Genomic DNA, 72089 nt, shown 5'->3' with positions numbered 1-72089 from the left:
TGCCCCTTTCATTACTGTAGTCACAGAGGCACTGACTCGATCGGAGGATGTTCACAAACCAGAACAGGCTCTGCTTTTTTGAATGGTCACCAGGACTTTGACCGTGTGCCTCTAACTTCACTCTTTATCATAGTTCAGGATAAGCACTTCAGATTTCATTTGCTTCTCAAATCCTCTCCTCATCACTCTCAGCTGATAACCTCCCTTCATATTTCAAACTGAAAACTGAAGGCATCAGATATGAATTGCTTTATCATTTCTGACATGGAAGCCCTCTTAATATATACTGTGTGACAGCGGGTGTTCATCTCTCAGGTGTGTGTGTGTGTCTAGGATCATAAATTCTAAGAGTGTGCCATAGCTCCGTTTCCATCTTCCAAGTTGTTCCTGTGTCCATCCTACACTTCCCCTGGGATAAGTTTCTGGGGAGGAACTAAAGCTGGTTTTTTGTCATAGCACACCTGCTCTTTCAACTTCCTGACTCAGATTTTGTTCTCAAGCAGAAAGACTCACATGGTATATATTCATTTATAATTGGGAGCTAGTCCAAAAGGCATGCCCTATGAGTCTTCACTTACCAGGAGATTGGGATAGATATGAGGACATCCTACTGAGACTCTAGCTAAGAGAACTATAGGTGACGGGGAAATAGAAGGACCCAGAGGGTCCTAGAAACCTACAAGAAGCACATTGTGATGTGTGGATTGGGGCCCAGGGTGTCTTCTTAAATTATTACACCAACCAAGGACAATACAATAGTAAACATTGAACCCCTACTCTGATCTAGCCAATGGTCAGGACATTCTCCACAGTTATGTGGAGAGCGGGGACTCACTCTGATATGATCTCTGGTGCCCGATATTTGACCACCTCCTCGGGGTGGGGAGGCCTGAGGGCACTCAAGAAAGAATAAGCAGGCTACCAAGATGAGACTTGATAGCCCATGACCATATAGTGGGGGAGGAGGTCCCCCTCTGTCATAAACCTAGGGGAGGGGAATTGGGTGAAGGTGGGAGGGAGGGAGGAATGGGAGGATACAAGTGATGGGATAACAATCGAGTTGTATTCTGAAGAAATTAATAAAATTAATAAAAGAAGATTTTGTTCTCAAGAAGTACCCATTTTCAAGAGGGTGCTAGTATAGTTCAAGAAGTTGGCAATTACCTACATAGAGGTGTGAGTGTGGATTTCAGCAGGAATGGCAGTGTAATGTCATCACTGATTCCTTCAGAGCTTCCCTTCTCTAGCAAGGAGACCAGAATATTGTATATCAACTCAGCAATGTCTGGAGTCCACCTCTTCCACCAGACTCAACTTTGGAGGCAACAATAGAAGATTCTAGCAAGATTCAGTGGCAACAAAAGCTCTATGCAAAGCTATTTCTCAAAATCTACCAGCAGACTCACAATGTAATTTTCCAAACCATATAACTTTAATCCCTATTTACTTTCTATTTTTTAATAAAATATTTACATATCAGTGATTCCACGGCTATATTAAGCTCGTTTCTCTCTTGCTTTTCAGTAGTACTTGTCACTGGCTAGTCATTCTCTCACTTGAATCATAAATTTACCCAGTGAGATGTTCTCAGTTTCTCAGAAATATTGGTTAGCATTAACCATCTGAAAAACAATTCCCCTGCCTCTCTATCACCCAAAACTTTATTTTACAAACCATCCCATTTCTTCTGTCCCCATTAATAAATTTCTTAAGAAACATCTTACGCATCTTGTTTCTGTTCATAAAAAGATAATACCAGAAGTCCATTTACCTTACATCCAGAATTGATAAAAACATCTCATTATTGCATTGATTATTATACTGCTAGAATACCAATCATGTGATACTTCCTCTGGTCCATAGCTTCACTTCTACACCTTTCTCCGTAATGTGGCTATCTTGGATGTGTTGTTCCCTATATCCCATTGCACTTTAGAGCCTCACATGTGTTCATCTGTATGCCACCCCACAGGTATATGATTTGATATTGTGGATATAAACAAAAATCCAGTTAGCATCTTTTGGGCTCATGGTGTTTCATTGTGCAAATGTACTGCATTATTTGTGCTGCTTTCAGCTTTTTATTACATTTGTGAATTTTTATATGTACAAACCAAAGGCCTGAATTTCAGTGGAGTGAGATATGTATGTTTCAATTCGATTAAGTTTTTAACTATTCTCTGAATTAGTTTTATAAATGTCTTTATCAGGCTTCCTGAATTTTCCAGCCATTTGATATGTGTGCAATCACCTCTCTTTGATTCTCTTCACATTTTTTTCTGACTTCCTGGTAAGCATTGTGATTTTAATATTTATTAGTGGTTTTGTCCTCTGGTAATGATCTTGTCAATCCAAATAAATATTTTCTCATTAAATTATATATTCTTTAAAAATTTGACTTGTCAACAGTCTTGTTTTATGGAGACTAAATGTCTTTTATATGCACTCATATATATGAAATACCTTATGCTAACTTTTTTTCTGAAGATTGGCTTGTTGCCATATTTTATTTTCTGAACAGTGAGAATTTGTTTACACATGGTAAATAGTTAACATATGACATCACCCCATTTGTAGAAACAAGACTTAGGAAACAAATGTCATATGGAGAATGACTCTATACTGTTTGTAAAGGTTACAAGAAAAAGCCTTTCAACAAGAAACTCAATTTGTTTGTGTGTTGAGATTGCCATGTTTCCTTTTTTCTAATTTATTTATTTATTCATGTTACATCCTGATCATAGCCCCCTCCCTCCTCTCTTCCTGGTCCCATCCTCCCTTCCTCTTCTCCCATTTCCCTCTATTCCTCAGAAAAGGGGAACCTCCCAGCTCATCACGTCACATCAGGACTAAACATACCCCCCTTTCCTTGCAGCCAGCAATGTAGCCCACGGGGAGTGATCAAAAAGCAGGCAACAGAGTCCATGACAGAGAAAGACCACCCTTCTGACTAGGGGACCTACATGAAGCCTGAGCTGCTCATTTCCTTCCTATTTCTGTGTAGGGAAGCCAAGGCTCAGTCTATTAGTCCTTGGTTGGTGCTTCAGTCTCCTCAAGACCTCTTGGCCCTGGCTAGTTGGCTATGTTGGAGGCTATGCTGGACTTCCTGTGCCTCTTCTGTCATTCCAGGTCCTTCTATCCATTCTCCCCACGTTTCCACAAAACGCCCTCCATGTTGCCCAGTGTTTGACTATGAGTGCCCACATCTGTTTGGATCCATCCTGCGTGGAGCCTCTATAGGACAGCTATGCTAGGCTCCTCAGAGAACTGTGAATAGTGTCAGGGATTGGCTCTCTCCTATGGGGTGGGCCTCAGGTTGGGCCAGGCTTTGGTTTGACATGCCCTCAATCTCTGCTCTATCTTTCACTCTGCACATCCTGTAGGTAGTGTAAATTTGGATTAAAAAACTTTTTGGGTGGGTTGGTGTTCCCTTCCTTCCCCTAGGAGTCCTGTCTCATTAAAGGGTGTCTTCTTTAGTCTCCGAACCTCTGCTGCTTCAGTTTGACTCAGTTTAATGAATATATGTGGATTCAAATATTAATTGGCATTTTCAAGATCTGAAAAATGAAATATTATTGATTATAGTGCTTGCTTTTGTAACACATACACTAAAATTGGAAAGATACAGAGAGATTAGCTTGACACTGTAAAAATGTATAGTTACATTTCAGTTGTGTGATGATTAACTTTTATTGTCATATTGATTGAATTAAGGGACCACTAGTGTATTAGTGAGAAACATATTGAGGTGTGTCTGTGAGTTCATTTTTAGGGACTTAGTGAGAGAAAATAATCCATCTTGAGTGTGAGAAATATCCTCTCATGCGCTGACCTATGTGAGAAGAGGGGAAGAACATAGCCATCTGAACGCTAATATGTCTTTCTTTTTTTTGGTTTCATAATCCATCTGCATGAGCGAAGGCAGCTGCCATGCATTCCCCACCATGACAGGCTGTGCTCTCAAACTGCAAAACCAAATAAATCCTCATTTTCTAAAGTAGCTTCTAGTCACTCATTTTGTCATAGCCACAGGAAAAGCAACTACAAAGAGATACGATTTCTTTATGTAACATCTTATTTTCCATTATAAGAGCTTTCAAGAAAGGAGATGTGTAAAGATGGGTTCCTATCAGTATTATAAATTTTGTTATTGCTTTTGGCTAGATTTTGAAAATCTTTACATTTTTTTTTTTACAGAATTCTTTACAAAAAAAATCCTACTGTGCCTTCAAAACCCCAGAAGTAATCTCCAAATATCTTCACTAAGGATACTTCCCGAGCAGGTGCCCTGCAGTGCCTCTGCAACTCACTCTGTGTGGTGAATCTGTCTAAATTTCTAATTGTGCTCTTATTGTTTTGAGTAAAATCTTGCTTGCTTAAAAAATAAACATCCATGTATGATTAGCAATCACACAAAGTTCTTTTTAAACAGAAGTCCCTTTTGATTATAGGATTTAGGCTATAAGAGTCTAAAATAAGTCAAGAATTAACTCTTTTGAAATAAAACCTTAATAAATAAAAAAGTGACTCTGGGCATGCTATTAAGTTAATAATCTGCAGTTGAGCCTGAAGCTGAACAGAGCAGTGTAAATCCAAGCTTTCTTGAGGAAGGGAAAATAGATTTACTACTGTTTTTGTTTATATATGATTTAAATTCTCAGTATGTTAGTCTTCTCACCTATAGAGGACTTACATATTAGTTGGTTGTATGTTGCAGTTTCGCCAAGGTCAAAAAGAGTTCTATATGAATAAATAGTTGATTGTAAAATATGGCATGATAGGATATCTCTCATGTATTTTCTGGCCTGGCAAAAATAGGGCTAAGTATAGACTGATAAATTATATCATGATAGAATAAAGAAAAACTACTGGATTTTATATTTTTAAATACAAATTTTGAGTAAAGTAATTACCTGAAGGCAATGTATGAAACCACTGAATGATACATAGCAATTTAAAAAGTTGTTTACCAATCCTCATATATTCAAAGCACAGCACACTTTTATTCAGGGACATAAATTGGAGATACACGGATACATATGCCTGAGTGACTGAAAGAGTGGCAGCATGGGTTAAGATGTGAGTATACAGTGTCCAAGAGCCCATATTTCCATCATAGCCTCCCAGACCTCTCTAGACATGCAATGTCTCTATCCATTCACATTTTAGTTAAATCACTTCTAAAATGTTGCATTTTTCCTATTTTAAAAAGAGGCAGTTAAATAATTTTAGAAGTTCAATAGAGAATAAAAAGAATTCTTATTACTCTTGGCCAGCATACTATCATATACACATTTTGTCTTATGTTAACTTTGTTTACATTTTGGGTTTTTGTATAAGCAATGTCATAGTATATGGATAACATATAATTAAAATTGGGAAAAAATAACCCATCCTATTCATCATTATATAATTAGTAATGGCAAAGTTCTACTTTATTTTCTTAAGGAATCTTTACCATATTTCTGTTACTCCAGTCATGCTATTGGCTTCATGTTGCTAGCAAATATTTCATGGAGGGAAAAAAAGAGCTGATGAATTTCTTTTGACACGACATTTTTCTCATTTTCAGATTGCTACACAGCGGTGAAATTACATGGTCAAAGCGAGCCACCTCTTATCTGATGCACTGGGTGACTCCTAGAAACTTAATCATCTCCAGCTTTGGCTTTTTAATAATAAAACACATAATGCCAATCCATCTTCATGTCTTGAAAAATGGTGCCCTCTTCTTGCAAAGGACTTTGGTGTTATTCATGGCACGGGTTAGCTGCACTGATAACCCTCTTAACCCTCATGCAGGCAACTCGAACATAAACTTTTCATCTCTTTCCCCAAGGAGCCGTGCTTGACAGCAACAACATGAGTAGATTTCTGCCCCGGCGTTTTATGGCAATCTCTTTACTAGTAGAGATTTCCAAAGAAGTAATGCATAAGAGAAAAGGAAAATGACTCCAAGTCTGAAATAATTTCTTAAATCGTTGTATACCAATTGCACACAATAGTGGGGCTCATACACGTATATAATGTATTTCAAGTATATTCTCACAGGCACTGTGCTCTGTGCTCTCTCTCTCTCTCTCTCTCTCTCTCTCTCTCTCTCTCTCTCTCTCTCTCTTTTTGCTAGTGTGTGTTTTCTATTTCCAAATAATTCTTTGGTATTTCAAAATGTTATATTTTTTACACATGTGCAGTGTATGGATTTATGTATGGGAGTATAGGTATTCATGGAGGTCAGAAGAGAGCATTGGATCCTGTGATGGTTGCTGGTGGATATAGGTTTTTGGAACTGAATTTGTATCCTCTACAAGAGCAGAACTTACTTTCATCTGCTGAGCTGCCTCTGTAACTACTCTCTCCCTAGTTATGCATTTTAATCTACATTTCACATAAGAGGATATATGACATTTGTCTTTCTTATTCTTGTGTATTTTGCTCATTCTGTTTTCCCATAAATAGCATATATTTTTGTTTGTAATAGAAGAAAAAATTTATTTTGAGTCCATCCTAACTTTCCTCTCTCCTGAATAGAATTTAGAATTAAAAAAATTAAACAGTACTTAAATTTTCTACTCTATGCTATGCATTTAGTAAACTACCTATATATCTATCTAATAGGTAAACTAATTCAGAACAAATGGTAGGTTGTGTGTGTGTGTGTGTATGTATGTATGTATGTATGTATGTATGTAACCTATTAACCTTCCCAGAATCTAACCCAGTTTTCCCCAAGCCAACCCTTAGCAGATTACATACAGTGCTCTAGAACAACCAAGCAGGATCGTGTAGACTTTTAATTTTTATATTTATCAGTGATATATACAACTATAACACTGAATTCATGTCTGTAATAATACACAGAATGACAGTAATAACAACTGAGATTTTGTTATGAACCCTGCACCCCAAGAACTATAAGAAATAATTTGTTATAAAAATTGGAACATTTCATATTTGTGAAATTCAAATTTCTAATCTTAGGTAATACCAACCATCTATTAGTACTTTATTGATATTCTATGTTTTTTGGAATGAAAAAAAGTTAGTTTTCCTCCAGCTAGTCATCTGGTCAGGTTTTTTTCACATCTCCTCTGCCATTGTCTGACTTGACTTTAGGGATGTTAAGCATATCAATTTAGTATAAAGACAAACCTTTGAAGCTAAGGCCCTTTCTGGCCTGTACTCCGTTCTAGTCTCCAATTCAGAGCTGACTCAGCTTACAAATTTTACTTTGAATGTCTGGAGTCAGTTTTTGCATCTGCTCATACTTTACTATGCTTTATTCCTCCACACTCGTGTGTATATTGAACTATTTGAGATAGATGTAAGACTCACAAACATTGACAAATACTTTTTTTAGATGGATAGTTTACTTAGGGTTGATGCCATTGGGCAGCACAATGTCACAGCCACTAACAGGCTATTTAATCATATGAGGCTCTTTTTTGCATGTTCCTTTGAAGTCTTCTCGCTGGAGGTCCATTCAGGAAATCACTCCAGAATGCCAGTGACTGACTAATGATTGCCTTTGCCTCCCTCAGCTCATCTATAACACAACCCCAGCTTCTGGAGCCAATTGACTTCTGCCAAGAGACATGCATATGTGGATACAACTCTGAGGATGTATCAATATCTCAAAGTCGATGCTGTCTCTGATAAACATTCAAATCCTCATGACTTTGAAAGCAGAATAAAATGGTAGCCATTCTAAAATAAGCTTGAGGAATCTCCAACTCAACATACAATTTCTTTTAAGTATTTGATGTAACTATTGCAGATGATAAAGACAAATAACCATACATTATTTTTCAAACATTTTTTTAAACCTGCTTAGAAGTGATATCATGGAAACAACAAAGTATGAGTTTCCTTTCAATATTGTACCCATTGTATACTATTGAAACTAGACCTTGGGTACGGTCAAGGTTATTAGCAGTGACGAAATGAGCTGGTCCACATTCTTTAGAATCAGACTGGTTTGTTTGCATATCCTCTAGTGATGAAGGACAATTTTTCTAATCTGCTTTTATTATGACAAGAATTGCTTGTAATCTTTCAAGATATTTTCCTTTAGTGCCCTGATCTTCCCATGCCAATTGGGTATAATGAAAGACACTTAATGAAGCAAAATTATTCATCTATTCAAATGTAGCCTGTGTATCCCCATGTGAAGTCTTTTGTTCACAGCATTCTTTTCCTAGAACTTTTGGTCCATTATTCGGTTATTTCTACAATGCAAAGTTATTAAGAATGGACTCTGTAAATGGCATTACTATGTCAAAATTCAACATGTTCTTTAAGAAGCAGAAAACTCAGGACTGGAATTTCAGAATGTGGATGGCAGAGCATGAGATTTATAAAGTTGAATCTACCTTGGACTCTATAGGGAGTTTAGTGCTGCTGAGTGACATAGTGTGATCCTCTCTTAACAAAGAACACAGCACCTCCTGTCTTGTAGCACATAGAGCTATCAGGACAGACACCAATTCTCATTCATTTACCAATGTCTTACTATATCTTTCCCACTTACTAGTATATAGGTGACATGAAACACACCATTTTCTAATGAACATGTGGATGAGTCTTACATGAATTTGAGTTTCAGATTGTCAATATGATACAGAAATAACACAATGAGCCATGAAGAGAACCCTGAGTATTTTCATATTACAATAAGGAGAATCCAGAATGGACAGAAGAGACTTGATTATTGTTGATATTATTTCTGGTTATTTAAGAACACAAATATGGTTGTCAATAAACAATTAGGCCCACCTTATTTGTAGGAGAATAAATGGGCATCACATGAATCCTACGTGATCACTATAGTATCAATTCCCCTATTCAATTTGACTGACCAAGCAGGAAGTCACTATACAAAATGTTATACAGAGGAACCATGTATCAACTGTGAGATCTTTGTTAAGCACCTCAAATCTTAGCACATATTAGGTATTCAATAAAGTCAATGTCTTTTATTTTTCATGAAAGACTTTTAGAGTAGGATAACTGAATATCATACATGTTTCCTGAATAGATGCTACCAATTATAACAGCAGCTCTATAGAGTTGCCAAAATGCCAAGCCAGGGACCTTAAGAATTTAGCACCAATAATAGAGACAAGAATTGAAAGTAATATTAAAAGCTGAACTGGTTATATATCCTGAAATCACAATTCTAAAATGGTGCAAGGCCTGGAGACTAATTTTTTAAGGCTCTTAAAAAATCCATCTGCCCTCTAAAACCAAGATCTATGCTAGATTTAGCTTCAAAAAACCACTTAAAATTTGTAGAAGACTTCAAAAACATTTCCAAGAATAAACATACCATGCAATAAACCAAGACATAAATATATCAGCTAAGAACAATTTAACATGGACCACAATCTCTTTAAACAATTTAAAAATAATCAAGGATTGGAGGGCTATTCATGTTTTTTCCTGATAAACTAAATAATTATTTTTGTATAACTCAGCCACTCAACAATATGGTGACCTCAGGATTTGTGTTCTTTGAAATAAAAACTGTTTGTGCTCCTTGGAGCACACACATGTTTTCAAGCACACCTCCCCTCACACTGTGCCTTATCATTAAGATACTGTCTTTCTAAATTGATTTTTACTTACTGAAGTTTATTTATAATATTCACTAGTTTTTAATGAAATATGGTTCATTGATGATGTCATTGGAATGGTTTAATGAGATTGGCACATTAGTGTGAGAGGTGTTCTTTGAGAGAGAGAGAGAGAGAGAGAGAGAGAGAGAGAGAGAGAGAGAGAGAGAGAGAGAGAGAGAGAGAGAAATGCAGTCACTCACACAAGAGAAGTATAAAACACCCAAGTCCAACCAGATCCTCTTCCTCTTAAATGAATACAGATGAATGCTTGTAAAATCGTTATAGATTCACTTCTAAGCTCTTGTCCACAGAGGAGATTTTACACTATTCAGATTAGTTCCTGGAGTTTTGTGATGTGGAATAAGATGACAGAGTGTTCTATAAAGTGGGTGAGGACACTCTCTTTATAGAAGAGTCCAAAGTTAGACAAGGCAAGAAGATGAGACCCAGAGTTCAGAGGAGAGACAAAATTTTCATTGTTGCCAGGAGAATCAACAGAGTAAAAGGAATAAGAAAGTATGCATATATTTAGGATTATTATTTATACACATTATATATATATATATGTACTCTAATATGCAGTATTGTAACCATACAACTCAATTATAATACAAGGTTTACTTTCAATACTTTGAAAGTACTATTGCAGGCTGTTTAGGAAAAGCAAGTAATACAAGTTAATTGTTAGTTTATCAAATCATAATCATATCAATTACTAGTCTGTTTTTATCACAAGAATATACAGCCTAGGTGTAACAGAAAGATATGATTGTATAGAAAGATAAGGTAAAATAGTTAGATAAGGTCTTCAAAATCCTCAGAGACACACAGAATATTACATTTAAAGATATTTTTATTATTATTTCAAAGATACATTTACAATCAGACAGGTTAACTCCTGCTAAAACTCAGCCTACCTCAAAGAAAATAATGAGCATCAAAGAAGCTTCTTATGGAGATGGCTTCAAATGTGGCAAACAAGCCCCTGGGGAAAAATCCTCATTTTTACCACAGACAGAATTATGCCTAAAAATGGTCAACTTTGGATGCAGGCAGACGATGGCCAAATTCTGCCAAGACAGGGTAAGCAAGTCCTCAATAGTTCCTGCCTCATAAATATGTCATGTAGCAAACTGTCTCTGTGATGTTTTCATTTGGGAAGCTGTTAACTTGCACTCCCTGTATACTCGGGTAATTAATTTTATTCCTTCTCAAGTATCTGATGGTGTTGAAGACCAGAGAGTTTAGTTTATAACTAAGCTTAGCTGTTTAGGAGTTAAGATGGTTTCAGGTAGAGATAAAATTTTTAAGTTGATAATGATGAGATATGATTGATATTGGTTTACATTCAGAATTTTAGACTCACCAAGATAGGAAAGATGTTTTCTTCAAAGCTGCCAAATACAAATAATCAAAACATTATGAATGTAAAACACACACACACACACACACACACACACACACACACACACACATACACACACACACACTATAATTCCTGATTGTCTCATGGTTCTTCTTGCTGTAGGTAGTTTATTGTATATGTGTGTAATAATATAAATGTATGTGTAAAATATTTAATACAAATTAAAAATTAAAACAAAAAAGAAAGTATGCAAACAGGGCTTGTGGATATTAATTGAAACCTGACACATTGTATATAGAGATGTAAATGTTGCAATGGCAGAATAAATTTACTGTAAGGCTATGCTTCAGTTTGACATAATTAATAGCCACTTGGCGAATACCACATGACTCTGGTCTCAGGATGAAGGCACTCACTTCTCAACAGTGCTGGCCAGTGAGTGCACAGGTCGACTTTGCTCCTGGCTATGATCAGCTCTGTGGTCCAGCATTACCCACCTCCTATGAGTGCAGCCCACAATGCCTAGTAAATGTGTAGTGAGGTGCTATTCCTGGCTTTCTACCCACAGTGCTGGGTCCTTGTGCAATTGGCTGCAACCTGTGGTGAGACAACCTCATTGCAGTTCTACTTCTCTGTCCAGGGCTGATTTGCTCATATCATCACAGGTGACAGTGTCAAGGGCGCCACTCACTTTCTGCATGCAAATCTCAGTGGAGTCAAGACACCAGTCATAACACAGTTTAAGATAGTTTAGAATAGAACATAGTACTCACATTTCTCAATAATCAGTGATCGCATTGGAACAATGATTATATATAATAAAATCCATACTTTTATTCAATACATAATGATCGAACCAGGATATTTAGCATTTCCATTTAAAACACTATGCATTTCCATATTGGGAAGCTTTTGATTCTCCTAGCTATCCCGGAATACATCATTCTAGTGACCTGTGGGACACTAGAGTGAATTCTACTTGCTTTGTTGAGCTTCGTCTCATTGCTTTCTGCTCTTCCTCCTACTTTGTTTCTTACCCCTTTCCAGTTCCTAGCCTCCATTATCTTTCTCTGTTCTGGGATCCAATAGTCCCTGCATATGAATGAGAACATGTGGTGGACATTTGTCCTTTGCTCCTCGTCTCTGTGGCTAGACAGAATGTGCTTCAGTTTCTTAATGTCTAAACTTCCTATGGTAAAGGGCAACCCATTGCCACATTTTAACCATCCGTCCATGGAGAGACACCTTGATTGATTCTTTTTTTTTTTTTTAACTTTTTAAAAATTAATTTATTCTGGTTACATCTCAGTGGTTATCCCATCCCTTGTATCCTCCCATTCTTCCCTCTCTCCCATTTTCCCCTTATTCCCCTCCCCTATGACTGTTCCTGAGGGGCATTACTTCCCCCTGGATATGCTCATAGGGTATCAAGTCTCTTCTTGGTAACCTGTTATCCTTCCTCTGAGTGCCACCAGGTTTGGAAGTCTATCTGGTGCTATCTCAGAAAGCTGGGAATAGGGGTTCCTCAAGACCCAGCTATTCCACTCCTTGGAATATACCCAGAAGATGCTCCAGCACACAACAAGAAAATTTGCTCAACCATGTTCATAGCAGCCTTATTCATAATAGCCAGAACATGGAAACAGCCTAAGTGTCCATCAATAGAAGAATGGATTGATTCTTCATATTGTGTATTGTCGATCCTGCTTCAATGCACACACCGGTGCAGGCATCTCTTCAACTTGCTGATGAAATTAATTTGGGTAGATCTGTGTCCAAGGAGTCGTTGGATTATGAGAGACTCCCTACTTTGAACTTATTTCTGGTGTTGGAGATTAAGCCCTGAGCTTTGCATATGCTATACATGTACTGTAACATTGAACCCCAAATTCAAAGTCCAGTTTTAGATATTTAAAAATGAGTTCCCACATTGTTTTCCATAATGGATGGATTAATTTATATACATTCACACAAGCCATTTATAGTTCTCCTGTTTTCACACCTACACCAGCATTGCTACATTTTGCATTGTTTTGATTATAAGTGTTCTACTTGGCATGAGACAATCTATCACAATTTCTCTGATGATCAGGATGGTTATAAGTTTTTCACCTGCTTGTTTCTATTTGCATGTGTTAATCTGAGAAGTACGTATTGAAGAATTTTGCCCATTTAAAAATATGATTACTGGAGCTTTTGCTATTATGCTAAGTAAAACCCATATATGTTATAGATAGTAATCCTTCTTAGATGATTAAAAATTACTTCCAATGTTTTCACTTTTCTGTCTTGAAAGTTCCTCTTTATTTATGTGTAAATTCAGCCATATGTCATCTTATCAACTTATTGGAATTATTATAATTTTATTTTATGCTCATGACATTCTGCAAAGTAATTTCTGACATAAGTAAAATTCTTTGTATCTGGATTTTATTCTTATATTGTTTATAAGGCTGGCTATCAGTACTTTCTTGTAGTTATTTGGACTCTCAAGCAGTCTTCCTATTTTACTTATAACTTGATGCCATGCAACACAGGTGTGTGGTTTCTTCAATATAGAGGCATACACTGTTCCTGGACACTCTATGATCTCCCCAATAATCAATTATATAGAAGGTATTCTGATTCTAGGTGTTTTAGTTTAATCAAACAGTGCTTCTAGGATCAGGTTTACCAAGGATCTTTTATGTAGATAATCTCCAATCTTGTCTTTAATGTACATGTTTTAATTCCTAACATCTTTACCCTTTCTCCTATTATTATTCAACTTTTCTTATTTCCTTCTGATTTAAATTTGCTTGTTTTAAAGTTAAAGCATCCATATTTTTTTCTGTTGAGATATTAAAACACTTCTCTCTTAATTCTTAGAAATCTAGACCATCACCACAGACATGTATATATAAGATTTTATTTCAGTGTAAGGACAGTTCTCTGTTTTGTTTTATCAGTTCTTCCATTATTCTTTTAAGATTTTAGTAAATCCTTTCAGTACTTTCATAGTTAGCTTCAGCTGCCAATGTGACACAAACCTAGAGTCACTGAGGTAGGTCATTTAAATAAAGAATTGCTTAAAATATCCTGGTCTATGGTCATGAGGCATTTTCTTAATTGCTAAATGATAGAGTAGGGTCCAGCCCACTTTGAGTGGTACTATCCCAAGGAAGTAGTTAAGATATGTAGTTAAGAATGGCAGTTAAGCAAGAGAGAGGGAGCAAGCTATTGTGCTGCTGCATTTTTCTATGGTTTCTGTTTCAAGTTCCTGCATTTGTGTCTGTAGGTAATACTGAAATAAATCTTTTCCTTTCCAAGTTGCTTTTGGCCATGTTATTGTTCACAGAACAAAAAAGAACAAACATAATTAATCCATTGTATTTTTTTTTCAATCCATTCTTTTCTTTCACTGTCCTATTGTATGGTCCCGGACTTCCCTAAATCTGTCAGAAATGTCAGGGCTTTTCTTAGGGAGATGTGGCTTGAGTGAGAATATCGTTAATAGGCTCCCATATTTTTAAAATTTTTATTTATTTAAGTAATTTATCCAGATCACATCTTATTTGTTATCCCCTCACTTGTATCTTCCCATTCCCCCTCCCTCCCTCTTTCGTTTTATTCCCCTCCCCTAGATCTGTGAAAGAAGGGAACCTTGTCTCCCAATATAAGATCACAGCCTATCAGGTCTCTTCCTTGTAGCCTGCTTACTCTTCCTCTGGGTGTCACCAGGTCTCCCCACTAAGGGGAAGTTGTTTAATAGGGGGCACCAGAGTTCATGTCTGAGTCAGTCCCTGCTCTCCACACAATTCGGGTGAATGTGCTGTCCATTGGCAAGATCTGAATAGGGGTTGTAAGTTGATTGCATGCACTGTCCTTGGTTGGTACCATAGTTTGAGCTGACCCGCCTGGGTCCAGATCAGTCAGCTTTAATGGTCTTCTTACAGGTTTCTAGAACACTCTGGATCCTTCTATTTCCCTATTTTTCCTTACCTCTCTCCCCTAGAGTCCCAATAGGAAGTCCCAGTATCCATTCCAATCTCCGGCTAAGTGAAGACTTCTCTGTTGGGCTAGTGTCCTATTATTAGTGAGTATATTGCCATGTGTCTCTTTCTGGGTCTGAATTAACTCACTAAGGATGATCATTTCCAGTTCCATCCATTTGCCTGCAAATTTCAGGATTTCCTTGTTTTTAATTACTGAGTAATATTCCATAATGTAAATATACCACAGTTTCTTTATCCATTCTTTGACATCTAGGTTGTTTCCAGCTTCTGGCTATTATGAATAAGGGTGCTATGAACATGGTTGAGCATGTGTCCTTGTTGTGTGGTGAAGCATCTCTTAGGTATATTCCAAGGAGTGGGATAGCTGGGTCTTGAGGTAGCCCTATTCCCAGTTTTCTGAGAAAGCAATAGGCTCACATATTTGAACATCTGGTCCCTAGCTGGTGATATAGTTTGGAGCAGTGGTGCAGCTTTGCTGGAAGAAAAATCACTAGGGCTGGACTTTTGTGAATCAACAGCTTTGCCTCAGTCCAGTTTGTTTTTTCTGCTCTTTATTTTTGGTTGAAGATGAGATTTCCCAGATTCTTCCTATAGCTCTGCTGCCATACTTTCTCATCATATAGACCTTCCCCCTGAAGCTTTAAGCCAAAACAAACTAGTTCTTTAATGACTCATATTTAGTCAAGGCATATTATTACAACAGCAAAGAGTAATAAATATAAGATCTGGATTTTTTTCCTATTTGGTAACATGGGCTTGCTAAATGGCAGTGTTAGTTTTTCTCAATGTCAATGATGTTATCTATCAAGTGGTAATATATTGATTTTAAAATCAAACTTTTCCTGTCAAGGGATCTTTGCTAATGCTATATTTTATTCTCTTCTTAAGACCTCCCTGCAAATATTTGATTAAGGTATTAATGTCAGGGATTGTAATGGTTTATACTTTCCTACTTTCTACTTCATTCTTTTGAGTCACCATTTCTCTTCATACATTACACATTTCTCATGTTTTATTGTTTCATATTTGTATATATCTGAAAACGCCAGTTTTGATATTGTTCTTCTGTCTGGAGTACCCTCCAGGGTGGCAGTGATGAGAGGGGGGCATCAGAGTAACCACAAGCCTGTTTGTTCTCTGTATAGACTGTTCATGGTGACAGGGCACATGGGCCACCTCTGTTCTCTGATCCAGGAGGCAGGCGGAACACCTGGTGTTAATGAATAGCATTTGATGACTTTCCCACGCTCAGCTCTTCCTTCATTTAGAACTGAATGGGAAGGCTTGGGGGCAGCATGTGGTGGAAACTGAAGCAGGTTATGGGATACAGGGTGGGGCTTAAGTAGAAAGAGGATCTGGGAAGTTTCCTTTCTTTCTGGTGCTTTGAACTGGCTGCAACTCTTTCTCTTTTCCTCCTTTTTTTTTTCCTTTTCCCATTCCCTTAATTTTTTCTCCTTTTCCACGATTTCTTTATTACCTCATATAGTCTTGTTCTCAACATTAACAGTGTAATCTTATTTGGATGAATTTTAATTGCCGGAGAAATATTCAGCTTGCAAAGCTGAATTGGCAAGATGTTAACAGCAGACTGCATTCCTCTGCAGCTATGGGCTCTGCCACATTTCTCTCTATATGGGACAACAATTGAGTTTGGAAAGAAAGGGCAGTACATATTGGCATCTTGTATTAGTAAGAAAACATCCTTCTTTGTTTATTATTAAACAGTATCCGAATAATATGAGTTTGCAGGGGAAAAAAAACTCCAAATGTATTTCCCCACAAATCCCCAGAAATAAATATCTTATAATTAATGAGCCAACATTGGCACATTCATATTGACATGTGTTCACACTTTCTATCTTAAGTCTTACAAATGATCTTATTCCCACTGCGAGATGTCATTAAAGATATCAAAGTGGATTTTACTATTGTTACTATAAAGCCCTCTTGGTTGTAACAGTTTTCAAACTTCTTTTGTTCTTGTTGCTTTGCCAATTTGGAAGAGCAGATGGCACCATCTTGAAAATGGCTCCACTGGAATTTGTCTCTTTGTTCCCTTGATTTGACTGGGCTCGGACATTTTGGATGAAGAGCACAGAGAGAAGGATTTGTGACTCTTGTCACTTGGTGAAGGCAGAGACTTTGTCAGGCTTCTCAACCATGGAGTTTCTTTCTTTCTTTTTTTTTTTATTCATTACTTTTTACATTTCCTTCTTCTGTGTTGTGATCACTGAAGAAGTAGCTTTCTCCAGCCACTGTGAATGAGGCAGGCAGTTCCCCTCCTCCAGAAGGATAGACTACCTCTAAGAAATGTGCAGGCTTCTTTTGGTATATTTTCCCCTCATTTATTTATCTTATTACCAACATTTTAATAATACTGAATGCATACATTTATTTGTGTATTTATAAGTTTGTTGTCTCCCTCCCTTACTTTTTTCCCTCCCTCCCTCCTTCCCTCCCTCCTCCCCTCCCTCCTTCCCTCCCTCCTCCCCTCCCTTCTTCCTTCCCTCCTTCCCTCCCTCCTTCCCTCTCTCCCTCCCTCCTTCCTTCTCCATTATCCTCCTCTCTCTTCCAAACTCTCTCCAAGATCCTTGCTTTCTGGTACTTTGGAGATATTCCAAGCTCATTTCATATTTCTTTACTTAGCCAAAAATAAGTTTTTTCTTCATGACATTCTGTCTCCATTTATGGAGTGACTATTAAAACCAAGATATGGGTGCAGAGCAGGATGTTTGTGGCTAGGGTATTGCTTCCAATATCTCTCGTGTGATAGAAAGATGTTAATTTTTAAATGTAAACAATCCATATATAGTTAAAGGGTGAGAAATTTGCTACGTTCTATAGCTTGCCCTGATGCTATGTAAAATTGGCTATAGTTGCAGTAATGCTCAGGGCCAGCCTGAGCTTCTTAAAATGTCATATTATATGCTACAGCTTTGTCCTGTCAATTCAAAACTCCGCCCCAAGGAGAAGACTAATATAAGATGTGGAAATCACCCTTACTCTGAGTGTCTCATATAAGTACAGTAGGACTCTGCTGAAGCTTTAAACCCTTACTTCTCATTCAATGTTGGCTTCCTTCCTGTGCCTCCAAGCTCCCATTTGCTATAATACTTCCAAGTTAGCAACTTGAAATGGTGGCTTCTTTGATCCCAGAATATTTTTATTTGTACATTAACCCTTGTCAATTTGCAGCTTGGAGTCATATGATTTCTGATTACTAACATTCTGTTGTTTATGCTTTCCCTGAACACCCCACCAAATATTTGGACTCTTTTTCCATTGGCTGTTTCTGACTTTGTGCTTCTGAAAAGTTTGGCTAGTTTGGGATTTTATAAGCCTAAGTTTAGCATCTTTGGGTTCGGGTAAAAACATATTTTTTAGTGGCCCTTCCCTTGTGATAAGGAATTTATTCCTTAACTTATCCCTAGAGAACATATTTAAGGGAGAGCCCTGATGAATAGGTGAGAATTTGAGGTGTTCACACTTCAATTTAAGCCATAATCATGGAAATTTGTAATGTAAATATTAAATCAAGCCCCGGTTCTACATCCTTTTCATTTTGGGTGTTTTCTGAAGCAAGAAGAATATCAGGATAACAATCTTCTAATCGTTTGTGTTCAGAAACAATACCTGTATTGTTGAAATCTCATATAGTCTTAGCACTGAGTTCTAGTTTCTTGCAATAATATTAAATGCTAGCCAGATGTATAGCCCCATCCCTGCTGTGATAGGTTGCTACATAAAAACTTCCATCATCTATCTATCTATCTATCTATCTATCTATCTATCTATCTATCTATCTATCTACCTATGTACTTCACATCTCTATTACAACCCCCTCCTCCCTCTCCTCCCAGTCCTCCTTCACACCAGTCCTCGAACCACGTTCCTGTTCTCTTCAGAGAAGGGGAGGCCCCTATGGGTACCAACTCATCCTTACACATCAAATTGCAGCAAGAATAGGTACATCTTCTCCTACTGAGGCCAGGCAAGGTAGCCCAGCTAGAGAAAAGTGATTTAAAAGGAAGCAACTGCATCACAAACAGCCCCTGCTACAGTTGTTAGGGGACCCACATGAAGAACAAGCTGCATGTCTGTTGTTACATATGTGCAGGAGGAAGGGGAGGGGCTAGGTCCAGTCCATACATTCCCTTTGGTTGGTGGTTCACTCTCTGTGAGCCCCCATGGGCTCAAGTTAGTTGACTCTGTATGTCTTCTGTAGTGTCCTTAGCTACCCAGGCTCTCTCAATCCTTCCTCCCTACTCTTCCACAGACTCTCAAAACACTGCCTATTGTTTGCCTGTGGGTCTCTGTGTCTGTTTCCAGCAGGTGCTGGGTGAAGCCTGTCAGATGACTATTATGCTAAGCTCCTCTCTGCAAGCATAGTAGAGTATCATTAATACTGTCAGGGTTGGATCTCTCGCATGGTATGGGTCTCAAGTTGGGCCAGTCATTTCTTGGCCATTCCCTCAATATTTTCTCTGTCTTTATGCCTGTACATCTTGTAGCCAGGACACATTTTGGTTAGGAGGTTTTGTGGTGAGTTGGTGTCCGCATCCTTCCACTGAAGTCCCACCTGGCCACAAGAGGCAACTGCTTCAGGCTCTGTAGCTCCAGCCACTAGGAGTCTTAGCTAGAGTCACTCCATAGACTCAATGGAGCCTCACTTTTCCCAGGGCTACAGATCATCCCAGAGATGACTCCTCACCAATTTCTGTTCTCTCTTCCAGTCCTCTTTCTCCATTCTCCCTACCCTGATTTCTCCCACCTGCTCCCCTCCTCACCCCCTACCCCACACAATTCCATCCTTCCTTCTACTTCAGATGTCTACTATCCCCTCTGAGTGGAATTCCAACATCTTCACTTGGTCCCTCCTTGTTACTTAGCTTCATTGGGTCTGTGGATTGTACCAGTTATCCTATACTTTATGGCTAATGGCAACTTATATGTGTGTATTTCTGGATCTGGGTTTCCTCACTCAGGATGGTATTTTCCATTTGCCTGCAAATTCATAATGTCTTATTTTTAATACCTGAGTCATAGGCCATTGTGTAAATTTACCACATTACCTTTATAAGTTTTTCCATTGAAGCCAAAACCATACAACAGAAAAAAAGAAAGTATCTGATGTCTGCATGTATAAGAATGTGAACAGATTCATATTTATCACCTGCACAAAACTCAAGTCCAAGTGGATCAAAGAGAGTAGCATAAAACCAGATACACTAAATCTGGGAATAGCCTCAGACTCATTGGCGCAGAAGACAACATCCTGAGCATAATACCAACAGCCTAAGCTATATAATCAACAATCAATAAATAGGACCTCATGAAGCTGAAAAATCTCTCCAAGGCAAAGGATACAATTGATAGGACAAAACAGCAGCCTACAGAGTGGGAAATAATCCTCACCCACCCAACATCTGATAGAAGGCTAATATAAAAATATATAAAAATTTTAGGAATAGACAGCAACAAACCAAATAACCCATTCTGGGGTGCAGAAGTAAACAGAGAATTCTCAACAGATGACTACCAAATAGTTTAGAAGCACTTAAAAATATGTTCAATGTCCTTAGTCATCAATGAAATGCAAATCAAATTGACTCTGAGATTCCATCTTACACCTGTCAGAATATTAAAAAAAAACTCTGGTGAGGATGTAGAGGAAGAGGAACTCCCCTCCACTGCTGGTGGAGTACAAAGTTGTACAACCACTTTGGAAATCAATCCCGTGCTTTCTCAAAAAATTGTGAATGGTTCTACCTCAAGACGCATCTCCACCATTCTTGGGCATATCCCTAAAAGATGTGACACCATAAAACAAGGACATTTGTTCAACTATGTTCATAGCAGCTTTATTCATAATAGACAGAAATGGGAAGGTTCTCTGAAAATGCAAATAAAACCATACACTTTACTATGAGAAAAACTTCCTGTTACCCCTGAGATCCAGCCTATGTGCTTCTGGTGGGTTTGCTTGTGTGTTTGTTTTTTGTTTTGTTTTGTTTTGGTTTGGTTTGGTTTTTACATTTCTTCATTTAGCTTTCCCTGGGTACAATGCACCACTCCCTCCTGCATCCTGACAAGCTGGTGGATGCAGAATGCAACCCTGTGATGGCCTTTTAAACTTTCATTTCAGTATTCTTTCAGTCAAAATGTTTTATTATTAGTTCATTTTTCTAGGCCCCGGAAATGCAGACTACAAACCATAATTACTTTCCTTAAATATGCTGTGGTGCAATGAAGATCTGCAAATTGCTGTGTTGTTTTGACACAATGTGATGGGATGTATCAATGAGAAATGAGGTCGAAATACGGTTGGGCAGCATAGCAGAACCCACAGTTATCATGAAGAGCACTCAGAAAGGTGTGACGGTTAGCTTACATTGCCAACTTGACACAATATAGAATCACTTGAGAAGAGAGCCTCGATGGGAGACTTTTCTACGCCAAGTTGGTGTGTAGACATCTATGTGGGAGATTATTTTGAGTACATTGATTGAAGTGGAACAATCTATCAAAGTGGGAGAATCCATCCATTGTGGCCACTGTTCCATGGGAAGGTGATTCTGAACTGTGAACACGAACATGCATACATTCATTGATCTCTTCTTCTGAATGTGCATATCTACGACCAGATCCTATAAGCTTCTGATGCTGTGACCTCCTTGTCTTGATGTGCTAACCTGGACCGTGTGCTACATAAAGCCTTTTCCCATTGAGTTACTTCCATTGGTGGATTTTACACAGCAATGGGAAAGGGAACTAAGAAGGCTTCTTTAGTCATCTGATTACTGCAGTGAACCTTGCAGTTACCTACTTAAGGATAGGAAAGAAGGGGCAGGAGAATATCACGTAGATGGGGCAAAACATACTGTATCTCAAGTCATCAGAGAACACGCTGGTCTTGTGACACTCTGTGACAAGAAGATATTTGGTGTTTCTAAATGGAAATCTGAAGGTAGTCTGCGTTAGATGAACAACAGACTAGAAATGAGAGATAAATGTTAAAAGGTTTGTGGGATCCTCTACCTAACCCCATATGTAAATAGACTTCATTAAAATGTTTGTGCCTGTTTTCAGAATTAAATTAGACATTTACGCTCAGTATGAATGAAAGGAAATAAATTTAGAAATAAAGCTGAGGACGTTTGAAGGATGAGATTTTTATAAAATTTCCTGATAGAAAGTCTCACAAAGATTGTGCCAGTATCATAACCATATGCAAAATCTCCACAACCCCACATGGAAATAACAAGTTCTACATGGGCAGATGACCAGTAGATATCTGCTTCACCTTGCACTGCTATCAGCCTTTACTATTACTTTTTATATCCAGGTATAAATTTCCCACCCTATCTTATGTAATATTTCTCACTCTTTATTTTTTGAAAATATTTTTATTATGTTTCTTTTTTAACGTATACATTTATATTATTACACACGAGTAAAATAAACTACATACAGCAGGAAGAACCATGAGACAATCAGGAATTATATAAATGTTACATTTATAGTGATTTGGCCATTTGTATTTGGCAAACTTGAAGTAAACATCTTTTCTATCCTGTTGCATCTAAATTTCTGAATGGAGATTAATATCTATCATATCTCATCTCTATTAACTTAAAGTATCTATTTTGATCTAAAAACATCTTACGCCCTAACCCACTAAGCATAATTGAAAGACTAAACTATCTGGTCTTCAAACCCATCAGAGACTTGAGAAGGGATAAAACTTAAATACCTGAGTGAACCTGGAGTGCGGGTTAGCAGCTTCCAAAATGAAAAAATGGCTGAGACAATTTACTGCCTGAACAGTCACCCAATACTTCCTATAATGTTGGAGTGCCATCTTCAGCCTTCTGGCCCACACTAGGGGAGGGGGGCTCCCTTTGCTAAAGACTAGGGGAGAGAGGGAAAGGAGATGAAGTGGATAAGATTGGGAGGGGCTGAGGGAGGGGGCTGCAATTGGGATGTAAAGAATTCAAACTGCAAAACAAGCAGGTTACTTATATTGCTAATCCCACTACATGGGAATAGCTCTGAGACTGGCTGAGATACAAAGGTTTATGCATAGACAAGGCTTCGTGTTAGGCACAGATTCTCTGTGACTTATAATTACAGGTCATTCTTAATATGACATGAAGAAAGATTTGCAGATGTCTTTCTTCTGCTCATACAATGAGCAGAGAACTAGACTTAATTGCTCTGTACATCCTGAACACCTCATCCCATCACAATGTTAAACTGTATAATGCTTGTGAGAAGTTATGTTTTCAGAACAAAAGAACTGGACACTGACACTGGATCAGACCTGACAGGATTCATTTCTCTCAGCAAGTTGAATGCTGACATCCTGTACCCTCCATGTTCCAGCACCAGGCACCTCACTTGCTGTAACGCACCAGAACAGGACAGCTTCCAGGACAGCATTGTAGAAAGCTTCTGATCCCAATTGGCCTAGCATTATATATTGTACCACACAGGACTCCTATTAAGCCTGGAACTCAGATCCAGCCAATGGTCAGAACATTTTCCACAGTTGAGTGGAGAGTGGGATATGACTTTCTCACGTACTCTGATGCTTCACATTGGACCATGTCCCCTGGAGGGGCAGATCTGGTGGCACTCAGAGGAAGGACAGCAGGTTACCAAGAAGAGACTTGATACCCTATGAGCATATACAGGGGGAGGTAATCCCCCTCAAGAACAGTCATAGGGGAGGGGAATAAGGGGAAAATGGGAGGGAAGGAAGAATGGGAGGATACAAGGGATGGGATAACCATTGGGATGTAACAAGAATAAATTAATAATAATAAAAAAAAAGAAATACAAAAAAAAAGAAAGAAAGAAAAATGGACCACAAATTCTGTCCCTGCCTTACTTAATCATTTCCCCAATTTTTTGGGGGGACCTTCAAAGGAATTATTTGCCCAAAATCAGCCTAAAGAAACCTTAAGAGAATGACGTCCCATTTCCTCTAAGAGGAGTTGGATAAGTTTCTGTTTACTCTCTTGGTCTACAGATGCTTATTTTCATTGGGAGTTAGTTATAAGTATTATTGTTCTTTTACTGAGGGGAAACTAGGTTTGACTCAGGGATATATCTCTTTTTCTTTATTTTTCTTTTGTAAGTAAGGAGATAGGAGCTGAAAAGAAGCAAAGGGGTATTTAGAAGTATAGAGGGAGGATAGAACAAAAGTAGAATATTGAATCTACTCCTCATCTTAAGACCCTAATTATTACTCACAAATAAGGTTATTTTTAAATTCAATGGTATTGAATTTTGTATATGGATGCAAATCATGCTCATGTCAAAAACTGGTCTAATTTTATTACAAGAATATATAATCTAGGTCTATTAGGTAGATATGATTCTATAGATATAAGAGGTAAAATAGTTATATAGGGTCTTCAAAAATCTCAGAGACCTATACAATATGGCATTTAAAGATGGTTTTTATTAATCTAAAGATTATCTGACAACAAGACAAGTTAACTCCTTGTTAACTTGTTAAGTCAAAGAAGAAGATGAGCACCAAAGAACTTCATTATGGAGTTGGCTTGAAATGTAGCAAACTGGCCACTGGGCAAAATGTCCTCGTTTCTGCCACAGACAGAATTCTGCCTCATTCTTTTGTAAAGGCCACCATTCCCCTGTACCCCCTGAATACATCTATAGTTGACTGTAGCAATGAATTTTCATTGCAGGGCTCCAGGTAAGAATCATTGTATTATAATTCTTTGGAGAATCCTTTCTTGCTTATATTTACATTGATATACTTAACTTGAAATCGGATTGATATGTTCAGATATGTAACTTAGAAGAATAATCAGTCCTCTAAAGTTCTGTGTTGTCATTCTCCAAATGCTTGGCTTTGTAGCCTAAATACTTCCTGAACAAAAAAACACCCTGTCTTTGGTCTTTTCTAAGTCTAGTTATGGCTCACTCCTTATGTGCAGCTGTATAAATTTGCCTCTTAAGAATTAAAATAAGGCTGAGCATGGTGGCACATGCCTATAATCCAAGAATCCGGGGAGGCAGAGGCAGGTGGATCTCTATGAGTTTGATGCCATCCTGGTCTACATAGGGAGTCCAGGAGAGCCAAGGACAGAGAAATCCTGATTTGAAGAAACAAAACAAAACAAAAGCAACTAAATAAACAAACAAAAATAACTAAAATAAGTTAAAAAGTGCCCCTCCCACCAAATAGTATTATGTAGGTGCAAGGGGGTTATGCATGGATGTTTATGTATGCATATAGAGACTAGAGGGTATTTATCAAATAATGTTTCTCAAATGTTTTCCATTTTTTGTGACTATGTCTTTCTTTGACCTAGAGTTTACTAGGTAGATTAGGTTAGCTGGCCTGTGACTCTTGGGCATTCACCCATCTCTGCTTTCCTTATCCTGCCTTGCTCAAGTTGGATATTGAACTCAGTAGTCTTGCTTTGAAGGCAATAATTTTACTGACTTAATTGTCTTCTCAACTTTGTGATCACAATTTTACATGAAGGCCAGAGAAGGACAATCAGGTATCCATAGTCTTCAGTCTTTGAAACTTCCATCTTTAGCTAGCCAGTGGGATTCCCCACTCAGGTCTACCAGATGGCTGCTACAAATCTAAGCATGAAGACTCTTCATATGCTAACCATGAAATTAGGAGTGGCATTTCATCTTTGTCTTTCTCTTTGATCACAAAAAGAATTCCCAGAAATCACTTTGTAAACTTACTGTGCATTCAAGTACAGACCTTCTTGTTTCTAGAACAATCATACTACAGAAATCATAATTTACACAGAATGAGGACTGGGTACCATCCTGCCTAAATATAATTAGAAATCTGTTATCAACAAAAAGGAGTGGACTAGATAGATGTCAGGTAAGCATCAATACTCCACAGTATGCCATTTCATCTTTTGGGTAGAAATACAGCCCTTTGACCTTGACCCTACAGTCAGCTTACCCTGTATTGGTTTTTGTTTGTTTGTTTTTGTTGTTGATGCTGTTATTTTTAATAATGAGTTTTGATTCAGATTTCAAAATGTTGCTTCAACTGCTTTACTGCTGGATGGCCAGTGGGTGTCCTGTCCAGATTACAACATTTGTTTTTCTTGTTCTATCCAACTTAATAGGCTTGACTTTCTCATCCCTACTGCTTCCAGTTCTTAACAATTGAGTATTTCTATATCATCATTGCCAGTTTCTCAAGATCTTTACTCACAGAAGACTAATGCATAGAAACTAAGGCATACTTTTAGCATGTGCTTTTTGGTATTCTGTACAATGTATGCACAAGACTTTGTAACTTTATAGTTATCTTGTTGAAATTAATCATTCCAAACATGATTTTTGCCTTTATGTTTTGAATGGCTGAGTCTTAGGAAGACCAGAGCATCACAAATAAATCATGAGCTTGGGAGTGTAGCAGAGCTTCCCAAACTGTGGTTGCTAGAGCAGCAGCAGCAGCAGCAGCAGCAGCAGCAGCAGCAGCAGCAGTATGTCTAAGTGGACAGTAAGCAAAGTCAAGACATGGATCAGCATCCCTAGGGTAGTACCTATTCCTGGGGCTTATTAAACCTACCAAAGGATTTTGGTAGACATGGTACCATCAAAATAAAGGCTTCATAAATCTAGAATTGCCTGTTACGTTCTATATCATGGTAATGAAACTTTCTGATACTTGGCTGCAAGTGAGAAAAGAATGCCTATCGATGATAAAATACAAATTTTATAAAGAATAATAACGTATACATGGCACTTTGAAAATTGTTTGTACTTGTTTTACAGCTATCTTTTATGTTATCTATATTTTGAATCATACTTTTTAATGCTCATGCCAGCTACTCATAGTTCAATTACTCATAGAAAATGTATAATCCTACCTCCGACTTGAAAGGTCAATATGTGTTAATTGCTGAAGTTTTTCTTCCTTTTCTTCCCACTCTCCAACCTGCATTTTCACCCATCAATACTCAGTTTATTGGTGATATGAAGTGCTTCTTTTCTGAGGAGGTAAATACAAATGATTCTCTAAGTTGCATACTCCACTTTCTACTTCTCTCTCATTTCTTGGTTGGGATTCATGCAGCTGGTATTTAATTTCCTTAAAAGTCATTTTTCTTTAGGGTGAAAATGATGCCTGGGTATGCCAAGTTTCATGGTTGTGGGATTGCAGTTGAGAAATATCGCCGTCTGTTCATATCCTGCCAGAGGGTTGTTCTCTACTTGGTGTTGGTGGTGGCTGCAAAATGGTCTCAGTTAGCAAGACTGTAGGGCTTCATTTATTGGTGCCTGATGTCACAGCATAAAATGGGCATCATTTCTTGTGCTACACATGTTTCCTAGTAATTTCTAGCCCTGCCTCCTCTGAGCAAGATGTTGGCTCCTCTCAGTATGGGTAATGAGTGATGCTGTTTCCAACTGCTTCTAGAGGAAAGACTAGGTTTTTTTCTTGAAAAAGAAAATTATAGGAAGTACGGCATATTAAGAGCCTATATTTTCTAAGCCCTTATTATATGTAGATATGATTCTACATGCTTTTAACAGACTGTCTGGATTGTCACATTAATGATTCAAGATAGGTGCCATACTCTTAACCTAAGACAGTCTTCATGGTAAGGGTAGAGCGTTCAGAAAATGTAACTATATTTTTTTGAAGGTACACACTTACTAGTTAAAAGTGCTCTATCAAAACTAGATATCTTTGATGCTACATTATGTGTACCATATAGAATGAAAAAACACATTATTAGGAATATATAGTGGATACTTATATAGTAAATATTTTGTTTCTTTTTGTGCATGTGTATGTATGTAAGTATACATGTATATGCACATATATATGTATGTACATATGAATAGAGAAATTCTGAATACTCTTGGCATTGCTAGATTAAGTTTCCACTACATTATGTTTCACATAATTACTGTATGTCTAGTTAAATGGAAGAGGAAGCAAGAACATATTCACTCTCACTATTTGCCACACAACCATTATGTAACATCCAATAAATGTTATATTCCTATTAGATTATACATTCTACACTGAGAAAAATGATAAAAGGGCAGCATTTACCTCTGTAAATTTGCTTCTATGTTTTTGAAGTCATGAAGATGATCTCACTAGGTATTATAGAAGTTGACAGTGTGTCTTGGTTTCAGGTCTGCTATGCTAAGTGGAGAGACATATTTAATTATTGCACTTTTAAATATTTATTTACTAATCTGTCACATGCAACACAAGAATGACCACAACTTCAAAAAATAGGTATAAGGTAATGTGTGTGAGAGCAACATGTAATTCTAAGAGTTACTAAATAGTCTATATTAACTTATTAATATTTCAGATTGGCTGTCATTTAAAATGTCCTTGGCTTATAAAGCTAAAGGACCTTGTTTTCCTCAGATGATAGAACATCAACTTTTAATGTGACTTCTCTCTTTGCAGAGATGAAAGGAAGTCCTTTTGCATTGAATCTCATTGGTAAGAAGACAAACACACACACACACACACACACACACACACACACACACACACGCGCGCGCACGTGCGTGTGCGTGTGGGGAGACAGAGACAGAGAAATATAAAGAGACAGAGTCCCAGTTTCATCATATTCCCTTTTTTTGGGGGGCAGTTATTTGGTTTTTTGAGACAAGGTTTCTTTGTGTAGCCTTGCTATCCTGAACTCACTTTGTAGACCAGGCTGGGCTGAAATTCAGAGATACCTGCTTGCCTCTGCCTCCCTGAGTGCTGGGATTACAAGCTGTGCCACAGCACCCAGCTTTTTAGTCATATTTTTAGAGGCTTCATTATTCAATCTTACCATATCAAGACTTGAGGCTCTAACATATGGATAGAATGGCACATAATGTTTGGAGAAATGTGATATATTTTGGAATTTTAAGTGAGATGTATTCATTTATGATAAAAATTATGTTAGGCTTATAATAAAAATCATGGGTGTATCTTTAAATTTTTAACCATAGCTCAATTATTTTTATTAAATAGACTTACAGGGATTGGACATTTTGGGCAAGGCCCTAAGAGTGGCTATGCTAAGTAAATGTAGATCCTCCCTCTTCTTGCTTTCACTGGGGTTTTACAACCACTAGGAATGTTCAATGGGCTAAATGTAACCAATAAAAGCTATGAATACAGACAAAAATATTTGTAGGTCACAAAGTCATCCTGCAGTGTCAAAAAGTTGGTTATCCCTGGGTCTTAAATCATCTGTGGTATATTGAAAATAAAACCTGTGTAGACATGATTGGTAAATGTCTCAGTAAGAAAGAGAATTAGCTGTGTAAGCTTAAGGACCTGAGTACAAACCTCTAGACCTATGTTAAAGCCAGGCATGGGCCGGCATTCCTGTAACGTCAGCATCTGTGGCATGGTGGTGACAGGCAGACAGTGGGAGTTCACTGGCCAGTCAGCACAAACTAAATGGTGAGCACCAAGATCAGCAAGAGACATTGTCTCAAAAAGAACAAAGTGTGTAGAGATAAAGAAAGACACTTGACACCATTCTGTGGCTTCTGCATAAACACAAACAGGCATATTCATCTGCACACATACATGCAAATACATACATGAATACACCCACATGCAAACAAGCATGCAGCCACATGCAAGTCACTCTTTTGCAAAGTGCTGACCACTTTCAGTGCAGATACTTTTTGTGGCTTTTCAAATATCTGCTTTTTGCTTCAGGTTACTTTTCTAGAATTCTTTAGTCTGCACAACACCCACTTCTTCCCATCTGTCTCTGATGTCACATTTCCATCCAGAACCCTGCCTTAGGTAACACTGCTTCCTGGGAGAGGAAATGAGCCGTTATATGCACCTAAAGAGCTAGCCCAGTAATTACTGAAGCATGGGAAAAAGAAAAGTATACAAAACTAATAAAAGTTTCCCTAACAAAATGCTGTTCTTAACATTATTGTTTCATTCATGTATCATGTTAAATTTTCCCTTACTAGTATGGAGATAAATTAAATATTATTTTTCTGAAAAAATGCTCAATTTAATTTAAGGTGAGGTATACTATTAATGTCTTAAATCTAAACAGGTACCTCATCAAAGTAGGATTTCTTCCAAAAAGAAATGACTTATTCAGAGTAGTGACTTCATCTGAAAACAATCTTACAATCACAGAGCTGCACTGGTCACCAGAGTTATGGCTAAGGGATTTCCAAAAGCTATACATGTATTTCCCTATCCCATTTGATAAAGTAATGGTAATATTTAATTGCCTTTACTAGTGTAAGTATGTAAAAGTCTTATTTACACTATTTTAGTATAAATCTCTTTAAATGGGATTAAGAAAAACTTGCTGACCTCCTCATCTATAGACCAGGAAACATTACTGGATACTTCTAAACCTCTGCCATTACTAGCTGCAGTAGTATACAAATACACATGTAGTGTTCAATATTGATGCTCTTAGAAGGGATTGATCATGCATTTCGAATAAGTCCTGTTAGTTGGTTGATTATTTGTATATCAGAGTTAATCATTCATGTATGTTTTTGAAAAAAAATTTTTTTTGGTTGGTTGGTTGTGGTTTTGGTGGTGGTGTTATATTTTGGGATTTTTGTTGTTAATTTTTGGGTTTTTTTGTTTGCTTTTATTAATTTCTATTCTATTGTTTTCTTGCCCATGATTGATCCTGTGCCAAATTATTATCTCTACCTTCTTGGATCCCATTCAAATTTCATTATCTTTCATTTCAACATCTTTCATATGTTTCCGTTGATATACCTTCATGGCTTTGTCACTGTCAAAGGATCTTAGTGTTTGTCACTCTTCCTATTGCTGTTCTCGATATCGCCAGCCAGTGGGTTTGACTCATTAATTCCCTGACTTCTTCTTAAGGGATTCTCTCATATCTAAGTCTCCGGAATCATTCATTGATACACACATGTATCATCCCTTTTAAAATTTTGAAGCTTTGGTATTTATTTATTTCCTCCATCCATCTCACAACAAATGCACTAGTTGAAAATTCAACCAATGGCTGAATTTTGAATCTGTTTTCTTAATTCAATCACTTAACACTCCAGGCCATCATATTGATTTACTATTGAGACAACATTATATGGGTGCTTTGTAGAACTTCAGATTGGATTATTCAGATGTGTAGTCTGATCTTTTTCAGCTCCACTTTTCTGTTTCTACTCCTTGTTTCTGGTGACTGCCACCTACAGTTGAACAGTCTTTTACACAAACTTAGTACTTATCCTGGTATACTTGTTCTGTCTCCTATCCCCTTATTAAATCTAAAAGAAAAAAGAAAAAAAATCTGGAAGAAAATGACTAAGAAATATAGGACACTATGAAAGACAAAATCCAAAAAACAACAGAAATAAAAGATAAGAAACCCAGGTCAAAGTCACAGAAAATATTTTCAACAAAATTTTACTAACTTAAAAAAATAGAGACCTATCAGAAAACAATTTCTCCATAGCACATAATACAAAAACACCAACCGTACAGAACAATGACAGGATATTTAAAGTGTAAGGAAAAAGACCAAGTAACTTACAAGACAGGCCTATTTGAATAATATCTGACTTTTCAATGGAGACTTAAAAGTCATAAGGTCCTAGACAGATGTTCTACAGGCTCGAAGAGACCACAAATGCCAGCCCAGACTGTAATACCCACGAAAATATTTCATCACAATAGACGGAGAAAATAAGACATCATAGTTAAACAACAAATCTAATGAATATCTAATCAATATCTATCTACAAATCTAGTACTAGAATGGGCACTAGAAGTAAATCTCTGACCTAAAGAGGTCAACCACATTCAAGAAAACACAAGGTATAAATAATCCCAGACCACCAAATCAAAAGATGAAACAAGCACACACACTAACACACACACACACACACACACACACACACACACACACCATAAAAACAAAATCATTACTCATTGGTACCTCTCAAGGTGAGTGGTCTCAAGTCCACATAAAAAAGACACAGATTAACATAATGGACTTGAAAATGAGATCATTCTTCCAAAACATCTAAGGAAAACATCTTAATCTCTAAGGCAGGCCTCACTTCAGCGTAAAAGGCTGGAGAAAAATAATCCAAGCAAATGGACCTGAGAAGTAAGATGGTGTAGTCATTTTAATATTTGACAAAATTGACTTAAAGCCAAACCTAAACAGAAGAAATAGGGGGAAATGCATAGCTATCAAAGGAAAAATACATCAAGAGGACATTGTGATTCTTAAGATCTATGCACCAGTTCCAAATGCAACCAAGTTGATAAAATAAACACTGCTATAGTTTAAAATCAACAAATGACCTTCAAACACTGATAGTGAGAGACTTCCATTTACAACTCTCACCAATATACAAACCATTCAGATACAAACTAAATAGAAAATTGCTAGAACTAACTGATGTTATAAACCCAGTGGACATAGCCAGATAGTTATAAGAACATTTCACCCAAACAGAAAAGAATATACCTTCACAGCATCTCATGCAACTTTCTATAGAATCATAAACTTACTCTGATACAAAGCAAATCTCAACAAATAAGAGAAATTGAAATAGTCAGGGGATTCAAGATGGTGGCACCAATAACTGTTTCTGATTAGCAGGATAGCAGTGATTGCACAGCAACTGAAGGATCAAACTGTGGGCCCCAAAATACCAGTGCTTGTATTTCCCAGGTGAGAGGGGACCCCATGGTATAGAAGAGAAGTGGGTCTGATCTCAGGTTACACAGCTAATCCACAGAAAGTGTCTGGGTCCATACAGGTGCAGGCATGGCCTCCAGTGTCTAGCCACATGCCAGCATGCAGTGGCTGCACTCAGTGTCTCAGACTGACCTGTGGGCCACAAAACACAAATGGCTGAATCTCCATGCTGAGGGAAGACACCACAGTACAAAATTGAAGTGGATCTGATCTCAGATCACATGGCTGCTCCATGGAAAGTTCCCAGGTTGACCTTAGGGTGATCCATAGAAGGATTCCCCTGTTCCCTGAAGGCAGCAAGCCTCAGTCTACAGGTACTCACCTATGAACTGGTCTCAATGGCCAGTGAAGGGTACCAGAAACTAACACATAATGCCAGAGACAGCCAGATGACTAACAGTCACAGTCAAACAGATTGAGGCCCTTAGAGAGGCCATGAGAAAGGACTATAGAGAAGAAATCAGTAAATCATTGGAAGAAATTCAGGAAAATGCAAACAATCAGGTGAAGGAAACAGTGAAGGAACTGTCAAGAAAACAGTTCCAGATCTGAAGATGAAAATAGAAACACTTGTAAAAAGCACAAACTCAGGAAATCCAGGAAAGAGAGAACTTAGGGAAGAAAACAGGAACTACAGAAATAAACATCACCAACAATACAAGAGATGGAGGAAAGAATCTCCAGTACAGAAGATACAATAGAAGAATTTTATGCAACCATCAAAGAAAACGTCAAATCTGAAAAAGTCCTGACACAAACCATCCAATAAATAAAGGATAACATGGAAAGATGAAATCTAAGAATAATAGAAAGTGAGGAAAGAGAAGATGACTGGCTCTAAGGCCCAGAAAATATTTTCAATAAAATCATAGGAGAAAATTTTCCCAATTTAAAGAAAGAGATGCCTATAAACATGCAAGAGGCCTACAGAACACCAAATAGAATACACCAGAAAAGAAAATCCTCCTGCCACATAATAATAAAAACACAAAATGTATAGGATGAAGAAAAAATTTAAAAGCAGCAAGGAGAAAAGGCCAATTAATATAAAATGGCAAACCTATCAGAACCATACCCTACTTCTCAGCAGAGACAATAAAAGCCAGAAAGTCCTGGGCAGATGTCCTACAAACCCTAAGAGACCAAAATTGCCAGTCAAGACTACTATACTTAGTATAGTATACTTAATATAGTATACTTTCAATAACTCTAGATGGCAGAAAGAAGATATTCCAGGACAAAATTTAAACAGTACCTATCCACAAGTACAGCCCTACAGAGGTTACTAGAAGGAAAACTCCAACCCAAGGCAGCTAATCATACCCAGCAAAACACAGGAAATTAATAACTTCACCTAATCAAAACAAATTAGACAACCACACAACCACACTACCACAAAAAACTTCAAAACAAAGGATCTAACAGTAATTAGTCATTAATCTCAACATCAATGGATTCAACTCTGCAATAAAAATACAGAAACTAACAGAAAGTATGTGTAAACAGGACCCAGAAATCTGCTGCATATAAGAAACATACACCAGCCACAAAGATAGACATTAGTGGAAAGTGTTCCAAGTAAATGGACCCAAGAAACAAGCTAGAGTAATCATTCTAGTATTTAATAAAAACAGATGTTCAACCAAAATTAATTAAAAGAGATGAGGAAGGACACTTCATACACTCAGAGGAAAATTCAACCAAGATGGCATCACAATTCTGAACATCTATGATCCAAATACAAGGGCATCCACATTTGTAAAGAGAAAATTGAAATAATACCTTGCTCCCTATTTATCTACCATAAATTACATAGGATCATAACAACAAAAAAGTTTACAAAGTCATAGAAAATGAATTACACATTATTGAATACCAAATGGGTCAAATTTTTTATAACTTTCTAGAATTGAATGGAAAGGAATGTACAACATACCCATGTGTAAGTGTGATTCCAGATCCACCACCTAGTTCGATTGCAGAGACAAGTTTATATTAATAAGTGCCTATATAAAAAACATTGGAGAAATTTCTTACTAGTAACTTAAAACCATAACCAAATTCTCTTTGAGTATGAATTCTCTCATACACAAAGGAGTAGATTAGCTAGAAATAATCAAACTCAGTACTGAAATCAATAAAACAGAAACAACAATTACAGTAATACTAGGAATAAATGAAGCAGACTTAGTTCTTTGAGAAAGTAAGGAAGATTGACAAACCCTTATCCAAATTAACTAAAAGGCAAAAAGAAAAGATCCAAATTAACAGAATTAGAGAAAAAAAGCCTGAAATAAATACAGATACCAAGAAAACCTAGAGACTCATAAGAGGATACTTTAAAAACTAGTACTCTTCCAAATTTTTGAAAATCTAAAAGAAATGGATAAATATTCTCAATACATACTACTTACAAAAGTAAAATAAATATTAGATGAGGCATTCAAACACAGTTATAACACTATAAAAATAGAAACAGCAAATAAAATTCTTACAATCAACCAAGATAAAACAAAACAAAAAACCAAGGCCAGATGGTTTTAGGGTAAAATTCTACCAGACTTTCAAAAAGAGCTCATTGAAACACTCTTCAAAATATTCCACAGAATAGAACCAGAAGGTACATTGCCCAGTATAATGAACAGGAAACATGGGGTATATGGGGAGAATTCAGTGGGCTATGGGGAGACTTTGACTGACCTTAGTGCAACAACCAGAGACTGGGGACTCATTTATGCCACGGTAAAAGAGAAGACATGTTTGAGTGAAATGAAGTGAAGCAAAGTTTCAGAATAAACAATCTTTCCCCTTAAACAAATCACACTGATCTGTGTGATTTTATTTTAGTGTCAGAATGATCTTGAAGATTATGTTACTCAAGATGGAGAAGACAATCATGCATTAAGGTTCTTACTCAATGATGTAAAAGTGTTATTAATGATGAATTGAACCTTGTGCTCAGAACTTTATTTAGGACTTCGGTAGAGCAGCTTCATATTTTATTATAAATATAATATAGAATTATATTGTTATTATATTATATATACTATATAAGTATGTTATGGTTAATATAAAATTATATATAATTTAATTAAATTATATAATATGATAAGGTGATATGCAATATCCTAATATATACCATAATATATATGTATATGTATATATATATATATTTAATTTATAATATATATATTTGGCCTATAACGTCCACTTCTTCTGGTATCTATTTCTATGCAGTGATAAAATCAACTGTGTTCCAAGATTCACATATATATTTATACACAAATTCATAAACATATGCACTATATATGCTCATATTTTAAGCATCTCACTAGATTATTGTATTCTAATATAATAACATATAATCAAATTATGACTTTTTTATTATCCCATACACCAAATAATCTTTCCTGTTATTGATGAAGAGCAAAACCATTGCTTACTGAAGACAAAAACTAGCTATGCAATGGAAATTCATATATACATTTATTTATGCTTATATTCAATCTACAAATAATGTGCATAAAATGATTATGTATATTGATCCAAAAAGACAAAAAGGTAACTTGGCAAACTGCTCACTGAATTGATTATATCAGAGAATTATGTCATAAGCTTATGAAGATAAGCTTAGTTTAGGATTTGGGGGGAATTGTTTAAAATTTATTATTTTTTCCATTTGTTTCATAGTTTGCTTGTTTTCAGACATGTTTTTTTGGTGTGTGTGTGTGTGTGTGTGTGTGTAGCCTTGGATGTCCTGGACTTGCTTTGTAGACCAGGCTGTTCTCAAACTTACAGAGATCTGTCTGCCTCTGCCTCCCAGAGTGCTGGGGTTGCAGGTGTGCACCACTGCATCCATCTTAATATTTACTATTTTAAATCCACTTTCATTTAAAGTAGAATTACTTCATTTTCCCCATTCCCTTTTCTCCCTCCAGCCTCTCACAGGTATTATATTTGCCCAACTCTCTTTGGCCCTCACCACTATCAAATTGATACCCTTTTTCTCTGATTCTTACTATTATATAATGTGGGTGTTACTATGTAGGAAAAAATGTAGAGGTGCTTCTGAAACTGGACTCCCCATCCCACGGTTCTGTCTTCATCCCAACTCTTAGCATTTAGAGGTCTGAACCAACAAAATTCATCACATCTCCCGAAGAAACCAGGTTATTTTTTTAAGAGTGAGTCTGGAATTTTCTGTTGTGTTCATAATCTTCTCCCCCCCACCCCTTTTCTTTTCTTTTTTTTTTTTTTTTTTTTTTTTTTTTTGGGGCCATGCAGATTTTGGAGTCAGTTGCACTGGCCACTAGTTACACAAAGAAAAATGTATGGCTCCCCCTAGCAGTTATGGCTCATGTTGTTGCTGCTGCTTTACCTACTGTTCAAGTTTCTTCTCTGTTGCTGGGATTAAACAAAACAAAACAAAAACAAAACAAGCATGACTGACTGGAAGCAGCTTGGGGAAGGAAGGGTTTATTTCAGCTTACACTTTCTGGTCACTCTCCATCACTGAGGGAAGTCAGGGCAGGGACTTAAGCAGAAACCATGGAGAAATAGTTCTTGCTCTCTTGCTCATGGATGCGTGTTCAGCCCCTATTTATTTCAATTTTTTGAAATTTCATATAATATATTTGATCCTATTTTTCCCAAGCCTAGACTCTTTGCAGGCACCTCTGCTCCATTTCCCAACTTCCCTCCCACATGCTTTCATGTTTGTTCTCTCTCTCTCTGTCTCTCTCTCTCTGTCTCTCTCTCTCTCTCTGTCTCTCTCTCTCTCTCTGTCTCTCTCTCTCTCTCTGTCTCTGTCTCTCTCTCTCTCTCTCTCTCTCTCTCTCTGTCTCTGTCTCTCTCTCTCTCTCTCTGATTATCTAACCTCTCTGGCTATTCTAAATTAAACACACATGTGTAAAGCTTACAAGTTACCATTACATATAATACCATTCTTATAAATCATAGGTACATCTATTTAGCAATGTACTGTGTACAGTGGGCTAGACACTCCTACATCAGTTGCCAATCAAAACAATGACATGCACAGGCTAGTCTGATCGAGAAAACTCCTCATTTGATGTCATTTCTTTTCTGAGGACACTAGTTTGTGTTCAGTTGACAATAAAAATAACCAAAATTATTGCCTAATATTACCTAAATGTGAGTTTATCTACCTTTGTTTTCTCTGAAACCACTTCATTTTTATATTTACATCATTGTTCTATAAACATCTCTATAAGTTATACTAAAAATTTTATGGAAAGAGTGAAAATGTTTGTTTAAAAAAGAAAAACGGGGTTGGGGAGAGAGGTGGCAAAAGAAAGTAAAAATATCGGGGGAGAAGTTTCGGGCTTTCTAAGGTGCTTTCAGAGAGTTAGATTAGCCCAGATGCAGATGTCCTCATAAAGGTATTCTTGCTTTACTCTCATCTGGTGTCCTTGGGTTCATTGTTATAGAGCATAAAACCGCTGACTGCCTTGTTCTCTCAGAGACAGCCCACTGGACTGAGGGATAGCCTTGCTTATCTGTAAGGTCACCTTTTTTTGTTCTGTTAAAGCTGCCTGTGACAAAACTTTCATTTCCAAAACCAAAGCTTTGAGTTTTATTTAGAATCATAAACACGGGGAAAACAAACAGCTTTCTCACTTTTTTTTTCTCCCTCTGAGACGACATGAAACTCAAAGCCCAGTTGTTAGAATCAAGAGGTGTAAATGGAATCTCGAGGAGGCGCACACAGTTTGATATGCCTGGTCAAAGACAGACGTGCTGCGCTGTTTTCTCTATCAAATCTTTATTACCTACCACACCATCATTATGCACCAGCTTTAGCATCGCCACGCAGCCCTGACACTCCTTTTCACCCCCTCTTTCTCTCTAGAAATAAATGCTTATTGATCAGTAGTGGCCATATCAGAAGCTGGCGGGAATCCATGAGCTTATTAAGTTTCTTATTAAACCTGAATATAATCTGGAAAGAAGTGTTGATTCCCCCTGGATTTGGGTCATTTATATCTTTCTCTTGTAATCCTCCATTTGTTACATTTCATTACACACTCTCTAATGGGGCTTGGGGATATTTTTGTTTGCTGAAGGATTTTCCTTATCATAGCTGCTCCCCCCTCCCAATCATTAAAGTGTTGATAGAAGGTCTGCAGGGAAGACACAAAGTGAAGCTGGAGATGTCCATGAGCTTAATATGTGCTCAATTCTATTTGCCTTCATTTATAAGGTGATTTGAGGCCGAGCTTCTGGTCCAGGGTTTAACAATAACATTCATTCCTTAGTGACCTTGTGTCTTATCCATCATTTGTCTTTCACATCTCACAAATTACTTTACAACCTTATTTCTCCTCCAACATTTTAAACATGGGCTTTAATTTCACCAAACCTTGCTGACTCTGCTCACAATCTCCCTTTCTCTTATTTCTATGCTCTCCCGCCTCTTACTTTTCTCAAACAAGCAAAGCGATCTGTTTAAATGTGAGCATGCTAAGCCATCCTACTACATAAAGTTCTCATTGCAAAGAAGTCCAAATCAAACTCACCGTTACCAGGTGCTTTTCTTATTCCTTCAGCTAAGTCCCTGGCTGGCCCCCTGACACTCACTATCTTCCATCTTTCTCTTCTCTCTTAACAAGCTCATCACCCTTCATGTTCCTCAGTTCTTCATGGCTGTGTCCCAAATACTGATTTCTTCATCTAGCTGACGGCATTTATCCTTTTGGAACCACCTTTTCGATTGGATTATTTTTCTTCTTACTGTTCGATATATTTACCATGCTTATGTCCACTTTTGAGCAGAATATATTTGAAGATTCTTTCTATGACTATGAGACCCGAGAAGAAGGTGTATATGTCTTATCATGTCTTAATTGTAGCAGGAGGTTTTGTACCTTACACAAAGTATACTCTTAATTAAATTTTACTGAGTTGTTTATAGGAGAAATAAATGCATGAAATAAGCTACTTGTGTAGAACTAATAATACCTCAGTGTCAAATATATTAAAAGTCCAAAAATCAAAAGATGTATAACCTTGTCGAGAAGTGAGTTGCACAACTCTTGGAATGTTAGTCTAGATAACATTAGTGTTATCCCAAGGAATCTAAGTCAATGTAGTTCAGCATTTTAGTTGATAGGTGTGGGCACTGGATTGTGAAGAAGACATGGGTCTTCCTGAAGCTATAATACAAGGCCACAAAGCAGGAGACCAGTACTCAACTCCCATTTATGTAATGTGAAAGTCCAATCACTATATTGTCATTGGAATTCCAGTGACACAAAGTCATTTTCTGCCTTCTCTAAAGTATGTATCTCTCAGCAATTCATATCATTAGAAGCAGTGATTCTAAGAGAAGACATTCAACCATTTGCAAGCTTTCAAGTGTTATCAGGGAGAATTTTAACAGTTCTCTGAAGTGAACACTTGACTCATCATGAATTAAAATGGCATCGACATACAAGTGTAGCTAAGAACATAGGTTTCATCCCAAGGCAGATAGTCTGATTAAAATACATTAAACCCGAATATCACATATTTTCTTCATGATTGTTTTTCTTTATGTTATGAATATGTCAGTGAAGTACTTAGACCTTCACAATGAGTATCAGAAGACCGTTTACTCTTGGAGACCATAGCAATAATTTTAAATAGCAATTATTAATGCTTACTAATGATAAAATAGGAAACTCTAGAGAAAAGTTTAATATTTTTAATGATAATATAGATACTATGTATTAGCTCTCAGCAAAATCACAAATATTTTCTGAAATGTCAAGTTGGCTAAAGTGTTTAAAACTGGGAAGAATGTAATGAGATCTGAACTATTATAAGCAAGTACATATTTCTTTGGTCAAGAACAACCAGAGCTAAAAAGGGTTAATGATTGCAGATACAACACATGCCTGGTAGACACCCATTTTCTAAATATCCTGTTCATGAAACTCCAATTGAAAACAAGGACAAAACCAACAACAGTCAACATCCTTGGTTATCTGCCTCTCCACCTCTCCAACCATCCACCCACACACTCATGTCCTCAGTTGTGGACGTGTGATATACTTGGTAGTAATGCTGGTTCTCATACTTTGAAGAACATTCTTTGGGGAGTAGGGACAAATATTTTTATTTCACTGCGGCTAGATCCTGATGAACTGAAATGATTATGACTGAGAAGATTTTGATTTGGATCTACAAAATCCTTAGGATCCAAGATAAAGATTTCAGTAGGGTGCCATGATTCAGCCTACTAACAGAAGTTTGGAGGTGCCTTGCTAATAATTAACTGCTGATGTGAGATGTAAGTAAGTGGACATGAAAGTGGGAGGTAGTAAACTTTCTAATCAGCATAATTTCTCACAGGTGATCAGTGGTGGAGCACAAATGAAACAAATACTGAAAGCCCAGGCCTGCAGAGAAGTAGTTCCTTAATTTTACAGTAAGGGCAAGGCTCAGGTCAGTAAATTCAGAGATGGTAAGCTTTTGACACATTCCATTTTATGGTTTGTAGTAAACATGAACTAGACAAAGATGCATTTTTCTAATGAGCACATAATGTGAACAATAATCTAGGTTGAAAGTGTTAATCATTGTCTAGTTTGATCCTTCTGCTGAGCTGCTGTATGATTTTTGATAAGTCAATTTACTTTTCTAGTCTCTAGGTGATTTTTAAACTTTCAGATTGAACAGGGTACTGCTAAGTGCACTCATGGGAGACATATGGCACCTTTAAAATTGCCCTAAGAAAAGAATAAAGTAGTTCTACTGACGTGAGGCCTCATTATCATCTCTCTTAAATTCAGTAGTCACAATATCCCATTTACATACTTTGCTGGTGCATTGCTCAGCTACGTTTTACTCTTAAATGGTCTTAAGTTAGTGAACACTTTGAACATTTAAATCTTATGAAAATTAGCTACCTCCATAAACCATGAACATTTTTTCCTTATTCTCTTTTCATATATTATAGCCAAACCACAGTTTCCCTCCTTCTACTTCTCCCAGCCCTTTCCCCCACTTCCCCTTTCCTCCAGCTTCACTCTCCCTCCATTTCCCTTCAGAAACGGGCAGGCCTCTCAGGCATGTCAACCATATATGTCATATAAAGTTACAGTAAGACTATGTACATCCTCATATTAAGGATGGATAGATAAGACAATCCACTAGGAGAAAATGGGTCCCAAGAACAGGCAAAAGACTCAGAAATAGCTCTCCCTCCCATCGTGGACATCTTTTGGCTAAGGTGAATTGTTGAGGATTTTTTTTCAAAGTTCCAACTTATGATACTTCTCTTCCTTCTCTGATTGATTGGTGATGGTAGAAAATGAAATTACAAGGTGTCTCCCCAACAGCAAAATGACTCATACAAGTAGTTCAAAGTGTTCTTTTTTGAAAAGCTCTTTGATTAGGCTAATACATTATTGCATTAAAATATCCAGAATGAACTGCCCAACCCACTTAGACTGACCTAATGTTAGATATAGAATGGCCCTTCATCTCACTTTCCAAGTATCTTTTTATAGATTTAAATCTGAGTCTTTTCCTGACTGAGAAGAGGAAGAAGACAAAAAAGAAACAGTCCTATAGTATATTATGCTCAGTATTAATAATAATTTCTTATAGTTATCAAATATTTTAACATTCACAAAGCACTTAAGCCATGCCAACCCCAATGAAGTGAGCAATGTAATTCATTGGTTCCAGAAAGAGTGATTTCTCTAAGCCAGGATGACTTCTATCTCCCAAAGAATATAGTTACAGGTTCAAAAGACAGAAAGGACATCACTTGGGTCTGGAACACTTGTTTTGTCATTTGTTAAAGACAAAGTCTCATTTTACCACACAGGCCTATCTAAAGCTCATCCTCTTCCTGTCTCACTCAAGTGTTAGGAGCGGAGACATGTGGCATCACATCAAGCATCACTCTGGATTTATTGTTGCCATGATGAAGTGCACACCATCTAAATTGTTAAATTTATTTGTATTTTATTTACGTAAACAGCTTGTGGAATAACTTTATGAGATAGTAAAGGGAAACCAGCTTTTTATATTTTCAAAGGAGGGTTTGCAAGAATATTAGATGATTTACCCAGGGCTCTGGGATTGTCAAGTTGATGCTTTGAATTATCATTTGTGTCGTTTTCTCCCTGTAGATTCATTTCATTTGCACTATTCTTACCATGGACTTCACCTATGTCTCCTTAAGAATTGCGTGTTGTGCACTGGGTTAGACAAGTGTGAGTCTTCTTATTCAGTGGCTGAAGAGCACATTTTATGTGCTTATGGATTTCTAGAAGAAAATATTTCTAATAAAACTCAATTCATCTTCTTTGTCATTAGTGATTTGATTTGCCTCCTTTTGAGAACAGAAATACACAAAACAATCAAATTTCTACATTTAGACAGTGACCCCACAAAGTTCAAATTAGAGAAGGTAAATATATTCAGTTTTTCAGAAGCTAGATTTTGATGAGAATTCATTTATGACAAAAAAGAAAAACGTTTTGAACCTATCAGGATTTATATTTTCTTTCCATATTCTAATATGAAGTAACTTGGAAAAATATAAATAGTACTAAGTTTTGAGCACCAACCTTAGCTCCAAGTGCTGCTCAATGGGCCTCCAGCATTATTTACAATATGGTCTCTCATATGCCACAGCCCTTGAAAAGCTTTTGAGTCAGCCATTGGATTTCACAGTGCTAAGGAGAATAGACACATTAACTCCCAACCTTCAAAAGAGTGGGATAAAACTTACTGCAAAGTAGAATGGTTCAGAATCTTAAAAAAAAAAAATAGATGATGCTAATGTTAGGCTCACTCTCTTCCCTTCTTGGTAGGAAAATTGGAGGATTATGACAGACACTCTGTCTAGCACCAAAAATTGTCTTTTCCTTAGGCATGTGTATTTAGGAGGGGTGTAGGTAAGAAAGGAATCTAAAATACGGTTAAAGAAGGAAATGGTTTAATCTTTGTCAACAGATAGAATCAGACAATCTGGAAGAAACCAAAATTCTTCTGGCTTGTGAATAGTCCATCCCTGACCAGTATCATCCAAGTACCCCGATTATTTGGGTTCCAACTAAAAGAATACTTAGTAATACAATTCCTGAGATATAATAGGTATAGTTTAATTTTAGCATTTCCACTGAGTACTTATATCCCTGAGAAAATAGTTGAGTCTTCCTATTTACCATTGTGAAAAGCAGGTGTGAAAGCTGTTAAGCTACTCCACTGGTAGGAGTTAATTATGCTAACCTTACTCTAACACAATGTGCAACTTTTTGGTTAATCGTAAAATGACTCTCTTTATGAGAAGTGAAAATTTCACTATTTATTTATATCTTTAATTGAAACACAATGTTCTGAGTAATAATGTAAACCAAAAATTATATTTTTATCTCCATAAATTACTAATAGTAATATAGAACACAATGGTTAATTTTTATCCCATTTCTATATTAAGAGAGCTGTCAAATAGGCATATAGGATAAATATATATTTTCACTCTCTCTACACACACACACACACACACACACACACACACACACACACACACACATTATCATTATCATTATATCCAAGAGCAATTAAGGTAGAAAATAACATTATCTATGTTTCATCAAACCCTTGAGAAAACCAGGGCTCAAAATGGAAAGGCACCTTGTATAATAAAGTCAGCCTGTGGCAAAAACACTCAGTAGAATACTTTGCATGGTAAGTCTTCTGATTCTTAAGCCCTGCACGTTCCTCACTGAAAAATGTTGTAACTTGAAAGCAAGACATTTGCCTCTTTAACTTTGAAAGTCCAAGACATAAGAGATTCAAAGTCTGTAACAGATGCTTAGGAATATTTATTGAGTTGAATTTTCTCTTTGAGCTCAGGCAGTGAGGTTTCTTTCATCCACAAAGCTGGGAACACAGAAACACCATGAACACATGGAATATGTAAATCTAACCACACTCTGAAATTGTTTATAAGAAAAAGTAAGCCTTCATTTAAAAAGAATGTGTGTGTGTGTGTGTGTGTGTGTGTGTGTGTGTGTGTGTGTGTGTATGGCTGTGTGCACATGAGTGCATCTACCCATGTGTGTGCACGAACCTGTGTAGGACAGAAGAGAGTGTCAGATCCCCAGGATCTGGTGTAATGGTCAATTTTGAGTCATTCATGGATGTTGGGAACTGATGTCAGGTCCTCTTAGCAGTTGAGCCATCTCATCAGCTTCATATTAACCCCCTTTTGAGGTTTGTTTAACACAAGTACTGAACCATAAATACTGAAGTATTTGGAAGCTCATGGAAGCCCTCTTCTCTTACTTTCTATGGCGATTTACAAGTTAGTGTGGCATTCAGTCAAGGCAGTGGTGTTCCCTGAGTGTCCAGGGTAGATTCTGAGGGGTTCGGCGGTCTCTAGGGCAGGTGGAATACAATGGCCTATTAGACTCTGCTGCTGTTAGCTCTCTTCTCAGTCTCAGAAATCTCTAGAAGCAAGTGATCAATTCTCTCTTGAAGGGAGATAGAGATTGTTGAAGAGTCAGACTAGATCTCAAATCTTGGGTGAGCCCATCTTTTAACCTCTGTCATGTTGCATAATACCTATTGCATGTCTGAAACCCACTCAAGTTCACTAAGGTCACTCAAAATTCACAAGTACTGATAAACAGCAAACTTGTATGGATAACTTATTGATAAGTAGACATGAATTCACATTGGTGACATTTAAAAGAAAATCTTGAAGACCCCCCATGAATGATGATCAAGAAAGTTTTACCTGATGCATAATAAAATCAGTATATTTAAATCAGTCCATATACATGTGTGTGTGTGTGAGAGAGAGAGAGAGAGAGAGAGAGAGAGAGAGAGAGAGAGAGAGAGAGAGAGAGAGAGAAGAGGGATCCCCATCATATATTGAAACTTTGAAGCTGGTGACTTCAAGGGCTATCCTTTGGGGAATGACTAGGTTATGAGATCTGAGTTCTCATAAGTGGAACTAATGCTCTCATAAGAAGAAACCAAGCATCTGGGCATGATGGCACATGCCTTTAATCTCAACATTCAGGGAAGAAGAGGCAGCCAGATCTCTGTGAGTTCAAAATCTAGCCTGATCTACAAAGGTACAAAGGGAGTCCAGGATAGCCAGAGCTATAGAGAAACCCTGTCTTGAAAAACAAACAACCAAAAAAAAAAAAAAAAAAAAAAAGAAAGAAAGAAAGAAGAAATAAAGTTACTTGCTATTTCTTCTCTGTCCTCTATGGAACACATAATAACAAGATTATCAGTCTAGCACCTAGGCTATTACTGACTAAAATTTCAAGCTAGATCTTGGACTTTGAAATGTTGTTTATACACTGCTAAGCATAGGACTTTTTTCACCACTATATGCAAGAGGCATCTTCTCTTTACTGGACACCAGTATGAAAGATTGGACTACAGGCTTCCAAACTCCCTCCCACTCCACCCCCCTGTCTCTCTGTATGTGTCTATCTCTGTTTCATTTTTTTCACCCACACATGAATACAGAATAAATTAAAAATGTAGATTTCTATTATGTGTCAGGTAAAACTTTCTTAATCAGCATTCATGGGGGGGGGGGGTTTCAAGATTTTCTTTTTAATGTCACCAATGAGAATTCATGTTGGTGATACTAAACCATGTCTTATTATTTGTAAATGTTGATGTATATGAAAGCACCCATCCCTCATAAACATTTTTCAAAGGATTTTTTTTCTTTTTTGTTTAATTTATTCAGATTACATCTCAATTGTTATCCCCTCACTTTTATCCTCTCATTTCTCCCCCCCTCCTTTTTTCACCCTATTCTCCTCCCCTAGGCTGTCATGTTATTGTGGAGAATGTCCTGTCCATTGGCTAGATATGAATAGAGGTTCAATGTTTACTGCATGTATTGTCCTGGGTTGGTGCAGTAGGTTGAGCAGACCTCCCTGGGTCCAGATCCACCTGTCATGATGTTCATCTTGTGGGTTTGTAGCACACTCTGGATCCTTCTATTTTCCCAATGCTCAACCATGTTCATAGCAGCCTTATTTGTAATAGCCAGAACCTGTAAACAACCTAAATGTCCCTCAGTCGAAGAATGGATAAAGAAATTGTGGTACATTTACACTATGGAACACTACTGAGGTATTAAAAACAAGGAAATCCTGAAATTTATGGGCAAATGGATGGAACTAGAAATGATCATTTCTGAGTGTGTTAACCGAGACCCAGAAAGACTCAAATGGTATACACTCACTTATAATTGGACACTAGCTCAAAAGGGATGTCCAATGAAAGTCTTCACTTGCCAGGAGATTGGGATAGATGCAGGGACTTCCTATTGGGGCTGTAGGTGAAGAAAAAATTTTCTTACTTGAAGAATTGTACTAAACAATGCACTCCCACTGGGCTGACCTCTAATCATTGCACCAGTTATTATGGTGTTTCTTCTGCCCCTATGCTACTACGGCTACCTCCCTCCTACACAGGATGCTACCATGGTTGCCTTTCCACTGTGCAGGATACTTTCAAATATTGACAGCAAAAAGAGAGCCTATGTAAGCATGCACTGGGAAATGGATCTGAGGACACTTGGTACTTCACCTTTGAGTGATCTTTGTTCTCCTTGCTCCTAATTCTTAAAACTCTTTGTGAAGTGGGCAGATCAAGGATTAGTTGTTTGAAGCAGAAGACAAAGTAGGCTACAGAACTCTCCTAAGGTCTCACAGACCAAAAGTTGTGACAAGTGGAAAACAAACTCAGGTCCCATGCCTTTGACTACTTGCCATTCTTCTTAGCTGAAACCAACTTGATAAGGTTGATTAAACAAGTAGAGGTATTCATGCACAGCTGAATACAAACCCCTACAGTATAAGCACCAAGGAGGTTATTCCTTGTTCTACACTAACCAGATAAACTGTTAAAATTGTTTGTTCTATGACTGAGCTATAAAAGATGGTTCAAGTATCTCTATTACATATACAGTTAGCCTCTAATTTCTGTATTAATATGTATCTGTCTGTAGTGAATAATTTAATTGTGACAAGGTGCTGTAGCTCATATGTTGAAGATACTTAACAGTGTGCAAAACTGATCATTCCTATCAGTTAGAAATCAATGTCTTTACAATTCATTCAATCATTCATTCATGCATCCACCCATTCATTCATTTATTCAGTGTACATGCACGTGTGCACTCCTGGCACAGCATACCTGTGGAGGTCAGAAGACAATGTGCTGAAGATTAGTTCTCTCCTTCCATCTTGTGAATCCTTAGGACTGAGGAAAGCCATTGTCAGGGGAGCCATCAGGCATTTTACCCACTGAGCAATGTCATGGGCCTTAACTCAGTCTTTCTATTTTCGAGTGTATTGTTTCATTTCTGCAAGGTGTGATTTTGGTTCCCAATGTTCACACTCCGTGACCTTTGTCATGAAATTAAGTTCATTCTACCAATTGTACATCTTCAGTTCTAGTCTATATTATGTAATCCTTGGGACCTAGCACAGGCAAAATACACTTAGCTTTGAGGGATTATGCTACATTATCTATACCCAGCCTTCTTGTATTTTTGTTATTTTTATAAATGTCTTTACTGAAATGCAGAGGTGCCTCAATTCACTTGAGAAGTCTTGACCTTAGCATAGTAAAGTGAGGCAAGGATCATACTTTTAGGGTTCTGTGAGATGCAAACTTTTATGCTCAACAACAATAGAAAAAGGCAAGCAAAGTAACATCAAATAACGAAGCAGTAATGATCCTAGTCTTTTTGCCACATTGCTACATGGCCTCACATATGCATACTCCAGATGTGAAATATAGAATTAAACTGAGCCCAGTGTCCTTCACCCATGCACTCTCTCAGGATGGAGGAAAGCTAGAAGACTGAACACACAGGGTAATCTCTGCCTCTAACCAATGGGAAACTTGTGAACGGCAGAAAGCAGGAGCACCCTAAGACAGGTTACTGCGATAACTCATTTTTCTGGGGCATTCTCCTGTTGGTTCTAAGCAAATCCAGAGAAAAGTGCTTTTGGCAAATTCTAATGACTACAAATAAAGCCTCCATGCTTCTCACTGCTTCATTTTCTGAGTCTGTGTTGTCTCAATCAGTGCTTAGAGCAACAAAGATGCTGACTCTACAGGCTTGGAGCTATTCTCCTGAGACACATGGAAAACAAAAAAGAAAACAGCAGCACTGGATAGAGTCTGTTCCATATATGTTTCATAAAGATATTACCAGGTGGAGTGCTGAAGGACAGCGAGACTTGGGGGCCATTTTCAGAAGCAATTTTAAAGTTCACCTTTTAAAGGTGATGCTGGTTTGGGGGACACTAATTGGTAAACTTTTTCTCTCCAGGAACATAGTAAATACTTGAATTTTTTGTATGACAGGAATCCCAATATAATATATCATCTACTTTAACAGAGAAACAGATACATATCCACAGCTAAGGGGGTCTTGCCTAGTGAAATTGGATCTAGCAACGGTCAGAGATTCTTCAGAGTAGGGACATGTTTGCCAAGAAATTTGGGCTAAAAGAGCTACATGCTTTGATCCAGACATGTTCCTTGTTATTCTTGTAATGCCTGGCATTCCCAAGTAGGACTTCTGGCTAGGATATAATGACTTGCGGAGTCACTTACTGTATACTATAATTCTCACCACACACTTTTAGCAGTTGTCAGGCAAAGGAGGCCTCCCTGTGTATGGGTCAGGGAAGACAAAGTTATCCCTAAGCAAAGCTTAGGTGTGCCCTGGCCATCAAGGCATGAAGTGCAATGGAGAGCAAAGTGGAAGGCAACCTCAGTTGGAGGCAGCCCTCTAGGCAGCCCAAACACAAAGATGTAGGATAGAGTTTCCTTAAAGGCAACCAGCACTGTGTTAGAGCCTGGCTGATAATGGACAGTATTATAGTGATGGGGACACACTGAAAGGACAGAGAGACTAGAGGATGAAAACCCTATAGAGACAGGCAAAGTTGCAGGTGGCTGAGCAGAGAGCAAAAGTAAGAATTGAAAAGATTTAGACATTGGATGTGACCTGTACCGTAGGCTCTGACATGAAGGATAAGGGACATTTCCTAAGCAGGGACTTCATAGTGTCAAAGCTCAGAAGAAGGTGTATTTCATAGTAGAACCCAGTGCACTGCTCTCCATTTACCTGTGGAATGATTATCCATTCCTGGCTAGTGCTCTGTAAATTGTGGGAGCTCTCTGCAGGAGGAGAGCCATTGCCTCACTACTGGCCTTGGCCATATAAATTGCTTGACTAATGAAGGCTCAGGACAGATGATGTCATGCTAGATTGCAGCAAAATTCCTTTGAATCTCTTTTCTTCTCCATCACTGAAACAAGTTGCTAATATGGAAAGGGCTCATCTGTTCTCAGATACCAGGCTGAGACTTGGAAACAGGGCTTTTGTTCCATCATAGGATTTACTTCCAACATATGTGGTATGATGTTGGTGTAAAGGTTTAGATTTCCGGAAGATAGCTTAACTAAAACACAAGACCAGGACCATATGAAACTTGATCCAAAGTTGAGTCATTTCATTATCCGTCTATGCATGAAAATTCACCTGCAGTGAGGACTCAGAGACAGACTGATCCTTAGGGGCATTGAAACACACACACACACACACACACACACACACACACACACACGCTACAATATAATGTGTGTGTATTTGTGTGTGTGTGTGTGTATGTAAAATATCCCTTCAGATTCTCTTAAATACAACACTACCAAGTACAATAAGAACACGAGGGCAATGACCAGTTAGTTACTCATAGTGAGGAGAAATCATTAAGTTTCTATACAGTGCAGTGTCAGTGTCTGCATTGAATGACTAGTATGCGTAACCATGTGGAGCTTTAGTGATTGTCCAAGCTCCTTAAATCCCTCTTACAGTTATATTCACTACAAGAAGTTTGTACCATGTGACTCCTGGGCTACCTACATCAAAAGCAATTTCACAGCACAGTAGATTCTGTGTCCCCAACATTCCAAATCAGAATTTTTATATCATACATTTCAGAGTGTACTGTTCAGCACACACTGGGACCAGTTCACCAATCCTCTAGATTTCTTATTGCATACTGAAGCCAGGCAGCCCAGAGAGACTCAGATCAATGGGCCTTAAAACTGGCTTTGTATTTTATCATTTGGGATGTTTCAAAATATACAGATGTCTAGCTCCATACAAATACGAAATTTGATTTCTCTGAAAGGGTGCTTAGATATTAGCATAATTTTAGAAGTTCTGTAAATTTATTTTGGTGCATAATCAGAGAACCATTAACACATTAACATAGAAGTAAAATCAACTCATTGTGGCTGTGGTTCTATCCCAAGAAAGTTACAATCCTGGACACTATAGGAGCTATATTGGAAAAATTTATAGTAGTCTTTCTTGAAAGAAACTTAAAATAATAAACTGTGTTGAGAAGATTGAACTTGGTGTGGCATATACTTTCAAAGCTACATGTAGAAGCATTGAATGAGATTTATCCAAAGATGCTTAGCTGCTTAATTAAGCATTCTGGGTTATTCCTCATACACTTAACTCAAGAAGAACATAAAGGGAACCAAAGGCCAGTGAGGTGGAATAGGAACAGAATCCTGAATATGGATTGGGCTCCAGCTGAGGGCACAGGAGCCCCAGATGGCCAGAAACCAAGCAGATCCCTACAGGACAGCGTGTCTGAGAACATCCTCACTGCCTTGGAGACCTAAAGCTTTGTACATTCTGGCTTAGATGGAGAACTTATTTTCTGCACACGTGTTACCTACTAGATTTCAGTTATACACATTTCATTTTTGCAACGAATTTTTTAGAGCAATTGCTACAATATAATTTTGTGAACTTGGAGAACTGAACATTTCTAATTAGGTTGCTATAGCCTGTAGCCAAATTACTGCCAATGTCATCTCTCTGCTCTCTTTTTGATGTGAAAATGTAGGACAGTCAGCAATATACACAATTTAATCTTATTGCAAGTAGATGATGATCATGATGACAGAAGGGTCTTCTTTTCATTAACCCAAAATTCTACTTAGTCAAGCACTTCCCTCATCACACAGCTAGCTTCCAAAATGTTGTCTCTGCCTCTCAAGCAAGCTGCTGCTTTAGCAATTATCTATCCATAAAAATGTGAGTAATTGCCCTTTCTCAGAATGTTTAGTGAGTTGGTCACAACCAAGGGCCAGACTTGGACGATTTGAGTGGTCTCTGTTGGCACAGTCCCAGGCTGCAAAGGTTTTACATTATTGGAATCTTTGACAACAAAGACAGTCAACTTTCCAGTCATGTCATTGCCCTCTTCAGTGTTTAATTAAAGGGAGCATTAATGTGTGGGTATTCATATTGTACTCACTCAATGACTGTAATCCTCCTTCCCCTGGCTCTTCTATCCCAATTTTCCCATAAATATATTATATATAGTTCCAAAACCCTAGTCTAGAACAATTCATATTCAAATGGTACATAGTAAAATAAAATGAAAATGATTGAGAAAAGCGTGGATGATCTATAACCCTTCAATATTTCTTCTGTATAGGGAATCACAGTGACCTTATGAATCTGTTACTCCTATTAAATATTCATAGCATGTACTATACTAGTCCCACAATTTATAGATGAAGAACCCACATCAGTGAAAATAAGGGACACTCTTTATGTCAAAACCAAGATGAGTCAACCAATCAGAAAAACTGAGGTCAGCATCGCCTTCCCCTTCTATCCTGCTCCAGTTGGTTTAAGAGAGTGAGAATCTCTCAGATCACCTATAATCCAATTGAATATCACTGCCCTTTCTCCAATAAAAGCAAAACAAAACAAAACAAAAACTCAAAGGATTGACTTTTTAAAAGCCAAATTGGAATCTGTCCTAAGCTCGTGAAAACAGAGATGTCACAAAACTATTATGAAATTAGTTTTTTTGCAACTGCAGTAGATAGAAGATAAACGTGAGAAGAGGATCATGTTGGTTCTTTAGAGGAAACAAGAATTGGGCTGTGGGTAGAGCAAGAAACAGTGAGTAATTTTTCCATTGCCTTTAATCTCAATGACCTTAGGGCAGGGCAGAACTCCAGGAGAGTCCTCGTGTGCGTGTATTTGCGGGGGGGGGGTCCGATATCAGGCTTACAGCAGCTACTTATTGAATGCCAAGCTGTGCAAGGCACGCCATGAAACTATAAGAATAAGGAGCCAACCAAGGCATGTGCCTTGGGAAGTCTGATGTAGTGTGTTCAGGCAATATCTAAAGGCTTAAAGTGTGGGCAAATTTGGATATTCAGAATTAATGTTTGTATTTTTTTATAATATTAAACTAAGATCATGCCTATGAAAGATAAAGGCTCTTAAATGAAAGTGCACCAGTTTCAAGGAAATAATCTAACTGCCTCCTGGAAAGAAGACCAAATTGATACAAGGCAGCCTCAGTCTCCTGTGAATTCTAAGGCTAAAGACAGACTTGGTTTTGCCCTTATAGACACAGAAAACAAACAGAAATTCCATTTGGAAAGGGCAAGCTGGTCTGCAGTAAAATGACTTCTGTCTGCTTTTGAAGAGTATTCCCTCTCACTTTGAATGGGAATGGCATTGTATTTCTGACCATGACCCTGTGAATGCTACCTGCTGCTCCTGAAAGGGACCACGGAGGCAAGAATGTAGAAAGCTAGATGTGTAGGAGCTTTAAAATTTAGGTTTAACAGGAATTCCACACTTAACTAATTGCCATTAACATTTCAACTATTTGTTGCAGGAAGGAAAATGCATACACACTCAACCATTCCATCCCTATTCTGAACAGGACTTTTTTTTTCCTTTAATAAAACTTCAATGAATTAAGGTTAACCTTCATATTTTCAATTTTTAAAAATATCTTTTTAATTTACATATTCATTTTACACCCCGATCATAGCCCCTCCCTCCACTCCTCATTGCCCCTCCCTCCCAGCTCTTTTCCATATCTCTCCTCCCCTTGTCCTCAAGAAAGTGGAGCTCCCCCACCAACACAGCCAGTATATTAAATCGCATCAAGATTGAGCTCCTCCTCATCCACTGTGGCCAGGCAAGACAACCCCATTAAGGCGAAGTGATCAGAAGCAGGCAACAGAGTCCATGTCATAGACAGCAGCTACTTACCATAGTACTCACATGAAGATCGAACTGCCCATCAGTTATATATGTGTAAAGAGCGTCCAGCCCATGCATGCTCTCTGGTTGGTGCTTCCATCTCTGTAAGCCCCTATGGGTCTAGGTTAGTTGACTCTGTTGGTCTTCTTGCAACATTTTTGTCCTCTCTGGGCCCTTCTTACCCTATCCCCACCCCCACCTCTGCACCAGCTCCGCCTAATGCTTGGTGATGAGCCTCAGTATCTGGTTCAATAAACTGTTGAGTGGGGATCCTGTCTGTAAACATAACAGCATCAATCACAGTGTCAGGGCTTTGCTCTCTCCCATGAGGTGGGTCTCAGGTTGGGCCAGGAATTAGCTGGTCATTCCCTCAGTCGTTGCACATCTAATAGGCAGGGTTAATTTTGGTTCGATGATTTTGTAGATGGATTGGTGTTGCCCCCCACCACTATAAGTCCTACCAGGCTAGAAAGTGGCCTCCTCAGTCTCTGTGTCCCTTGATGTTAAGAGGCTCTGCTAGAGACATCCCCATATTCCCCCTGTAACCTACCCTGTTGCAGCTTGTGTCAGTGATACTCCTGCCTTTACTCATAATAGCAAGAAATTGGAAACAGCTTAGATGTCCCTCAACCAAAGAATTGATAAAGAAAGTATGATACATTTACATGATGGAATACTACTCAGCTTTTATAAACAAGTAAACCATGAAATTTTCAGGCAAATGAAATTTTCATTCTGAGCTAAAGTCTACACTTACAAGACATAATGTCGATGAACATATAAAGGGTTTTCCTTGAATCATCTTAGTTAAATGTACAGGTTGTCATATCCTGAGAATGTCTATAGCTCTTCTGTATCTGGAAAATCTTTGTATCTCTCATAGCACAGACTACAGTTCTAATATATTTCTAATAGCTAAAGTGAATGAGTAGATGCATTAAATACACTGATCTTTGATAAATCTTACTGTTACTATAACATCTCTGCCCTAGAATTCAGCTAGAGACAGCTGACAATTTTATAAAATCTTTTCAATTTCCACACTACATGTTCATTCTTACCTCTGAAAGTGACTTATATACCTCAGTGATATGACAAGAGGCATATTCTGATGGAGAGATTTATCCATATAGATCATTTCACATGTCTCTTCTCCATGTGACAGGCAGATATAATCATCTCTTTTTAAGGAAAGGAAAGAGATTTTCTAACATTAAGAGTTTCAACTTAAGTGCATGTAAATTACTAACTTCTTTGCTACAGACTAAACTTCTAACCTCAACGACTTCAGGACAAGGCAGAGTTCTGGGAAGGTCCTTGGGGTGTTCTTGTGATCAATATTCTTCCACTTTTACAGATACCATAAAGTAGCTGTTGAGAGTCATATAGGTGTAAAGAATGAACTCTTCTGAAGTAAAATGGAACAAATGTTTGAACAGTGAGGAGTACTTTGCCAAAGAAGGATAAAAATTAATGATATTGCTCTTTTTCCTTCCCCATCCCTTTTTGTCTCTTCTTCCTCCTCCCCATACTGATCACCTTCCCCCATGTCCATCTCCGTAAATATGGCAAGTCTTATCACCAACAAAGGAATTTTATATTTCTTGGAACTAGTGACAATAGATTCATTTAATCAGTAAAATACAATATAAACAACAGCATTATTGGACAATGTTTCTACAAGTCAATGTTTGAGTTGAGAAATAGGTGAAGATCTATATTATCCATTCTATAGGGTAAAACTGAAAGAACTTCACATGGATATTACACATTGGACATTCTGAGTGAGATGAAAGAAAGAATGTTCTCAGCTCCACGGAGTAAATACAAAAATTAAAATGCAGAACTTGAAATTAAGTATGTAAGAAGTTTTTTAAGTGGTTTTGAATGATAGGGTTAATAGATAAGCCTTAATCTATATGTCAAAATATGAAAATATACATCTTGAAATAAGTTAAATTTCATATACATGGTTTAGTGGGAAAACTGAACCAATGATAGATGTTAATTAATTTAATTATCAATCATTTGTAAATATTGCAATGCACATAGAAAGACAAATAGACCGGAGTGGTGACCCTGAACTTAAGTTGGGTACATAATAGTTTTCAAGGACTTTCAAAACAAAGTATAAGAAACTGTGGCTCATAAAGAAGAGAAATCTATTGTCTATGGATCTGGATGCTGGAACTCTGAGAACATCGTGTTCCTGAGATGACAGTTGTAGAATTGACTGCTTTTAAAGGCGGTAGGCAGATTGTTTATTGTTCTTGGGTATTTTGGCATTTCTTGGTTTGTACAAACATCACACTGACTGTGCTTTCACACATTGTTCCAGCTGTGTGCATATCTCAGTCTCAAAATTGAACCACACCAGATGAGGGGCCAGTGAAACACCTTAGTTTTAAGTTAGGTGTATACTGTACATATTTCCAAATATACACAGGAAGGCACTGGGAGTTTGAGCTTCAAGTTATTCACCCATAGAAAAGCCACTGAACATTACAGGTACAAGAAGGATTGCAGCAATCCTAGAGTTCAACCAGACCCTATGATTATGCTAATGACAAGCAAGTATTAAAACACTGGTGGTCATATTAGTCACTCTTCTGGCTTCTGTGAAAAATTACCTAACAAGAATTAACCTAAGGTGGGAAATATTGATGTTGGATGACAGTTTAAAGAGCTTTCATGCTTGGGAATTAATGCAGTGTAAGGCAGCTGATCAGAGTGACTCTACAGTCAGGAAGCAGAAGGACATGAATGCTGGGTTTAACTCACCCCTGCCTTTTTATTTAGTCTGAGACGTTAGCCTATGTGGTGGTGCTGCCCAAAGTCAATGTTGGTCTTCCCACTTAGGTTAACCCAAGCTAGTCAATCCCTTACAGACATGTCCTGAAGCTAACCGCCCCCAGCTGTGTGCACAGTCTTGTCTCCTAGGTAATTCCGGAGCTTGTTAAATTGACAGTATTAACCATCATCATGAGTAAATGGCAAACCTAAGTTTGAAACTGGGTCATTTAACAGTCAAAGAAAAGGAAGCATGGAGCACTGTGAAAGCAACTTTCTGAACTCAACCAGTGACTGTTTCCTGTTCCTTATCATTTGGGCATAAATTCACCTTGTGGGTGCACATTTTTATATAAATGCACCTAGATGTTGTTAACTCAGCTAGTGTCATAGACAGCTTTTAGAGTAGAAATAGCAATTGTTAAGACCTATATCGACAAGAAGCACTTTATTTATGTGAAAATGAACTTTGCCTGATATTTGTTTATTTTATCTGAGGCATATTCACCAAACTTACAGTCGTAAATAATATCATAAAAGCATTGTCACTGAAGTCTTGCATTACAGTATTGTATATGGAAAGAACTGTGTCTTTTGAACAAATCAGTTGATAGCTTTAGAGCACAATGTTTCTCTGACAGCAAGTATTGTTGTGTTAAAGTTTATACATACATTCATAGTTACGTGTTCCTGTATTCTTTTACTACTAAAACTAACACTAATGAATAAATTAAACCCCCAAACCCATGAAACTAAAGCCCCACTAGATGAAAGCAGGCATCAAAGCTAATGGGAAAAGGGAGGTGACTGAAAGAACAAAAGAAACCAGTTTGATTATAAGGATTGTTTAATCAACATATTTAAAAAATTATTTTCTACAATCTCAATAAACCTCTATCAGACTTCAAAAGAACATTTTCTTGCTTCTTTTCCTAAGATAATCCCTTTACTATTGCTTTTTGAAACATAAATAACTCTCTTCATTAAATCAATTAAGGATATTTTGATCAGAATTAAGGGACCAACAGGATAGGACATAGGAGAGCAGAAAGCACAGAGAATCAGCGTGAAGAGGAATAGTTGCACACCCCTGCTGGCTGCCATGCACAATGCTTTTCTCACTGAGGCCTCACATCCAGGAACTTAAAAACACCAGCAAAGCCTCATCTTTTCTGAGGTTTGAAACCAGCAATAGACTAAGCAACCTCAAAAAAAAAAAAAAAAAAGTGGTAGTGGTGGTGGTGGTGGTGGTAATAAAGATACAACTATTCTCTCTCTCTCTCTCTCTCTCTCTCTCTCTCTCTCTCTCTCTCTCTCTCTCTCTCTCTCTCTCTCTCTCTCATGATAAACTCACTGGAAATATAAAAATCTAAGTGCTTTACAGAGGAACACACAGTCATTCTCAGTAAGCCCATTTATCCATGTAAATGTCACATGAGGATATTAAAGATTTTAATAAAAGGCTGTAGTGCATTTAAAAGTAAACTTTGTTAAGTAGGAAAATGTCAAGCAGTAAAAACCAGTTATCAGTACAAAGAACGTGCAAGAGCCTCTACCTAACTACAGTGATTATCAGCTAATTTGCCATCTCTCTCTATTTCTTCTTCCCTATTTGGGCTCTTTCTCTATCCAAATTATGTTGATGACAATTCTTGATAGATACCATCTCTAAGCTTACAAACATGTATTATAATGACTGTTGTTAGTATCTCTCAGTGTTCATATTTTCAGTAAAATTCAAAAATTTGATAAATTGGAATAAGATACTGCTTTGTATATATACTAGAATGAATATAATCAAAATGACAAAATAATGAATGTTGGCAGTGATCTGGAGAAATTGTATTCTTATATGTTTTAGTGGAAATGTAAAATTGTGTAGCCTCTTTAGAAAGAAGCTGTGAACTTCCTTGAATTGTCCAATGCAGCTACCAACGCAATCTCATAATTTCATTCCTGCCTACCCCCTAAAGAGAATGGGATACCTGCATCTACAGTTAGACTTGTCACTAAATTAAAAGAGTCATAAAAGAAACTGAACTGGTGAGGCACGCCAGTAGCCTATGAATCTTCCGTTCAGCATGAGGATCTCAGTTCAGATCCCTAAAGCTCAGGTATGCTGAGCAAGGCCGGGAACACCTGTAACCTCAGTGCCAAGGGGTGTAGACCGTTGGAACCTGGGGGTAGGACATGTCTGGCTAGATAGTCTATCCAAAATGGCAAGCTGTAGGCTCAGTAGGAGGCCAATCTCACCAAAAGGAATGGTGAGGTATGACAGCACAGGATCCCTGACATCTTCATGTGGGTTTCACACAAGCAAGCAACGCGTGGAACCCAATCATGTACATGTGCCCACTCAAACACATGGCACTACAAACAAGCCAAATAGATCAATAGCATATTATATGAATGCACAATGGGACATTACTCAGAAAAGCAGAGGAATAAAGAGGTGAAATGTTGTGTGGCACAGTGGACCCTTGACATGTTCAGATGAGAAAAGCAAGGCTGAAAAGCTACGGAGGAAAAAAAAATCTACTTCTGTGAAACATCCACAACAGGCAGTTCCTATGGCCTGCAGAGGAGATTCACAAACCAGAGAATGGAAAGAAAGTGGAGAGAGGAAGGAGAGACTTTTCAAAGCATAGAGTTGCTTTATTTTTTATTTTTATTGGATAATGAATGAATCTGTTCAAAAACTTTTGATGGCAATGGTTATAAATGTCAAAAATATATATTTTAAAAAGCCACTGACTTGCGTAGTTTAAATAGGTAAAATTCATAATATGTAACACTCTGACACCTTTCTGTTTATAAATGTGTATGTGTTGAGGTGGAGATTACAACTCAATAACACTGTTATTTTAATGAATGCCAGGAAAGGAAGATTCATGCAATGGAATAAAGGCATGCATGTTCTCATGACTCCAAAATTGATTATTAAATATCAAGATTAAATTAAATATACGTTTTAAAAGTGAAAAGTAATATAAATTTTGTAATAAGGCATTTTCTTGGTCTTTGGAAATGGTTGCAAATTTGAATACAGCCACATGATGCACATCTATCGAACTTCTCACTCTTGCTGTTCTGGTGGGAAAAACTAATGCAGACAGTTTTGGTGAAAAGATCACTGCTTATCTTACTTTGTCACATAATCTATTTATCTTCCCAGCACTAAATCTGGCCTCAGCCATATTGCCATATCCTCCAGGAATGTGTAGATCTTCGTATCTGTGTTAACTGCTTAGGAGAGTTGCTGTGACACATGACTCAGATAACTGATATAAAAATAATCTTGAGAATTAGAGTTTGTATTGTATCCATGTTTGTTTCCATTGGTATACAAGGCAGTTTGTTCACAGACAACCAAATCTGAATTTTGACCCCTGGAGAATAGTTGCTGTGGTTCCAGTTGACTTACTGTAGCCTTTGTCTGGAGTCTGTTTCTCGCCTATGTGTCATTGAATCAGTTCTGGCAACTGTGCAGTAGGCTTCATTTAGGAAATACAGTAAATACTTTTATGGCCATAGCTGTATCTATGCATATGCTGATATATGAAGTTTTAGAAAGGATGCTTATTTGTGTTTTTAAGGGCAAGCAGTTCATCCTTAACAGGATGGCACTTCTGGTTAGGATCCTCATTTTGACCCTTTTTTAATAAACTTAAATTTAAATGATATGTTTATCCTCACCTCTTCAGGAGCTAGGGCAAGAAGTAACTATCACCTTTCCCTTAGAGAGATGATAGAAAACGTCATATATGTTTGCCTTCACAATTAGGTCTAAGCCCATATAGACATTCTTTACTCTGCTTCTGTGTTTCACAAGCTTGCTATACAATTTTTGGTGTCATTGTCTTTGAGTATGTCAGGCAGACAGAATGAGACAGACACAGACAGACAGATGAAGATGGACATAGATGGAGACAGAGCTGGACTCAGAGATGGATACGAAGCTAGAGACAGAAAGAGACAGAGACAGAGACAGTTAGACAAATACACACACACACACACACACACATAGGACACACAAGAGGGGGAGAGAGAAGAGAGACAGAGAAAGATAGCCAAAAGATAGGAGGAGAGAGGAAAGGATAGACAGACAATCATACAGAAGATTCTAGCTGTCCAGAAGAGAGACTAACAAAGACAAAGCAACATGTTCAGTCCATACAGGACAGAAAAAAGAAAATGAGAGATTCCAGGCAGGGACTGAGTCCCAGAGGAGCAAGGAGGAGTGAGGACGGAACATATGCTTCACCAGCTGGAAGCATAGAGACAAATTCCAGCCTCTGGTGGTAGGTTTGGCCTGGGTGAGCAACAGTTCAGTTTTCTTTGGGAGCATAACATGGTCATAACTGAAGGTCTTTAGGATTACTCCTCCCTGGAGGGGATGATGTCAAGAACGGCTGTAGGAGTTAACTGGCTACCTTCATTGAGGAATAAGCAGAATTCCCAGGATGGTATTTTCAAGACTTAACTATTGGCTTTAAGTATTTTTCTAAATTCATTTGGGCCTCACTAGCCAATAAAAATTGGATTCTTGCTTTTATCCTACAAATTTTGATAATTGTGTTGAAAAGCAGATCTTAAAGAAAACCTAGGTAAATGCAAAGTATTACATGTATTCTATTTAGTAGAACATTAGGATCAAGGTACCTTTAGAGATTTAATGATAAGCATATGTCATCAAGGTAAAACTCTCAAAGGAAAATCTATTTTTAGCTAGATGTGCTAATGGTGGAGACAAAAGTCAAATGTAAAGTGTGTTCCTGTGTCAATCATTTGAGAACTTCTCACCCCAAGCATATGCTAATGCATACCCATCCCTCACAGGGTCTCTGATATAACAACAGGGAGGTGGAATGTAAATCATCCAGGGTGAGAGCAAAAATCTTCTGCTCCTTTCCATTTGAATTGTATTCTCTCTAATACTGCTTGACCTCCTGGTGTTTGCTGGTATCTCACTGGAGGGTTGGTGTGGTATGATAGAATCTGTCTTTAATTCTTTGCTGAGTCAAATTCTAGAATTCAGGAAAATTAGGTGGAGGTGATAGGGACCAATAAGAGGTCTAGAACTCAGAAATCTGGAAGCTAAGGAATCCGCCATTCAGCTAGACACGGGACGTGTATTCTGGACACAATACCAGAACACAGCTTATAAAACTGAGTGTGAGAAGCAGTGACTATATAACAGACCCTACCAAGGGTGGGAAGGGGAACATAGGGACAGGCCAGTCTTTCAGTCATAAGTTCTAGCCCAGGAGAAAAAGTAAATGTCAGGGACAAGATCACAGAGATTCAGCAGGCTGGTATGGGGATGGACAGGGAAACTGGTGAGGTCTGTGGTTATAGAGTTAGCAAGTCTGCACATTTCTTGTTAAAAGCAGAGGCTTCCATCTGAGCAGAGTGATGGAGTTGGAGAGTCCACATGACAGAGGAGCAGGTGACCTTGGTGTAATAGTGAGGCATATGGTGGCTACATTAGGCAAGTCCTTTGCCCTAATCCTCCTGTCACCATCAGTGAAGTTTGTGTTCCTGTGATTGAAATGCCTTAGGTGCCAGGTTAACTGGAGTCTACCCAGGCACGTTTATATTGTGGTGTAAGTAGCTAAACCTCACGGTAGCTAAACCTCACAGTTGGAAAGAAGGAAAGTGCTTCTTCCTATGGAGCTCCAAAATAGTGGACCTGTCTAGCCAGGGTAACAATTGTGTTGGGGAGTTCCCTGTGGAAATGGGTCCTTCAGAATGTGACAGAGAGCTGTGACTGGTGGCACAGGCTAATGGTCCAACTTATTTGAAGTTTAAAAGTAGAAGAACTAAAGGTTTTAGTTCTGTCTAGGCTCCAGAACAGATTCAAGAGCAATCTCAGTGACTCAGTGAGATGATTCTCAACGCCCAACATAAATGTAAAATAAAGATCAGCAATGTAGCTCAATGGAATAGTAGCTTGTAGAGTGTATGATGCCTTAGTTCCAACCTTCATTGCAAATAACACAACAATAAAACTTAAATGAATATTTATACCTGAAATCATTCAGTCCCTATTGTAGGCTTTGATCTTTTTAAACCTACTTTACTTGGGGTTCTTTAATGCCTCTACCTCCCTTCCAACCAACCCACCCTAGATAGGAGAGAAAAAAGGTTAATAGGGAGAGAAGAGTTGGACCTTTTAAGACACAGTTCCTTGGAGTGATTCCACTCCTTGTCATCAGGGTTGCAGCAGACCCATTAAAAGCAAACCAGCAGTGCAGCAAATGCAAGTTCAGGAACCCCTGAAGCTTTTCCATCTAAGAGCATGTCCAAGTGGAGCAATGAGCAGCCAAGTGATGTGAAGCATTGCAAAAGCAATCTCTTTATGACTGTTGTGTACTTATATACCATTCCATAATCAGTAAAGAATGTTTTTCAACTGGCATAGATCATGCCCCCTGCATGAGGCAGTTCCTCTTCTAGAGGACAAACAACAGGTACCCTCTCATGAGGCAGTTTATAGCAGACAATCACTGCATGCCCCCAGGAGGCAGTTTCACATCCCACCCTTGGAATCAAAACAAAAACATGTTTATATCTACTACATCTCATGGCTTTTACCAACCCATAGGCACCATTAGGATTTTATTTTTATTTATTTATTTATTAAATTTATTTTTATTTTATTTTATTTTTAGTATTTTTATTGTGAGCTAACACATGCTCTTTCTCCTTCATATCTATCTATCTATCTATCTATCTATCTATCTATCTATCTATCTATCTATCATGTACAAACACAAACCCATTAATGGGCTCAGGGAAGGTTTTGTGTGTGTGTGTGTGTGTGTGTGTGTGTGTGTGTGTGTGCAAGGGCATATATCGCTACATATTTACATATGTAGCTATATATATGTGTGTGTGTGTGGCTATATGTATATGTAACTATATGTAACATATGTAAGACTCAATGAAGTATTTTAATTGATTTCTGATTAAAGTAAAACATCCCAACTCCCTTATTATTGCTTCTTCATTAGATAGATAGTTGTTAGTTAATATGGCAAAGGGTCTCATTTTGTCCTGGGCTGATCTGGAAATTACTTAACAACCCAGAATGCCTATAATTTATAAAAATCCTGCCTTGGAGTCCAGAACTCTGCATCAATGATGTACCAAAGGGATCATTCCAAATAAATATAGATTATGAATCAATTAATTTAATTATAGTTATCAGAAGTATGAGAAAACAGGTGTGGATTATTTACAGGAGCATAAACAATTTACAAATGGCTAACCCACTGAAGAAAATGTTTCTTTTTTCTAGTGACATTTAACAATGTATATACCCTCAATGAGGGGTTGGGCCTTGTAAACTCCTCCCCCAATGTCTTAGTTAAGGTTTTATTGCTGTGAAAAGGCACCATAACATGGCACCTCTTATAAAGGGAGACATTTAATGGCTGTCTTATAGTTTCAGAGGCTTGGTCCATTAACATGCTGGTAGGAAGCATGGAAGTGTGCATATACGGCCTCAAAGCCCACCTTTCATGGCATACTTCCTCCAACAAGACCACACTTACTAATAGTGCCAAGCATTCAAACATAGGAGTCTATGGGGTCATACTTATTCAAGCCACGACACGTAGCTATTGTCAACTACATGACCTTGATGGAGGGACAGGTCTTACATGGACACGTCTCTTCTCTGCATTAGGACATTAATGTTCTAAACTTTTGTGTGTCTAATGCTGGAAATAAATAGCTATTGACCATTTAAAAGCCCAAAGCATAGCATTGTGGACAGAATTTCACAACAGGTAATCAAAGAATCAGCAAACATAGTGTTTTGTTCCTTGATGAAATTCAACCGGAGAAAAGATTGCTTAAGAAGGGCTCCACGTTGCATTGCAAGCTGCATGCCATGGCTTGAGGGCAATTTCACCTATACCTGAAATATCACTACTATCATTTTTTTCCATAATACTAATTTTAAAACAATATTCTTGACTCTCTTGAAATTGCATTTTTGGTATTTGTTTACTCGTTGTTCAAATGGAAAATGTGATTATTTCTAAATCAATGTTTTGTTTTGTTTTCTGTAGACTTTAGAGAATGATTCGGTGGGGAAAAATACTTTGTTGACTCCAAGTCTACACAAATAAAACTTATTATGTCTAAGATTTCTGTATGTAATATCAAAGTCAACAGTTTTTTAAGTCTTGTATTTTTTACTCTTAATTAATCTCCTTACAAGTGGACCTAAATTACCCAGGAATTCTCTGGTTCTGAATAGGCTCAATCTGGCCAATGTCTGAAAAGACTGTAGTATATTTTCAGTGGTTTAACAATGTTTATTAAGAGTTCTTGTTTCCCAGCATCTGATCTGGACACATAAGCACAGAGCAAATGACAAGTAATCTGTTGTCCTGTCAGTGTTGGATAAACACTAAACACTATACTTTCCGGGAGGTAGAGATACACAGTTCAAAGCTTTATTAAGGAAAAGCTCACTGGGGAGGCTATGCAGACATCTAGACCAATACAACCTTTAAATAATCCAGCAAGTTCCTCCTTAGATAATCAAGGTATCTGCTACCCAGCCACAAAGCCATCATTAGGCCCATAACTCTATTATGTGACTTAACAAATGGATCATCTTTAAACATCCCAGTTTATTTCAAAGTTATTTTCTAGGTGCTTTTTTTTTTTTTAGTTAAGTTTATTCCATTCAGATTCCAGTCTTTTTATTCCCACACTCTAGAATAATATTCCACATTTTACATCTGTTTTCCTTATTTCTTTTCTACTCCAGGTAGGTGGTATCCAGGCATGTCTCAAAATATGAATGCACCTGTTTCCTCTTGAATATATTCATATTATTTAATACTTGAAAGTTTTCTCTACACCCTTTCCTTCAGTTCTGTGTCACTTACATAATAACTTCTTGATGTAAACTGCTGTTATCATGAATTATCCTTCATGTCATTGGTGATAACAGCTCTTGCTATTGGCTGTGTGGCAGTGTCCCTTGAACGGCACCTGCTTTCTTTTACCAACTGTAACTACTTCCTCTATCCTCATACCACACACAATGTTTTTACAGTATTTGTTTTTATAATTAATTTATGTGCATGTATGTGTTCCTGTTTGTGTGTGCATATATCCATGCAGTGCCCACAGGGACCACAAAAAGCATCCAATCCCCCAGGTCTAGACTGACAGGAAGTTATGAGTCACTCAGTGTGTCCTGGGTATTGAACTCTGGTCCTCTACAAGCACAGCAAGGTCTCTTAACTACTGCATCATCACCCACGCATTGTATTGAATTTCTGTGAATTTCATGCTCAGGATGCCTCTTTCAGGGTTGGCAAATTGATATTTTTAAGGACAATATGTGCATCAACATTCCACCACTACTAAGTGAACATTGAAAAAATGAATTCCACGGTTGAGTGGAGAGTGAGGTATGACTTTCACATGTACTCTGGTGCCTCACCTTTGACCATGTCCCCTGGAGGGGGAGACCTGGTGGCACTCAGAGGAAGGACAGCAGGTTACCAAGAAGAGACTTGATACCCTGTGAGCATATACAGGTGGAGGTAATCCCCCTCAGGAACAGTCATAGGGGAGGGGAATAAAGGGGAAATGGGAGGGAAGGAAGAATGGGAGGATACAAGGGATGGGATAACCATTGAGATGTAACAAGAATAAATTAATAAAAAAATTTTAAAAATGAATACCTGAGGTAATCTTTGCTTTACACAATGTTTGGGATTTAAAGAATGCCAGCTTAGGTTAGCCTGGGTGCCAGTGATGCCATTGCTCTCTATAAGTCACACATCTTATAATGCCAGCCAAAATATCCAATTGACATATTTTCTTAGTCTTAAAAAAGTATGTATTATGGTATAGGCATGTGATGTGGAAAGGCACATAACACAGTATACCTGTGGATGTCAGAGAGCAACCTGTAGGTTCAATTTTCTTCATATGTACATGGGTTCCAGGGATTGAATATAGGTCACTGGGCTTATGCAGTAAGCATTTGTAAAACATACATTGAGACACTTTTTAAAAATATCAGATTTGTATGTTGTCCTTTCTGACCCATAAACTGCTATAGCATGCTAGAGTTGAATTTTGTGGTATGCGTGTGTGTGTGTGTGTGTGTGTGTGTGTGTGTGTGTGTGTGTGTGTGTTCATGAGAGTGAGTGGCAAGGTTTTCAAAATGTCATGCCCCCTTCCTAAGTTTGTTACTCTGATGCCATGTGGTTCATAAAGTTGGCTATGACTTAAAGACAAGTTTGTACACTCTAAAATTTAGAAAATGAGGAATGGGCTGCTTTTCTTTCTTTTCTATGGTAGCTGTTGCTAACATTGAACATCACAATAATAGATCCCAACTAATAGCTCCTCTGAGTACAGCCCAAACAGGAGTGCCTTATTAAAGGATGCAGTCTCAGGGAAAGCTCAGAGGCACTCAAACCAGATGAATATCTGGAAGGCCCCTTGGGGAATATGGTGAACTCCAGTGTGTGGGTTGGGGACACTTGCAGCCAGTTCTGGGAAAACACTTTGGGGTCTTAATTGGATTGCTTCAAGGAAGTCAGCCAACAGATGATTAGGTTCAGGGTGAGGCTCTCTCAGGATTGAATCCTTTGTTATCTCCTATGATTTTATTTTTGGATTTCAATGGCCAGTGTCAAGGAAGAAGGAAGAAACATACTTGAGGTCATCCTGAACTCTAGCCTGGGTATACACAGGGAGTCCCAAAACACTAGGAAGAAGTAGGAAACTCTGGATCCAGAGCTACTTTCTTAATAAGTTTCTTAATAAGTTGAGGTTATGTTTCACTAAAAATTTCCCATCACTCATGCCTGTATCATCTGGATAACCCTAGAGAACTGAGACTTCTGCCTGCCTTTGCTTTGCCTTGAGGTCGTACACTCAAACTTTCTGAATTGCATTTGCTTAAAGTCAAAGGTGATTTCAGAACAAAAGGAGGAAGTGCATATCCAGGAAAAAGTATTCTTTACCTTGGTGTGTTTATTAATATGGATCTCAAATCAGAGCATGCATGTTTAACTCCTGGGTAGGAGGCAATGTCAGCACACAGCTTGCTTAGAGCCAGACTCCTCCTTTCTAATTTGGTAGGTCTTGGTGGAGCCAATTGGATTACATGATTTTGTTTGTTAGGTTCCTATGATGGTGATGCTGGGGTGGACCACACTGGGAGATCCACTGCATTTGTGGAACCAGACGGAGAGCAAGGTGGCTGATGGGTGTTTTCACAGACATTTTATTCTAATTTATCAGCAGGAAATGAAGTTTTATCTTTTGTCGTTTATATTCTGTGTAGACTGAACTGCATGCCATCCTGAAGGAAACTTTTTTGGACATAGAAGAGGATGTCCCCACTTTTACAGGTAATATTGCTAAAACTGAGTCCTAAAGGAGACAGAATGTTCGCTGCAGCGAACTCGCCTTCAAGGATAACCAGGTGCAGTCAGTACCACAACTCTTCCATAATTTTTGAGCACCAGCCAAAACGTTTACATTTCTGACATTCTGAAGTTAGAATTTTATGGTATCAACACCATAATACCATCTTTCTTTGGAGTCATTTGTGTTGTAATTGCTTTAAAATTTCCAATGGCTCTGGATTTTGATAACCTCAGTAAATGGGATTCCATCAAGAATGCTGGGGAACTTTTTAAAGGACCAATAAAGTCCCCTTTCCTCCTCTTCTACCTTCCAGCCTTGTGGTTTAGTGTCTGCAGCTAGACACTGATATGCTCTTTTCTGAGAGATACCTTATGTCATGGAATAGCACGCAAGTTTCCTCCTGTGCTTACATGTCTGCTCATCCTCTCTGTCAGAAAGAAAAAGCCATATGTCAACCATGGCCTTGTGTCTGAACTTTCTCCAGAAGCTTCAGGCCTGACTAACTGATCCCATGACCCTTCCCCATGCCCTTGGGAACTTGAAACCAGATCCTTCAGCCTTTTAGCATCTGACATATTTCAGCGTGGTGATAGGATAAAGATAAAAAGAAATAGGGATTTCCTTTTCTTATCATTTAGTTTTCATGACAATTTATTTTTTAGCAAGCTAAAATTTTGCTAAGGCTCAATAGATGCACAGAACCAGATGATTTATATACGTTGCTTCAGATAATTACACATGAGCACTATTAAGTGAAATTTGCCTGCAAGTTTTCGGAACTAATACATGTCTCCACAGCCTGGAAAATATCTAGTACATCATGTCACATACTGTATGGCATTGTATGTAAAACACAGTAAACTACACTCTGGGTACATTAGAGTCTGAGTACAGAAGAAAGCAAAGACATTTCACATGTGTCAAATGCAAATTGATTTGCACTTTACTATTTCAAAAGTTAGATATCTCCCAAAGGAGGATGTTTCCAATATTATAAGCATCCAGTTGACCATTGTAACACAGCTATTGTTGCTTGCTTGAGTATGAATGCTCACAGTGTTGGCTTCAGTGGTGATTTGAATGAACAGGGTCTCCATGGGATCATATGTTTGAATGCTTGATTCCCACTTGGTAGAACTGTTTGAGAAGGACTATGAGGCATGGCTTTGTTGGTGGAAGTGTGTTACAGGAGTTAGCTTTGGGGCTTTAAAAACCTCATGCTGTCTCCAGGGAAATCTTCATGAGACTTTTCTTTTGCTTGATGGACTGGGAGCACATCTTCTGTTTTTGTTTGTTTGTTTGGTTGTTTTGTTTTGTTTTGTTTTTTTTAGACAGGGTTTTTCCGTGTAGACTTGGGTGTTCTGGACTATCTTTATAGCTTGAGTTGGCTTTACACAAGAGATTTACTTGCCTCTGCCTCCTGTGTGCTGGGATTACAGGTGTGTGCCTCTGAACCTGGCCTGGAAAGCTTAAGTTATTTCTCTAGAAGACTTCCATATGCCACCATTTCCCTTCATGTATTGTGAAGAAAATACGATTTTAAAAAGTTAATGTATCTTTTTAATATTCAGGCAATTAGGCAGAATAAATCAGCTGGAGGTTTAGCTAAAATATTAGATTGGGGTATCTCAGTGATGGGGAGCATTAGCATGCCCTGGTCACTTGACTAGGTTTGCGAGGGCTTCTTGCTGGCAGGGTCCACCTTTCCTGTCACTCATACAATGATGCTGGTCAGAGGTTGTCACAAATTCTAGATCTTCATGGAGGTTTTGCCCATACTCTTGCTTTATTTTTACTGGTAAGTGCAATTATAACTGTAGGCAACTGTCACAACTGTCACAGGAAGGCTTCCAAATGGAAAAGAGAGAAACACAGCCACATTTGGAGTCAGCACATGAGTCACACTGGAAAAGGAAGGAAATTAAAGGCATACATTTTATGTGTTGAACTGGTTAAAGTTCAGTGAATCAATTGTTTCCTAACCTGAGACCTTGACAAGTTACAACTAACACTTCTGTGAAAATCCTGGGATCAGGGATGTAATTGCTAATGATTATGCACTTAATAATATTTCTTATCATATTGAAATATTAAGCTGTTTTATTAAAATAATCCAGCTATTTTTAAGGCAACAACTAAAAGCTTTGAAGACTTCATCCACAGCTTGCCTTATAATAGCAGACAACACCATCTCAGACAGTATTCAGTGCACTTGCCTTAAAATATCCTGTGGGGCCAACATTACTAAATCAATTAACTAAATGGAGGCTAGAGATGTCAGCACACTCTCACCCATCAAGCCTTTATCTAGCCCCCTCTCTGTGTTTTGCCTGTAAGTAGTGAACTTTCTGTCCAACCAGAATACCTTCTCCATGTCAGCGAATATTCCCTTCTCTAAAGGAGTGTTTTAACTCAAGCTGACATGGTGCCACCTCCCCCAAACTGCCTGGAACTGGGAGGGTAGAAAAGAATTTTCCAGGAAACTGTTTTCTTGTTTTATAAAAATACTCAATAGCGTATTCTCAGCTAATGAGGATCACTCCAGAGGAATCTAGGAAGGAAACAGATTTAAATAAGCATGATGGATTGTGATGATGTTCAGAACAGAATGATGTTAACTATTTCAACATTTCTTAACAGCCTTCATGTCATTAATGCTCACATGACCCAGCATCTCTGAGCAGCTCCATTTATGTGTACAGCTGGAAAGGCACCTTCTCCAGACTGTCAAAACTAGCTCCTTGAAGATGTGACAGAATATTCCCTGGTTTAGGGGGGGGGGAGGTATTAGTTACTCATTGTGTGCAACAGTCTGTGTACCTAGGCCAAACAGAAGAAAATAACTGTCCAATTTACCATTCTCACAAAGATTAAGAACATACTTAACACAGGCCTTTAGCATCTTTTATAAACATATGGCAATTTTCATTCAAGAAATTAATGGGTTTCATCAAATATATGAATTAATTTTTGATTATTTACCCTAATATATATACATATGTATATATAATGTTATACGCTGTACACATTATACAAAATGTTATATGTTGTATAATATATATACATATATAGATATATTTATATAATATAGTATATCTACATATACTTGTATATATAATATGGTTTATAATATACTTTGTGATATTATATATTATATAATATATATAATATATACACATATATATTAAAGCATAGGCTTGCCTAATATGCTCTCTGTAGTAAAGGCCAGCCTTGAGTTATTTCTCCTGTCTTTTCTCCCAAGAATTGAAAGTACAGAGTATGATGCCATGACTGCCTGCAACTTTTAATACAATTGATTAAAACAAAAACTAAATCAGGTCTACAAAGTAAGTCCAGAAGAGCCAAGGCTAGAGAAGAGAAACCCTGTCTCAAAAAACCAAAGAGGAAGAAGAAAAAGCAACACTCAACATATCTAATTGTTAGGGAAATAACAATTAAAATTATATTGAAATCTTATCTCATGTGAATTTGAATGGCTACTTCCAAAAAAGAGAAAAATTACACAAGTACAAGTGATGATTTAGGCATCTAAGTTTAATGGAAATATAAATTACCCACTTATCAAGGATGACAGATGGAAATGTATTGAAAAACTAAAATCAGATCTACCTCATGATGCAGATAGATCATTCCTGGGTGAAATCAATATTTATAGGAAATAGAGTTTTAGCTACTGGAGGGCCATGTGGTTAGTTTTATGAGGTCATGGATGTGTTTATAGATTAGCTGACACATTAAATATGTTTAAAGGCTAGGCCAGTTCTCAGATTTGAAGACAAAGGTCAGAACTCTATGCAGAGAGTCATGTGTGACATGGAATAGCAACAGCAAGTTCCCCTACAGTGATCAGTTATGAGGCAAATTACAGATTTTACCACAATTGGAATGCCAGTGAAAAAGCATGTCCAAGTTATGTTCAGATAGACTAATAAGATATAAACAGAGAAACATGAGAGAAAGATGAGGTCAGTGGAATTTTGTTCTGTTGGTTGTTTCATTCTGGAGATAATA

The sequence above is a fragment of the Acomys minous genome (genome assembly GCF_964271855.1).
Source record: "Acomys minous genome assembly, chromosome: 8".
Taxonomy (NCBI): domain Eukaryota; kingdom Metazoa; phylum Chordata; class Mammalia; order Rodentia; family Muridae; genus Acomys; species Acomys minous.
This window is presented reverse-complemented; position numbering follows the sequence as displayed.